This window comes from Emys orbicularis, chromosome 6, assembly GCF_028017835.1.
Source record: "Emys orbicularis isolate rEmyOrb1 chromosome 6, rEmyOrb1.hap1, whole genome shotgun sequence".
In the NCBI taxonomy this organism is placed as follows: Eukaryota; Metazoa; Chordata; order Testudines; family Emydidae; genus Emys; species Emys orbicularis.
The window spans coordinates 16323949-16384798 of NC_088688.1; the positions used below are offsets into that span (position 1 = coordinate 16323949).

A 60850-nucleotide genomic window follows, 5' to 3' on the forward strand; every position below is an offset into this window, starting at 1 on the left:
TTCTGGGTGGCCTTAAAAGTTCTGTTACATTTGAGCCTTGTTTAGTATTGATCAGGGGTCGGCAACGTTCGGCACGCGTCTCGCCAGGGTAAGCACCCTAGCGGGCCAGGCCAGTTTATTTACTTGCTGACGCGGCAGGTTCGACCGATCGCGGCCCCCACTCGCCGCGGTTCGCTGTCCCGGGCCAATGGGGGCGGCGAGAAGCGGCATGGGCGAGGGATGTGCCGGCCGCGGCTTCCCGCCGCCCCCATTAGCTCGGGATGGCGAACCGCGGCCAGTGGGGGCCGCGATCGGCCGAACCTGCCGCATCAGCAGGTAAATAAACTGGCCCGGCCCGCCAGGGTGCTTATCCTGGCGAGCCGTGTGCCAAACGTTGCCAACCCCTGGTCTTGATCCACCTCTGCAAGTGTGGTAATGCTGGCAAGGGTTATGTTGTGGTGGCACTGCTATTAGTGTTTATATGGTAAGCTACTTAGTTGTAGTTGCAGAGCTAGTTTAGCGAGTTTACGGTAATCTCTTTTAGACAGACAGACTACATACAGTAATAAAGAGAACACTACAGTAAGATGTTGTTTTGCTCTGTACGCTAAGGAGCATGTGACTGGTCCAGCGAGTTGCAAATCATGTGATAGCTGAGCAGGCCTGGCTCAGACAAGAAGCTGAGAGGCGTGGGAGAGAAGCGCACAGAAACCTGACACACACAGACTCTGCTGAATAGGCAGCAGAAGCCACCAGATCTTTCTACACAAAGCTCGACTGCAAGGCCAGCAGGAAACATGGACTGTGGCGTGATCACCTCCAAGACAGTGCTGCTGCTGCTCAGCGTCATCTTTTGGGTAATTTGATAGAAGAAACTTTAGTTTGATAACTTTCCCTGACCGTCCTTTGGCTGCTGCCACTACTAGCTTTCTGTAACAGTCCTCTCACCCTTTTCTCTTTTCACTGAACTGATTTAACTGCAGATGTTTTCAGATATTCTGGGGCTGATCCTGCAGTTCTTACTCAGGCAAAACTCCCTACTGAAGCTGATGGGGAGATTTGTCTGAGTCCGAACTGTAGGATTGGGGTCAGTATCTGTACTTCTTTTACTGTAACTTAGTATGCTAGTTGCTCTATAAACAACATTAATTGTTATGAATTATTACTTCTTATTACTGCCTTGAGAGTGTTAACACTAATATGATCAACTGTCCATTTTTACTGGGCAAATTAAGGAAAGATCGGAGAGCAATGAGTGAGCGTCAGTACAAAGCAGATGTGCCTTAAAGAGGAACTGAAGGGGGATTTGGTATGGAAATACACATTTAACTCCATTGATCTATTTTTTTCTCACAGCAAGGAAGCAAACCTACTAATGTAATTTTGTACACATAACTGTTTTTTTTTCCAACTAAACTTTTAAAAGTAGTTTTATTAGTGAAACCAAGCGTAAGAGGCTATGTAAAGACAATGAAAAATGCTAACTAAAGGCAGGTGGTTTCTGCCTCTGCCCAGAACTGGTCACCCCAGGGTAGTAAGCTAGAGATTCCATATTAGAGTTGTAGGTAATGAAGTGAAATTTTATGAAAGACAGAAAGTGAGGACACCAGAGAGTTAGGGGGTCACATATCCATCTGGTGTAAAGCAGCGTAGCTCCAGCTGAATATTCTGTGATATTAGAGGCTGGAGGTGAACTGCCAGATGGGAAGCAGACTTTCCTCCCTGGGATGTTGACCATAGATAGGGCTTTCTCCAATTAATGCTTGTTGCACTATGGTGAACTCCATTAGTGTTAGCTACACTCTATTTATTTCAGTGTAAGGGAGATCAGAACTGGGCACAAAGTTTCTTATTCTCTTAAAATCTTCAGGTAAGTAATGAGTTTCAGTCTTTGAAAAATTATGTTTGTTGTTCATGACTTTATCTGAACTGTAGTTAACACATTTATTAATCTCTTGCTTTAAATGTTATCACAAAGTTTTTCTTTAAAATGAACTTTTGATTCATGAGAATTTGTAAAATTGTTTTTTAATAGAAAACAAAACCCTGTGCTCATTTATGAAATTCAGATCAATATAACTGAGTTTTAATTCATTCTAAACTCAAAGAAAGATTTTGACTGATTAGTTTTAAAGAAGAAACATTTAAACGGTGAGGCTATTATAACATTGCATACATCATTTTATCCATTATTACTGCAGTGATATTGGTATCCATACACGCTAGCCATTTCATTACGCTCTTCTCTGCTGGCTGGAATGAGAACTGATTTGCTGTGCCATAGACCATATAACACTAAAAGTTAATGGAGATTACTAGGAGAATTAGACCCAAAGTATACACAGTTCTCAAACTCTGGTCGATGAACTCCTTTCTGGTGGTCTGAGAGTCAAGCAATAAACAGAATGGGATGATGGAAGGGAAAGCAGGTCCACAAGAGGATTTCATTCTTATAAAATGGTGAATGGAATGAAATGGCTGGCGAGCCCCTGCAGCATACTCTACAACCTAGGAAAAGCAGACAAAAATCTTCATATGCTACTTTGTGGTTTTGGCTGCTGCACTTCATTTCTTCTCCAGCAGTGAAGCAATTCAGATGTGTTAGTGCTGGAAGCACTTTCATGTAAAAATGAAAGTTTCACTGTTCTTTCTGCATTTATTTTTGGACTCTGCTGAGCACCGTAGCTGACACAGCTTTTTGTATACATTGATTTTGGGCTTTCTTAAATTAGTTTCAATATGAAACTTAGAAGTTTGAGTGTAGCACACTTGATCATTTCATACGAATGAAATTAATTGAATGGTTATTTTCTGGAGACAGGCAGACCTGAACCAAAAGCCCACATCTGGACACACAGTTCAGATCTAGATCCAAATGTTACATCCCAGGCATATTACCAGGTATTTTTCTTTACTTTGTATGGAGAACATTTAGTTCCTGAACCCCAGACAAATGCATGATATTAAGAGAATCCAGTTAAGTGTTTATGTTTCTGAAGTGTGTGAACATGCTCAAATAGAAACAGCGCATTGGCAGCTTCGTTAGTCTTGCAGCTCCTAAATGGTTAATGGACACATATAAATGAACTGCGCAGGTTGCAACATCAGAACCATTTGACTAAATGGAGGGTTGGCTGAATGAGGGAGCAATGAATCGTGCACACTGTGTTAGGGGACATGACCACGTTTTGGTTAACCAGGACTTTCAGCCAACCAATTAAAGAAACTTATGGTTAACCAGAGTGTGGTTAAATATGCTGTACTTGTGTACAAATTCCTTGCTGAAGTGGTTTCATAGAGTAGTATGATTTAGTTATATATCTGCTAAGTGTGTGAGTAAAAAATTATGTTTACTTTTAGAACCATATAGTAGTTTGTCTTTAGTGTTTCTGAAGGTAAAATTGCTGTTAAAAACTAAGAAGTAAAAGTATAGCTGGATTTGTTATACAGTTGGTCTAATGACTCCTCTATGGGTATATCAGTTCCGGGGCACTTCAGCCCTCATGTTCTATAAGAATTTTCAGGCTTATAATTTTCTCATCATGTACAAAGATATTTGAATAGCCAGAGTACAGCTGCCAATGTTTGCCTTACAAACAGTACATGACATCTTTTTGAAAGTATTAGTCAGGAAAATAACAGGTTGGGGGAGAGAAATGGTTCAAGTTGTATGAATGTGAGTCAAGAAGACCTTGGTGTAAAATTTGTGACAGGTAACTGCCCCTCCACCCCCTTTTCAGATCCCACATAGAAGCTACAGCTTTCAGCCATGATTCTTTGCTATTTTTAGGGATAAGACTCATGTGAGTTTGACTATAGTAATATAATTTTAATGGCAATAAAGATTCCAGTTAGTATTTTGGGACTTTCCTGACAAGTGGGAAAGTTTGAGTAATTCAGCAATAGACTGAAAGAAATGAACCGGATAGATCACTTCATTTGCGGAAGTGAGCTTTTCAGAAATAAACCCCTTTGTGGTGAGCTGTGCTCAGGGCTTGAAATGTGGCAAAACCAGAAGGAACTCAACTCCCCTTGTTAAAATGAAATAATCTGTTGGTGAATGTACATTAGGGGAGGACAGACGAGATGGAGAATTCCCCTTGTTGAGTTCTTAACATTCATACCTTCATTGTGAGATCATCACTGGAAACCAAAGCTTGGATTTCACAGGCCAAAGTGTGTCCCCCAGAGGCATGCATGAAACTCCCATTGACTGACTTCAAGTCATCAGCATTTCTAATGTGAAGCACTTTTCTTCCTCTTGGATCCTTCTACAGATATTTCTGCATTGTCAGCAGTGGGCAAGGCTGGCCTTACCATGAGGGGAACTGAGGCAGCCGCCTCAGGTGCCAGACTGGGGGGGGGGGGTGCCACTAGAATCATAGAATATCAAGGTTGGAAGGGACCTCAGGAGGTCATCTAGTCCAACCCCCTGCTCAAAGCAGGACCAATTCCCAGACAGATTTTTGCCCCAGATCCCTAAGTGGCCCCCTCAAGGATTGAACTCACAACCATGGGTTTAGCAGGCCAATGCTCAAACCACTGAGCTATCCCTCCCCCCAGGACCCAGAGTGCAGAAAATTGTGTCTGCTGCTGGTGCATATGTATTCTCTCTGCTCTAGATGCACAGAGATGGTGGAGTGGTGTGGTGGAGGAAGGAGGGCACAAGAGACATAACAGGCAGGCAGGAGAAAAGGTGAGAGGGAATAACAGAAAGCAGCAGGAGCTGCAGGGAGAGAGAGGAGGAGGAGCATCTTATGTACCTCTCTAGCATCCCCAGAAGCCTGGACTGATTAACACCAGCTTCTCAGGGAGCTTCCTGTTTCCTGCTGCTTCCATGAACCCACTTGAGGAGAACAGGCAGTCAACTGAAGTAGTAGGAGCCAGTTAGGCCCTTAAGACGCTGATATCTTCCCTCACTCAGGCCCTGCTACCAGCCTGCTTATTTGTCCCCTTCAACTGAGTGTTGAGAGCAACTAAAGCTGGCACAGAACAGCAGTCGTGAGTGAAAGAAGAAAACGCCCCTCTGGGGCAGCATTCAGAAAAAGAAAGAAAGCAAAGGAAGCTTTTCTATCTAAGCAGGAAGGAGCTCTCCTGAGATACATAGACACAAATGTTCACGGTGAGCCTTCCAGCCCCAGTGAGGATGTGAGTGGTGAGGAGATGCCTGATCTTCCAGTTAGAGTGCAGGTGACCTGGCAGCTACTGCAGCATCCATATCTCCATCTCAAATGGATGTAACCATGCACATTCCTGAAGAAAAGTGTAGATCAGAGAAGAGTGTGGTGGAGGTGCAAGAAAAAGCTTCTGCTGAGTTTAGTTCCTTAAGTCTAGATGATCCAGGACTGTGGACCCACTTGAGCAGTAGCCTGAGGGACTTCCTTGTACTGCATGGGCGACAGCAAGTGAAAAACTTCATGTTCCCCAAAGACAATGAAAATAGAAGTTTCCATCCAACACATTACTGTGTGAAATCCCCAATGGTGACAAAGTGGAGAGGCCATGGCTTATGTACTCAAAAACCCAGAATGCTGCATGCTGTTTTTGTTGCAAACTCTTTCAGTCTAATGTTCCAGCCACATTGGGTTCTACAGGAACAAAGGACTGGAAAAATCTGGCTAGAAATCTGGCATGCCATGAGAAGGCAGCAAATCACCAGAGAGCATTCCATAGGTGGAAAGAGCTTGAGATGAGACTAAGGTTAAAGGCCACCATAGATGATCAGCATCAAGAGAAGATTGCATCAGAGTCTCTTTACTGGCAAAATGTTCTGAAAAGGCTCATTGCCATTGTGAGAATGCTTGCTACCCAAAACATAGCACTGCATGGCACTTCAGATCAGCTGTATGTGCCAAACAATGGAAACTTCCTTAAAATTGTGGAGCTGATGGCTGAGTTTGATGCTGTACTCCAAGAGCATCTAAGAAGAGTCACCACCCAAGAAATGTACACACACCACTACCTTGGAAAAACAATTCAAAATGAGATCATACAGTTACTGGCAACAAAAGTCAAACAGAAGATTGTGGCAGATCTGAAGTCAGCAAGATATTACTCTGTTATTCTGGACTGCACACCTGACATCAGCTATACGGAACAAATGAGTTTAATGGTGCGTTTTGTAACAACAACAGAGTTTCACTAGTGAAAATGTCCCTGCAATGGTGACTGTCAGAGAGCATTTTCTAGAATTTATTGATATTGATGATACTACAGGAGCTGGTATGACAAATGTGCTTCTTAAAAAGCTGGAAGATACGGGAATTGCGATAGCTGACATGAGAGGTCAGGGCTACGATAATGGTGCCAACATGAAAGGAAAGAACAGAGGAGTGCAGACACGGATCCGAGAGTTAAACCCTCGAGCTTTTTTTGTCCCATGCAGTTCTCATTCATTGAACTTGGTGGTCAGTGATGCAGCATCAACTTCTAGTGAGGCTGCTGAATTTTTTAAAGTAATTCAAAGCATCTATGTATTTTTCTCTGCATCAAGTTATCGATGGCAAAATTTGAAGCAACATCTGGGAACATCCTCTCTGACACTGAAACCACTGAGTGCCACACGATGGGAACGTCGAGTGGAGGCGATAAAGCCTGTCAAACACCAAATTGGGAAGATAGATGATGTCATAGTTGCCATTATGTAGGATAATGCTATGACAAGAACTGTTTGTGGGAGAACAGTGGCAGAGGGAAATGGAATCACCAGAAACATACATAACTTCAAATTTCTGTGTGGCTTAGTGTTGTGGCATGACATACTGTTTGAAATAAATGTTGTAAGCAAGAGACTCCAAGATGTTGACATTGATATATCTGGAGCAATGGAACAACTGGACAAAGCAAAGTCATACCTACAGTCTTACTGTTCAGATGAGGGATTTCAAAACGTTCTGAAGAGTGCACAGAAGTTGGCAGAGGAACTTCACACTGAAGCTATTTTCCCACCCATTCAAGAATACAAGAGTCACCGAAGAAGAAGACATTTTGATTACGAGGCATGGGATAATCCCATAAGAGACCTCAAACAACAATTCAAAGTTGAATTCTTTAACCAGGTGCTAGATTGTGCAATACCGCCAGTTGAGGAACGTTTCATGCAGCTCAAGGAACACAGCAGTATATTTGGGATGTTGTATGATATTCCCAAACTCCTCACTATACCTGAAGAAGACCTACACCAGCAATGCAGGGCACTAGAGACAGTATTGACACATGATGACATGCGCGATATTGATGCGAGTGATTTAGGTGATGAACTGGAAGCCCTTTCAAGATACATTTCAGCAGGATCAACTCCAAAGGTTGTTCTGGAATATATGTGCACAAATAAGATGACCACCCTCTTTCCAAATGCTTTTGTTGCTCTGCGCATACTTCTAACATTTCCTGTAACAGTTGCCAGTGGAGAACGCAGCTTCTCCAAGCTGAAGTTAATAAAAACACATCTACGCTCCACAATGACACAGGAGAGGCTGGTTGGCCTTGCAACCATCTCAATAGAGCATGAGCTGGCCCAGACTGTGGACCTTCAGAAAGCAGTTCAGATCTTTGCAACCAAGAAGGTACGGAAACCACCACTTTGATTATTCAAACAGATAAAAATGCCGGTGTTTACTGTGCAGACAAGAAAAGTTACATTTGCTGTTCAGGTGTTTGAAAGTTAAGTGTTACTTAACATTTTTGAACAAGGCATTTTAAGTTGTTAGTTCTTGTCACGGAGTCCCCGGGTGATGCTCTGGAACTGCTCCCCACAAAGCCAGTCAGGACTTTGGGGAGCCTCCTCTCCCTCGGAGCAGACTGTCTTCAGGGCAAGAAGCTCACACGGCTTCACCTTCCTGGGTCTGACCTTGGAGCATTCAGCATCCTCTGCCCCTCCATGCGCTTCCCACAGCGAGTCCGCCCAGGCGGGGTCCTGGGGAAGCCAAAGGGTCCTGCACGCACCCCCACTTCACAATCATATGTGACTCTTAGCCAGCCAGTAAAACAGAGGTTTATTAGATGACAGGAACACGGTCTAAAACAGAGCTTGTAGGTACAGAGAACGGGACCCCTCAGCCGGGTCCATTCTGGGGCCCAGCGAGCCAGACAACCCCGTCTGCACTCACTTCCCGTCCCCAGCCAGCTCCCAACTGAAACCCCCTCCAGCCCCTCCTTTCTGGCCTTTGTCTCTTTCCCGGGCCAGGAGATCACCTGATCTCTTTGTTTACCTTTAGCTATTCCCTTGCAGGGGGGAAGGGCCCCGGCCATTTGTTGCCAGGATACAGAGTGTCGGCCATTTATGCACACTGGAGACTTAAGAAATGCATAGGGGAAACTGAGGCACCCACACAGTATTCAGAGGAAACATTAAGAACAGTCCCACTTCATCACAGTTCTCCTTTATTGGGGTAGGTTGCAGAGCAGTACCATGAAAGGAGTAGAACAGGAAGAAGGCAGAATTGAGACCTTTCAAAGTTTAGGCCCAAGCGAGGGGACATGGGGGCATCATTTGAGTTCCCCGCCTCAGGTGCCAAAATGTTGTGGGCCGGCCCTGGCAGTGGGATTGGTGTGCAAATATCAGAGAAAAGGCAGAGTTAAGCATGATGTGTGCAAATGAGACTGACACTCTTGAAATATCAATTGTTTACTGATCCAACAAGCAGTTCAGCACTTGAAAGAAAGGAGATCAAGAGCCACGAAACCTGGTGTCTAGTTTTACAGTCCTGTTTTTATACAGTGCATAAAGTAGGCACCATTGAAGTGTTAACATTTACTGATTTGCTGTGCAGTTACTTATGATTGCTGTGTGCTGTTTCCTGTTTGAAGCATAGAGAAATGCTGCAGTACTTCATTGTAAGCAGATGGAAATTATCCCTGCTTTGAGAGGAACTACACACTATATATAGCTCAAATTTACCCCTTCACTGGTGTTTGTCTTTATTGGAACTCAAATAACCACCAGAAGCATAAACTTCAGTCTAGTTTTGGCTATTCTTAGGGTTTCCTTCCAGGTTTCTAGCATGTGAGCTTACAGTGCGGCAGAGAAGCCTTCCATTCCTAGGCACAGCCTTAGAACATAACAACCTGTTTTATTTGGATAAGAGGGTGGGATAACTTGGTTAACATGATAGCTTGTTAACGATTACCATTGTATGTGTTAGTCACTTCAGCTCCTGCAGGGGAAATGCAGAACCTTGAATTCAGGTTTTGGCAGATAGGTGAAGGAGGAACTGATTTTTCATCTTTTAGAATATGTTAATTTGTGATAGTTTGGTCTTTACATGTATCTCTGATAATCATCTAAGAACTCCTACAGGATTTACAAACAGCATTTCAATTCACCTGTAAGCAATACCTCTCTTGCCCAAGCACTGAAAAACTGCACATCTTACCCAGCTTGAAAATGATTGTGGGAAATAATTCACCTTACGCCTACATAATAGAGGCTGCAGGTACAATGCCTTGGTAGGAATTATTGCTTAGACGTGAACTGAAATGCTGTTTAAAAAATGCAGTAAGCCCTGTATGAGATCCCAGATCATTATCGTAATGCCTGTCTGCATGTGACTATTACAAATAAAGAGATTACAGATCAGTTTCTCTTTTACTTACCTGCCAAAAATACAGCATTAAGTGACTCCCCTGCAGGAGATGCTGGTGTCAAAACACATACAGGTATTGCTACTGTGAAGGGGGAGTTTACTGGGAGTTGTGTGTGCTCAGCACCTCTGAAAAGCAGGTCACTTATTTAAGGGCCTAACCATAGACTGAAATGTCTAACTTTAGTAGCCAACATAGTCAGGGGCGCTGGGACAATTTGTATAGTGCGGGTGCTGAGAGCTATTGAACCAAACTGTAAACCCTGTATAGGATGGAAACCACTGCAATCCAGGGGGTGCAGCAGCACCCCTAGCACCTCTAGTTCCAGCACCTGTGAACATAGTTCCAAATTTTAAAATGTTAATCTTAATTCTCTCTGCTTCAGATGCACATTTGTGAACAGAAATGATAATGTTGATCTACCTCACATGGGGTCTGGTGAGGTTCACTGTCTTTAAAACACTTTGAGATCTTCTTATGAAAGCTGCTGTAGGAGGGCAAGGCAAATTATTGTTATGACTATGTCTGACCTTCCAGTAATAGATTATTAGGAGTAGAGCTGTGCAAAGAACTGATTTTTCAGTTCACTGGTGGTCTGTAAAATCAAAAACCAAATTCATTTTGGGTTGACCTGAAATGAATTTTTTTCAAAATTTTCAGTAAACCAAAAAGTAAAAAAAAGAATTTTGATTTCGGTTGAGCAAAACATTTTGTTTGACCAAAAATTAAATGTTTTGTTTAGATTTTGAGCATTTTTAAAAGTTTGTAAGTTTTCTTTTTTAATGTATAAAACTGAAGGAAATTTTAAAACAAAAAGTTGTTTTTGACTCGAAACATTGAAACGTTTTGTTTCAAAAATGTCAAAACAAAATATTAGCTTTCTCAGGATTTGGGGTGGCGTGAGGGCGGGTTCCACCCAAACAATTTGGTGAAACCGACATGAATTTGCAGAATGTTTTGTTGTCACTCAATTTGTATTTTCCCCCCAGAAAAGTTTTCAATGAAAAATTTTGCTCATCTATAATTAGTCACTTTATTTAACACATCACCAGCACACGAGGGTCAAATTATTCTCATTTTTATTCCTAGAGTGTCGCACACTTGATCCTCGAGCTCCTTCTTGGACCACCTCCCTTCCCCACCCATCCCCACAGCCAGGCCTCACTCCAGCCTGTCCCCACAAAACAGCTGGGCCCCTTGACTTCCCACTCTGACAAGTTCTCTTCCCCCCGCCCTGCCTTTCTTTGCAGTAGAAATGTTGGATAACACACAGAACTTCATGAGCAGTGAAGTGGTCCACGGCACCAAATGGACACTCTATGGGCCTGGTTTTCGTGGAAATCAGGCTTTTCTGGTTTTCTGACTTTTTTTCACCAAAATCAATATTGTTACATAGAATATTCCCTGAAAATTTGGAATTAACTTTTGAAAATCGCAGCTGGTCATCCTATTACATACAGGGAAACGGATAGAGAAATGCGATTGAGTTGAGTGGAGGGCTTTGCTTTGTTTCTTTAAGAAGAGATATTACATTACAGACAACCTGGTGCCTGAACATAATTTCAACCTGATCTTGTAGCCTATACTCACTCTCACGTAAACTCATTTTCAGCCCTGGGGAAAGTGAGTGCAACTCACACTTCAGTGACATTACTCAGGGCTGAATTTGATCCATTGACTGTAATGGGACTTCTCATAGCAGGGAAGAAACTTTGGTTGAGGGTATGAACACTGAGGTGTTTTCTGGAAGTGGTGCACTCTACTTGTGAGTTATAAGCTACACTTTGCTTTGGACAGCTAATATCACTGTCCCCGTGTTTGCATTATTCATTAGGCTGCTACCACAGCCTATTATTAAGGTTGCACAACACTTCCCCTTATAAGATGCTATTTTCACTTGTTTATAACTTTGACTGCTCAGGCTAAAATGGAGTTGATTACAATAACCTGTATTGGTATTAAAGTATGTCTTTCCCAAGAAGGAAATAATCCATTTCTAGTGTCCTAACCAACTTGGTCATAATGACAATAGCTCTTTAGATTTATTTCCTTGTTTCTACACCAGCATATGCAATTATATCAATATAACTTTGTGGACAGTGTTTAAATGCTGCTGCAAGGGATTTTGAATTATTTTGTTGGCCCTGAAAAATATTGGTCATTTTTGCTCCATGGCAGAGAGGTGGATTTTACGTAGGGCTTTCGATTAATCGCAGTTAACTCTAGCGATTAACTCAAAAAAATTAATTGCAATTAATTGCAGTTTTAATCACACTGTTAAACAATAGAATACCAATTGAAATTTATTAAATATTTTGGATGTTTTTCTACATTTTCAAATATATTGAGTTCAATTACAACACAGAATACAAAGTGTACAGTACTCACTTTATATTATTTTTATTACAAATATTTGCACTGTAAAAATGATAAAAGAAATAGTATTTTTCAGTTCACCTCATACAAGTACTATAGTGAAAGCGCAACTTACAAATGTAGATTTTTTTTTGTTACATAACTGCACTCAAAAAACAAAACAATGTAAAACTTTAGAGCCTACAAGTCTACTCAGTCCTACTTCTTGTTCAGCCAATTGCTAAGAGAAACAAGTTTGTTTACATTTACAGGTGATAGTGCTGCCTGCTTCTTGTTTACAATGTCACCTGAAAGTGAGAACCAGTGTTTGCAAGACACTTTTGTAGCTGGCATTGCAAGGTATTTACGTGCCAAATATGCTAAACATTCGTATGCCCCTTAATGCTTTGGCCACCATTCCAGAGGACATGCATCCATGCTGATGACACTTGTTAAAAAAATAATTTGTTAATTAAATTTGTGACTGAACTCCTTGGGGGAGAATTGTATGTCTCCTGCTCTGTGTTTTACCCGCATTCTGCCATATATTTCATGTTATAGCCATCTTGGATGATGACCCAGCATCAGTGTTCCCTCTAATTTTTTACATCCATGTGCAGAATGAATTTTGTTATGTGCACCAATATGGAGATGATGTGTGATACATCACCTTCATATTGGTGCACATAACAAAATTCATGTGGTGGGGGTGGAGCTGAGCAGTTCGGAGTCTGGGAGGGGACTCAGGGCTGGGGCAGAAGATTGGGGTGTGGGGGGATGAGGGCTCTGGCTGGGGGTGCGGGCTCTGGGGTGGAGCTGAGGATGAGGGGTTTGGGGTGCGGCAGGGGGCTCAGGAAGAGGGTTGGGGTGTGGGGTGCTGCAGGCTCTGGGGTTGGGCCAGGGATGAGAGGTTTGGGGTGCGGGAGGGGGCTCAGGGCTGGGGCAGAGGGTTGGGGAGCAAGGGGGTGTGGGCTCTAGTGTGGGGCTGGGGATGAGGGGTTTGGGTGCAGGCTGCCCCGGGGCTGTGGTTGGGAGAGAGGATACCCCCCAGCCCTCTCTCGCCACAGCAGCTCCGGGCCGGGGAAGAGGCACCTCTCCCTGGCTGCGGCAACTCCAGCTGGGCTGGGGGGGGGGGCGAGGGAGGGGCTCCTCTTGCCAGCAGCTCCGGCGGGCTTGGGCAGCTTAGAGGGAACCTAGCCCAGCATGTGGTTTGTTTTAAGAACACTTTCACTGAAGATTTGACAGAACACAAAGAACCTACCAATGTGAGATTTCTAAAGATAGCTACAGCACTCGACCCAAGATTTAAGAATCTGAATTGCCTTCCAAAATTTGATCAGGACGGGGTGTGGAGCAACATTCCAGTGCGGAAACTACAGAACACAAATCACCAAAAAAGAAAATCAACCTTCTGCTGGCAGCATCTGACTCAGATGATGAAAATGAACATGCTTCGGTCTGCACTAATTTGGATAGTTATCGAGCAGAACCCATCATCAGCATGGATGCATGTCCTCTGGAATGGTGGTTGAAGCATGAAGGGACATATGAATCTTTAGCACATCTGGCATGTAAATATCTTGCAATGCCGCCTACAACATTGCCATGCGAACACCTGTTCTCACTTTCACATGACATTGTAAACAAGAAGCAGGCAGCATTATTTCCTGCAAATGTAAACAAACTTGTTTGTCTGAGCGATTGGCTGAGCAAGAAGTAAGACTGAGTGGACTTGTAGGCTCTAAAGTTTTACATTGTTTCATTTTTGAATGCAGTTTTTCACTCTGGCTTTGGGTTTAATTACTCCTGACAGTCTCCCCACCATGCTATGGGGAGCACCTCTAGGTTTAGGGGACAAGGGAGACTGGGTAATTCTACATTTGTAAGTTCAACTTTCATGGTAAAGAGATTGCACTACAGTACTTATATTAAATGAATTGAAAAATACTATTTCTTTTCTTTTTACAGTGCAAATATTTATCATAAAAATAAATATAAAGTGAGCATTGTATTCTGTGTTGTAATTAAAGTCAATATATTTGAAAATGTGGAAAACATCCAAAAATATTTAAATAAACGGTATTCTATTATTGTTTAACAGCATGGTTAATTGCTTTAATCGCTTGACAGCCCTAATTTTAAGAAATCAATATTTTATATCCAGAGGACATTTTACACTACATTAAAGCAGTTGCAAAGAAGATCACAGTTTTATTTATCTTCCTGTATCCCCTGAAGGCCCCGAACAAGATTGAGGCACTATTGCTCTGAACACGCATACGCTTAGCGTTATGTCTACGCTGCGGTTGGGGGGGGTGATTGAAGCACTTATAGACGTACCTGCGCTAGTTGGGGTGCCAACAGCAGTGAAGCTATGGCAGCACGGGTTTCAGTGTGGGCTAGCCTCCCCGAGTGCATACCCAGGGTCCCTATGGGCGTGTACAGACGGTGCTGCTCTGGCTTCACTACTGTTGGTAGTCCTGTTACCTAGAATAAAGCTAGCTTGGATATGACTTCACATGCTGCAGTCACACCCGTACCCTTAGAGACCCTACTTGCCCGAAAGAGTTCACAAGCCAAGAGAAAGTAGTGGGAAGAGTTGGTAGGTTCCTTCCTCCTCTGGCCCTTCCTGGGCGTGTGGGTAGAGGTTGGCATAGCTTCTCCTGCCCCTAAGTCCATGTAGCTCCAGCCCTTCTCCCAAACATGGAGAGAGGGTATGATGGAAGAATCCTAATCCTCTGGGGCTCCCTAGGGGTGAGGGCAGAGGCTAAGCCTAATTTGCTTGACGAGTCCCTTCTAATTATTTGGGATAATAAGAAAAACTTCCAAAAAGTTGGTTCTTCTTAAGGCTGATTAAAGTACTAGTAGGGTCAGACGTCTGACTGCAAAAGTGCCACCTTTGTGTGCTGCGCTTTGTGTGGACACTTTAGCCTGTTTGACTTTGAATGTGGGTAGATCTATCCCGCTGGGTAGATTTTGAATGGGTCGGCTCTTTGTGTGGAGCTGCCCTGGGAGTCTGAGTCAGAGCTGCCCTCTTTAATGACAAAAAACATGTTTTCGCTCTTCTCAGCACCGAGGAGCCAATGGGAGAGCAAGGTAGGCTCTGTTCTGCCTCATTCATCACCAAAGCTGTCCACTAAAACCCAACTGCAGAATTCCTGGGCCAGAATTTGGCTCCTTATTATTAGTGGTGCTGTAAGAGGCAGAAAGAACACAGCTCGATTTCCAGAGCAAATCTTGCAGGTCAGTGGGAGTGTCATTTTCACAGTCACTTTTCAGGCATTTGGAGTGCACAGGAGGTCCCAGAATAGTTTTATCTGCTCAATTCTGGCTTACTCCATTGCTCTTTGCTCTTTGTAGTTCCAAGACTTTAGGAAGTGGCAGGCTGTTTGTTTTTCACTCGTAGCCTACTCTAAGATGTTTGCTGGCAGGCTGGTCAGTGCCCTATGAAAGGCTATGAGAGCATATACTGAGTCACAGATAGTTTTTAGTAATGGTAGGGTGGGGGAGCTTCATTTGTGAACAGCTTCCCTGCCCACATGACTAGTTCTGGGAAATGTTAAAATGCCTCAAAACCCTTCTGGCATCTTGACATTACTGAATTTCAAACCAGAGCTGAGAAAGTGCTTTGCGTTTTACACTTGATAAATTCAATATATTTCCGCATGGAGGAGCTGAGCTATTTTTGCTAAGAGGATTTGTGCCCTTTAGGGTCTGACCCTGCATTCTTTGTATACCCCAAAACATCCACCAAAATCCAGAAGAGGTTTGGATGTGTGAGCAATGCAGGCTCAACTAAAGCTTACTCTAACGCCTCACTCCGAGACACCAGAGAGATTCTGAAAAAAATCCTCCAGAAAAGCTTCAGATTAAAAATTGAGTGAACAGTAAGGACCATGCAGGAGACTTTTGACAATGGCAATTGAATATGCTTTTGTTAAGTGAGACTGTGTGGTCTGGGCGATGGGTCAAGATATCAGGAGACATGGGTTCTGTTCCCAGCTTAGCCCTGGCTGATTTAGTGTCTGTCTTTAAGCAAATCCTTATTTCTTCCTGCCTCTCTTTCTTCATCTCTAAGAATGGGGATGAGTGATTTTCTTGCCTTTTTGAGATCCTCGGCTGAAAAGCACAATAGATGTGTAAAATAGTACTAAATGTTACGATACAAAAAGTACACTTGGTCTCATAGAAATAATGCTAACCAATTACAAGTCCTGCCTTACTCCTGTTGAAGTCAACAGCAGAGGAAATACTACTTGCTTAATAAGGGATGCAGTTCTTAAATATAGAACTATAGAAACTGAAGAGACCTCAAGAAGTCATTCAGTCCGGTGCCCTGCGCTCAGGCAGGACCAAGTAAACCTAGACTATCCCTAACAGTTGTTTCTCTAACACATTTTTAAAAACCTTCAAAGATGGGGATTCCACAACTTCCCTTGGAAGCCTATTCCAGTGCTTAACTACTCTTATAGCTAGAAAGTTCTTCCTAATATCTTACCTAAATCTCCCTTGCTGTAGATTAAGCCCATTACTTCTTGTCCTATCTTCAGGGGACATGGAAAACAATTGATTACTGTCCTCTTTATAACAGCCCTTAATATATTGGAAGACTGTTATCAAGCCTCCCCTCAGTCTTCTTTTCTCAAGACTAAACATGCCCAGGTGTTTGGGTTTTTTTTGGTACCTTTCCCTATAAGTCAAGTTTTCCAAATGTTTTCTCATTTTTGTTGCTCTTCTCTGGTCTCTCTCCAATTTATCCACATTTCTCTTAAAGTGTGGTGCCCAGAATTGTACACAGTACTCCAGCTAAGACCTCACCAGTGCTGAGTAGAGCAGGACAATTACCTCCTGTGTCTTACATACAACAGTTCTGTTAATATACCCCTGATTGAAATTAGCCTTTTTCGCAACTGCATCACATTGTTGATTCATTCAATTTGTGATCTACTATAACCCCCCAGATCTTTTTCAGCAGTATTACCACCTAGCCAATTATTCCTCATTTTATAGGTGTGCATTTGATTTTTCCTTCCTTTGCACTTGTCTTTATTCAGTTTCATCATATTTATTTCAAACCAGTTCTCCAAGTTGTCAAAGTAATTTAAAATTATTGAAGCCCCTCCCGGTCTGATGTCATGTGGAAATTGTATAAGCATACTCTCCACTCCATTATCCAAGTCATTAATGAAAATATTGAATGGTATCGGACCCAGGACTGACTCCTGCAGGACCCCAGTAGATATGCACTCCTGGTTGGACAGTGAACCACTGATAACTACTCCTTGAGTACGGTCTTGTGCACCCACCTTATAGTAATTTCATCTAGACCACATTTCCCTATTTGGTTTATGAGAATGTCATGTAAGCCTATGTCAAAAGCCTTTCTAAAATTAAGATATATCACATCTGTTGCTTCCCTTCTATCCACTAGGCCAGTAACACTCTCAAAGAAGGAAATTAGGTTGACTTGGCATGATTTGTTCTTGACAAATCCATCATGGCTATTCCTTATAATCCTGTTATCCCTTAGGTGCTTACAAATTGATTGTTTATACTTTATTCCTGTATCTTTCCAGGTATTGAAGTTAGGCTGATTGGTCTATAATTCCTTGTGTCCTCTTTGTTCCTCTTTTTAAAGAGTACTGTCTGTACTCCGACCTGTTCATGCTCTCTGTATGTGTGTGTATATATATCTCCTCAATATATGGTTCACTCTATATGCATCCGAAGAAGTGGGTTGTAGCCCACGAAAGCTTATGCTCTAATAAATTTGTTAGTCTCTAAGGTGCCACAAGTACTCCTGTTATTTTTGTCTGTACTGAGCCATCTTGATTATCACTTCAAAAGATTTTTTTCTCTTACTTAATTGGCCTCTCAGAGTTGGTAAGACAACTCCCACCTGTTCATGCTCTCTGTATGTGTGTGTATATATATCTCCTCAATATATGGTTCACTCTATATGCATCCGAAGAAGTGGGTTGTAGCCCACGAAAGCTTATGCTCTAATAAATTTGTTAGTCTCTAAGGTGCCACAAGTACTCCTGTTATTTTTGCGGATACAGACTAACACGGCTGCTACTCTGAAACCTTTTTAAAGATAGGTACTCTGTTTGCCCTTCTCCTGTCCTTATACATACCAGTAGATCAAAAGAGTAAGAAGAAAATTTGGAGCAAACTGTGGATGGGAATGTGACAAGCTCCTTGTGACAGTGGGAGTGATGTTGATTCTTTGCTGTCCTGATTTCAACACTTGCTAATGGAGTTGTCTCCATTAAATACCCCATTAACCTTTTCAGGGTTAGTACATGAAACACGTGAGACCTTTATCTAAAAAAACTATGAATAAAACAGTGATAAGGGTTTTTTTTCCCTTGTGCAGTAACAATGTTCCTTTCATTCATGTCTGCCTGAGAACAAAAAGTTTTTGTGTACTTTAGGACCAGGCGAGGTTGGGTAAATATTCTGTAGGGATATGGAAACTGTTCCTGTGAAACATCTTAAAATCTTGACTTGGGGTGGCCATCTTTAACTAAGGGTGCAATCTTTAACCGCACAAGTGCGGTTGATTGTACTCCATTTTATACATAATTTGAATATAGAACTCCAGGGTTTGCTCTGTGGCTTAGCCAGGAGGCTGCTAAAGCTAGTGGGGCAGTGGTCTGGTGGATAGTTCACTCTAGTGTGAAGGGCATTGGACTAGAAGTCTAAAGACCTGGATTTTATTGCCAGTTCTGCCATAGATTCACTGTATGGCTCTCAGCAAGCCACTTAAACTCACGGTGGCTACTGAATTTGAGTGCCACTAGCTTTGTTTGGATGTCAGACTTGAGACACCTGACGGGGCCTTATTTCTGAAATGGTGAGTATCTGCAGCTCCACCTGAAGTAAAAATTGATGTAGGAGTTTAGGGATAGCACAGTGGTTTGAGCATTGGCCTACTAAACCCAGGGTTGTGAGTTCAATCCTTGCAGGGGCCATTTAGGGATCTGGGGCAAAAGTCTGTCTGGGGATTGGTCCTGCTTTGAGCAGGGGATTGGACTAGATGACCTCCTGAGGTCCCTTCCAACCCTGATATTCTATGAAAATGGGACCCCAGATACCTCAAGCTGGCCATCCAAGAAATGGAAGCTCCCAAAAATTTGTGGGCACTTTTGCATAGTTTGCTCCAGGCTCCTCTGTGCTTTATTTACTTTATCAATAAAATGAAGTTGAGGATACTTTTGTAAAGTGCCTTGAGCTCCTTGACTCAAATGTGTAAGCCAAAGTTTGTGCTTTGCTTTGTGGGAAATTTAGAATTGGAAATAAACAAGGAGCAGAACATAACTGACTTTCAGGGAAGCACGTGTAGCAGGACCGAACAGTGGGGCATGTAATTTTTATTATAAAGCTACTGATTTCACAACTAGCAAACTGCCCTTATGATATAATCAGATAAGGAGGGGTTGTGTTGATGGTGTTACTGAGGCAGCTTGATATCCTTAGTTCTCTCCAGCGTGCTCCTGCAGAACACTCTTTGTCCAACCATCCACCAAAATCCTGATCCAGAGATCTTTGAAGTCAATGGAAAGGCTCCCATTGAGTCAATGGGCTTTGGACCAGGCCCTAACTGAAGTACAGTCACTTTATACATGCAGTCATTTACAGCACTCAGATGCTCTGTGTTTGCTGTAAAACTACCTAAGATAGATAGGTTGCTTCTACCGTTAAGTGTGTTTGGCAGAGATTTTTTTCCTGTTAACCCCCTGGGATGTGAATCCACGCTCTCACACCCTAATCAAGAATCAGACCCCTAGACCAACAAGCCATCCTTGCCGGGGCTAGCCCGTCAGTGTTAGGGCCAGTCCTGTAGTTCATTGTCTCCTAAGAGGTGTAACAAGACCTCTGAAGCTCTCGCCGCTTCACTTTTAACTTTTGAAAATAGTTAATGGCTTTTAGTGAATTTAGAGCCTAGTGTTTCTAGTCTCAAAACAGGTTTCCAGTGATGTAAATATCTCTGACACAGAAGTTACAAAATAATGAAAACACCTGGGTTTGTTCCTGAAAATCAACCTGGATTTCCCACAACCCTGTGGCCATGACTTGTTGCTTTTGAGGCAGGCAAGGGAAAAGAAAAACAGCCACCTACTGCACCTGGTCAGTTGTGGAAGGGCATATTTTCCAGGCCAATTGAAACCTGTGCCTTGTTTGCACAGAATGACTGATAAATTAAGAAATGTGCTTTGAAGGTCTGAAGAGTCCTTCATGCTTTTGTACAAATAGGCTCAATAAGATTTTTTTTTTCAGTTACCTTCCTACTGTACATTTTAAATGAGGGGACTGAGGTTTAATGAAGGTTTCGGCAGTGTTTGATCTTGGTTGGTTATTTGCATGACGTCAAAGGTAAATCTCCACTGAAACTGCCAGTGCAAAGTCAGGAGTGCTGATTAGGACCCTATAACCCCAAACCAACCATTGCTAAATGTCTGAGCTTAATATCACTCATTCTACACACCCTAATTTCTTCCCCCCTCCCGTGCCCCCCCCCCATACTGATAGTTGTGGGGAAACTAAATTCGATTCTTAGGCCCTGATGATCCCATCTTGTGGAAAAACCGTAGGAAAGTTGATTGAAAAAAGCTGGAGCATGTGCTTCTGATAGGATTCACAAGGTTTGCAGGCTACGGATCTGCAGAGAAAGCAGAACAAAGCCATGTGCCTCCTGGGCAAACCCCTGGGATGGCCTTCCCCATGCTGCTTTCTGAAGCTCCCTTGCCTTGAAGGTTGCGCTGTCATTAGCTGCTCCGTCCACCCTGCAGCTATGCATCACCTGTCTGTCCAAGGGGGTCCAAAGCCATGGCGGGGAGTTAAAACTGCTCTGCTCTAAATGGCAGTAATCCTGCATGTCTATTTGATTGGCACACTGAAGGCACACAAGCTTGTACTTCCAGCAGGTCAGAACTCAGATCACTTGCAGGGAGTACAGTGGGTCACACCCCACCCTGGAGAATGCTGAGTTCAGCATTTGGGAAGGAATGCCCTAGATGTGTCAAGGACAAGCACTTTATGGCACCATGCCCATCCCAGATGGCAGAATTCAAATTCAAGACAGGAAAAGGGAAAGCAATCTGCTATGTACAAGGGGGTACAGCCAAGATGTGAGAACGCCAAATGGTCCTGCAATAGCTATTGGAGAGGGTAACACTGACTCACACAAAGCTACCTGATGTGGGGGGAGCTTATAGCTATCAGGAATGGCATACTGTGGAAGAGGAAAACAGAGAGGTTTATGAAGATATGCCTGCAGACTCTAGGGGAATATGCATGGGTGAAAACAATGCCCAAAAAGTGATGCTGCTAAGAAGGAATTGGCAGCCGAAAATTAAGAAACCGGAAGGCATTGTGACACAACAGAATCAGTACTTCAGGCAGCCATAGACTGCAAAGGAAGTGCTTGAGGAAGAAGCTCAAGAAGGCACAGGAAAAAATGGATGGATTTTTAAACACGAGTAAAAAGATGTTAAGGCAGGCAGAGAATCAGAGTGAGATTTTTCAAAAGTACAGGATGTTGGACTAGCTCAGTTCCATTGACTCCTGTGGTACAGCTCCCTTTGACTGCAATGGGAGCAGAGCTAGGCCATCACTGAAGTTCTGTGAATCAAGTCCTGGGAGTGCAATCAAAAATCTGGTGGGAAACAGACTAAGGAACAACAAAACTGCAGCTGGAGCATGTGTGTATTGACAGTACAACAGCGCACAAACAGAACCAGGAAGACCAATGCATCCTGCCTTCCGCTGTGGGTCACGGAGAGGTAACAAAAAGGAAAACAAATTCTTTATGGAGGAAAATGTTGCATGAAACTGCCAATAGCCAAGAAGTCTGTGTGACGTTACACTCCATATTCTTTATGGAAATATGGTTATGATATGAATATGGTATAACTAAGATATACTTTATGCAATATGGTCTTGTAAGATATCATTGGAAAGGTCATAATTTACTGAATGTGTTTATCCAATTTGTATGCACATATCATTTTTGTATCTGAAGCTGGTAATATTGACCGTGTCTCTGTATTTCAAATATGCTACGTTGGATGAGGCCAAACAATGTTAGTGGCCGATTGAAGAAATGCACACAAGCATAAGGATTACGCCAGGAACTGTGTGCAATAGAAACCTCTCAGAGATAGCGCTATACAATGGGAACTGTTTGACCCAGGTCACAGCAAAAAAAGCTTTCCAGCAAGTGGGGGGAAAGATATAAAAGAGGGACAATGACAACATGAGGGATCCTCATTCTCCATACAACAACACACCTGAAAACACCTGAGGAACAAACTGTGAGAAATGATGGTCCCAGATCATTAGCCTGTGTAAGAAAACCTGGAAAAGCCAAGGCAACTTGTGCCTTAAGAATCTGCTAGTCTGTTTATCACTCAGGGTGAGAATTTGTTAATTTGTATTTTTACCTATCTAGTGTGTTAAACTCAGTCTGTGGCTTTTGTTTATTTACTAAGGTAATCGACTTTGTTCTGTTTGCTATCTCTTTAACTACTTAAAATTCACCGTTTGTAGTTATTTCTTGTTTATAATAAAACCCAGTTTATGTAATTTCTAACGTGGCGGGGGGAGGGGGGGGGCGGCAAGAAGTTGTGCACATCTCTCTTCACATTGAGTAAAAGGGTGGATTTTTATGAGCTTCCGCTGAGCAGATTTTTCTATATAGTGCAAGACAGTATTATTTTGGGTTTATCTCCCAAAAGGGGCATGCATGTGAGTGCCCGGGGGAGTCCTCTCACACAGAGCTGATTTCCTTCTGTGATTGCAGTGGGGTGTGGCCCTACCTGTCTCTGTGTGTGTGTGTGTGTGTGTGTGTGTGTGTGTGTGTGTGTGTGTGTGTGCGCTGAATTAGGAGAGCCTAATTCAGCAAAGCAGAGAGAGGGAAACCTGGCTGGTTGAGCAAGAGAGGCTCAGTGAAATCCCAGTATATCAGGTGGCACCCCAGAAGGGGGGTCCAACCCATCAAAGTCTGGTAATAGTAAAATAACTCTTTGGAACTATTGGGCTGTCTCCAATCCACTGCTTGTCAACAGATTTCTTGATGCCAGTCGTAGAACAGGCGGGGGAGAAAAGGTGGAGGAGTTGCACTGTATGTAAGAGTCATTGAAAATGTGATTGCTCGGAGCTCCAGTATGAAACTGGAGAAAAGCCTGTTGAGAGTCTTTGGGTTAAGTTTAGAGGCGAGAGCAACAAGGGTGATGTTGTGGTGGGTGTCTGCTATAGACCACCAGACCAGGAGGATGAGGTAGATGGGGCTTTCTTCAGACAACTAACAGAAGTTTCCAGATCACAGGGCCTGGTTCTCATGTGGGACTTCCATCACCCTGACATCTGCTGGGAGAGCAATACAGCAGTGCACAGACAATCCAGGAAGTTTTTGGAGAGTGTTGGGGACAACTTCCTGGTGCAAGGCTGGAGGAACCAACTAGGGGCCGTGCTCCTCTTGACCTGCTGCTCACAAACAAGGAAAAATTGGTAGGGGAAGTAGAAGTGGGTGGCAGCCTGGGCAGCAGTGACCATGAGATGGTTGAGTTCAGGATCCTGACACAAGGAAGAAAGGAGAGCAGCAGAATACGGACCCTGGACTTCAGAAAAGCAGACTTTGACTCCCTCAGGGAACTGATGGGCAGGATCCCCTGGGAGGCTAATATGAGGTGGAAAGGAGTCCAGGAGAGCTGGCTGTACTTTAACGAAGTCTTATTGAGGGCACAGGAACAAACCATCCTGATGTGCAGAAAGAATAGCAAATATGGCAGGCAACCAGCTTGGCTTAACAGAGAACTCTTTGGGGAGCTTAAACACAAAAAGGAAACTTACAAGAAGTGGAAACTTGGACAGACGACTAGGGAGAAGTATACAAATATTGCTCGAGCATGCAGGGGTGTAATCAGGAAGGCGAAAGCACAATTGGAGTTGCAACTAGCAAGGGATGTGAAGGGTAACAAGAAGGGTTACTACAGGTATGTTAGCGACAAGAAGAAAGTCAGGGGAAGTGTAGGACCCTTACTAAATGGGGGAGGCAACCTAGTGACAGAAGATGTGGAAAAAGCTGAAGTAATCAATGCTTTTTTTTGTCTCGGTCTTCACAGACAAGGTCAGCTCCCAGATTGGGGAGGAGGTGAACAGCCCTCAGTGGTGAAAGAACAGGTTCAGTACTATTTAGAAAAGCTGGACATGCACAAGTTCATGGGTCTGGATCTAATGCATGCAACGGTGCTGAGGGAGTTGGCTGATGTGATTGCAGAGCCATTGGCCATTATCTTTGAAAACTCACGGCAATCGGGGGAGGTCCCGGACGACTGTAAAAAGGCAAATATAGTGCCCATCTTTAAAAAGGGGAAGAAGGAGAATCCGGGAAACTACAGCCTCACCTCAGTCCCTGGAAAAATCATGGAGCAGGTCCTCAAGGATTCAGAGGAAGGTGATGAGGAACAGTCAACATGGATTCACCAAGCGCAAGTCATGCCTGACCAACCTGATTGCCTTCAATGATGAGATAACTGGCTCTGTGGATATGGGGAAAGAGGTGGATGTGATATATCTTGACTTTAGCAAAGCTTTTGGTACGGTCTCCCACAGTATTCTTGCCAGCAAGTTTAAAAAGTATGTTGCATGAATGGACTGTAAGGTGGATAGAAAGCTGGCTAGATCGTCGGGCTCAACAGGTAGTGATCAACGGCTCGATGTCTAGTTGGCAGCCGGTATCAAGCAGAGTGCTCCAGGGGTCAGTCCTGGGGCTGGTTTTGTTCAAAATCTTCATTAATGATCTGGATGATGGGATGGATTGCACCCTCAGCAAGTTCGCGGCTGATACTAAGCTTGGGGGAGAGGTAGATACACTGGAAGGTAGGGATAGGGTCCAGAGTGACTTAGACAAATTGGAGGATTGGGCCATAAGAAATCTGATGAGATTCAACAAGGACAAGTGCAGAGTCCTGCACTTAGGACGGAAGAATCCCATGCACCGCTACAGGCTGGGGACCAACTGGCTAAGCGGCAGTTCTGCGGAAAAGGACCTGGGGATTACAGTGGATGAGAAGCTGGATATGAGTCAACAGTGTGCCCTTGTTGCCAAGAAGGCAGGGGGTTGACTAGATGACCTCCTGAGGTCTCTTCCAACGCTGGTATTCTATGATTCTATGATTCTACTGTGTGTATTATGGGGTTAGAGAGGGACTCTGGTCATACTGTTTTGGAGGGAGAAGGTAATGGTTCCAATTCATCATTGCCCTGCACCTTTTGTGGTCATTTATGCCATATCAGAATGGCAGTGTTTTACCCCTACTTTACATTAGTGCAAATGACTGTCTGACTACACCAGGTGTAGGGCACTGGAGTATCAGCCCCAATTAATCAGATTGCACTCTGCCTCACTGATGATCAGTTTAGGAAGATTAGGTTACCATTGCTTCACCCTCTCTTAGCTCCATGTTCTTCACTCCAAGTAGGGTTTTTTGGTTCTCAAATAATTTACAATCTCTCCTTTCAATCAGACTAATGCAGGCATGGGGTAAGAAAAACAAATCCTTCTGGCTTTAGCTGTGTGAACAATCCAAGCCATTATGACTGGGGAAGCAGCAATAATCACAGCTTTGTTGTCTCTCAGATCAGCTGTGAAAGAAGTCTTCTGACAGAGATTTCATTCTTCCATCTCTTTAGCTTCTTTTGTGGGAATGGTCATTCAGGGATGTGCTCTTCAGGTTTGAAAGAAGTATGAAGGAATTAGCTGAAGAAATTTTGGAGCCACTGGCAACAATATTTCCAAGCTCATGAATGACAAGAGAGGTCCTGGAATACTAGAGAAGAGCTAATATAGTGCCCATCTTTAAAAAGGGGGGAAAGGAGGAGCCGGGGAACTATAGACCAGTCAGCCTGACTTTGATACCTGGGAAGCTACTTGAGCAATGTATAAAACATTCAGTTTGCAAATACCTGAAGGATGAAGGAGTGATCACTAGCAGCCAGCATGGATTTACCAAGAACAAATCATGCCAAACCAGCTTGATTTCCTCCTTTGACAGGGTAACTGATTTGGTGGATAGGGGGAATGTGATGGACATAATATACTTGGACATCAGCATGGCTTCTGACACAGTCCGACATGTCGTTCTGATAAGTAAGCTGGAGAACTCGGTGGAACTATCATTCAGTGGATACATAATTGGTTAAACAACCACAAACAAAGACTTAACTATTTATGGAATGATGTGGGTTGGAGGGAGGTCTCAGGTGGGGTTCCACAGAGATCTGTTCTGGGTCCAGTTTTATTTAACATCTTTATTAATGACCTGGATGTAGGAGTAGAGAGCATACTGATCAAATTTTCAGATGACATGAAGCTGGGGAGGGTTTGCAAACATTTTGGAGGATAGAGCTAAAATTCAAAGGGATCTTGATAAATTGGAGAACTGGGCTACAGACAACAAAATGAAATTCAACAAAGACAAAAGTAAGGCATTACACTTAGGGAAGAAAAAACAAATGTACAAATACAAATTGGGGGATAACTGGTGTGGCGGCAGCACGGCTGAGAAGGACCTGGGAGTTGTGGTGGATCACAACCTCAACATTAGTCAGCAATGCAACATTATTGCAAAACAAGCAAATGCAATTTTGGGTTGCATTAACAGAGGCATAGCATGCAAGTCACAGGAGATGATTGTACCGTTCTATCTCGGCACTGGTTAGACCTCAGCTGGAGTACTGTGTCCAGTTTTGGTCACCAATGTATAGAAAGGATGTAGAGAAACGAAAGGATCCAGAGGTGAGTGACAGAGATGATCAAAGGGATGGGAATGCAAGCCATATGGGTATGTTTAGTTTGGAAAAGAGGCGATTAAGGGGAGACATGATAGCGGTCTTCAGATACTTGAAAGGCTGCCATAAGAAAGATGGAGAAAAGTAGTTCTCTCTTGCCAGAGAGGGCAGGACAAAAGGCAATGGGTTCTAACTGCAGCATAAAAAATTGAGATTAAATCTCAGGAAAAACTGTAAGAACAGTAGGACAATGAAACAGACTGCCTAGGGAGGTTGTGGAAGTTCCTTCACTGGAAGTTTTCAAAGGAGGCTGGATAGCCATCTGGCTTGCATGGTTTAGACACAACAAATCCTGCATCTTGGCAGGAGCTAGACTAGATGACCCTTGCGATTCCTTATGACGCTATGGTTCTATGATTCTTTGTTTCATTGGGGAGCCCTAGCAGGCAATCAAGGGAATAAAAATCAGACTAGGGCGTTTTGGGCGGGGGATTGGGGGAGTGTGAGGTTGTCATGTCTTCCAAAATCCAGTCAGCCAGTAATGCCTCTTCATATAGCTACAATGGCTTTACGTAGATCAGAACAACAACAAAATGAAGTAACAAAATAATCATGTTTGCTCAGTGAGAAGTTCTCTTTTACCAGCTACATCCAGTCTCACTTCATTCCTAAGTCTTGTCTAGACTGGGGAGTTCAGCCATCAGTGGCCAGTTGCTGGTGTAACTGCACCACAGTGTGGACAGATGAAGCTGCTATACTTGGAATTTGGACCATTGTGGTTTAACTTTGCTTTCAACCTTGTCACCCTTTTCTCTGGGGCTCCAGAATATTCACTTAATGACTTTAAAACCACGTATTTACCCATTCTTTCATTTTCAAGTGTCACTACACTTCCCATTTTTGCCTGGAAGCAGAATTGCAGAAATTCCATGAGAACAACCCAGCTCCCTGTATTTCCAGCATGACCAGAAGCAAGACGTAGAAGTTCCAGTGTGTGTTTTGAATAGTGGTTGACTTAGTGCTACTCACAATAGGATTCATTTTTAGGTGCTGAACTCCTCGGGTGGAACAAGAATCTCAAGTCCCACTCCCACTGGCCAGACTGTACCTGTTGTTCCTAGAAGATTTCCCTCTTCAGGACTATCAACGAAGCACCTTTTTTCAATTGACATATACTGATAAATCACAACGTACCTCCTTGGACTTTCCCAGAAATACTTAAACACACAATCCCAAGGAGTTTTAGAGAGCAAACAAGCCTCTTTTACCAGTTCCCAGACAACTCAGAAGCCAGCACCCTGTTGCTCTGCAGGCACACCCAGATTTAATTACAGTAAGCTGCAGAGCACAATTTCCCATAGCGTTGCACCTTCAGCCTGTTATGAGGCACTTCTGACCAATAGAAATATACAGCAAGTAAATGTGCTACATTCAAAAAGAGCGGTACCAAGTTACCAGTATGGGAGAAACTATGCCAATACCTGTGTTATGCCTCTGACTATGCCCTGCATGAACTGGGGTCGGGTGTGTGAGAAGATTTTCGAGAGTGCTCTGCACTGGCCTAGTTTTGCTCCTGTGGAAGTGGATGGGTATTTCACCATGACTCCCGTGGGAGCAGAGAGAGGCCAATTCTGAGCGCATTTGAAAATCCCAACCTCCATGTTTAGAGTCAGACTGAGATAAGTGATTGTGTAGTTAACAAAAAGTGCTGCACCTTCTTGCCTGACTCCTGCCTATTGATTAAGGCAGTTCAGACTGAAATAGGTATAATAATTAAATTCTGGATTATAATATTGTACAAGAACTATAAAACAGCAAGCACCAAATTCACACACAGTTGTTGTGGTTTTATATTTTTTTAAAGAGAAATTAGGCAGAGGATGAATTAAAATCTTCCATGGGCCACTTCCCTCCTCCCTCTCCCCCCCAAAAAATACCCCAGGCCTTTTTGCCCTAACTCACCCTAGCGAGGGTGATCTCCATCACTTAAGCAGTGTCTCAGTATGTTGCTGTTACCAATGTGGTTGTAGTTTGTCATATCTATTGCTGCAAAACTTATAATGAAGACAGTGGAAAAGTACAGTTTCCCTGAAGGTTTTTAAGTTTCTGAATCTTCAATTTTCTTTGCATCCTTCACTTACCTAAAACTGAATTAGAAAAGCAGAAACTTTGCTAAATCTGACATGTTCAAGAACACACAATGCTGGATATTCTTAAAGGAATTATTTCACTTGGATGACCTACTGCCCGGGCGGCTTTTAACTTTCCTGCACAGTGAGCTTTTGACACGCTTCTCCAATGTTATACTAGTTCTAGTATAACAATCAGAGAATGAAGTTTTTCTCTCTCCCCGACTAGGAACATTGAAATGTAAAATCGGATATTTTTTAAATAAACCTGAAATTGAATTTCTTTTAAAACAACTGTCTAATATACAACAAGTTTTATATTCAATCTTGACCAGATCTACTGCCAGTGTTTAGGGCCTGATCCAAAGCCCCTTGAAGTTAATGAGAGTTTTTACATTGATGTCAGTGGATTTTGGACCAAGCCTTCACTGCTTACCCCTCAAAGCCATAAATGTGTAGCACTGGCTTTTTGGACCTTGCGTGTTACCTGATAGTCCCAGAAAATATTAGTCCTAAAAAATGTATGCTAAAGATTCAAAGGAAACACCAGCCATCAAATTCTGACTCTCTTCACTTCCTCTCTACAAAATGAGTGCTCTGCTCAGCCTATATTTTGTATTAGCCCAAGTGAATCTGCACAGTTCCCTTCATGGCTTCCTGTGCAAGTTTCTCATGCCAGGACCACAATTATTCCAAGAACGGAGAATAGGTAATTGCCACAAATAGAGCTGGAGGCATGTGCTAGAATTGCAGACATCCTCCGTTGACCCTGGATCCTCAAATACTGCCTTGTGGCTTAGTGCATGGAGGGGCTGCAGATCTCAACTCATAGGATTCTAGAGGAACTAGGATGGAGGTGAAACAGCAGTGAACCTGTGGTTCCTCTCCCAGTTCCTTCACCATCATACTATTAGAAGGGACTGCCAGAATTCAGCCCCAATGGAGCAGGGGTCTTGGAAGGACATGGGAGCAATGTCTTTAATACACATAAGGTTTAGTTCAACCCCAGTTTAATGACTCAATTTATCTGAGCCCAGTAATGTATAGGTATGAGCAATGAGCTATAACACCAGAGTTGTGTGGGACGAAAGTTGCTTTAGGTCTAAAATGAGTGATGCACCTTGCACTTGAAACTAAAGGAGGGACATGCAGCAGACTTGGGGAAAGGAGGTTAACACATGGTGGAAACTATCAACATGGTTTAGTATTAAGTATCAAGGACATTACTTTAAATTACTTTAAACTGGCAAACCTAATAGACCATGGGATAGTCTTGCACCTCTAGGTTGCACAGTCAAATCCAGGTGTGGCCTATGTGATATGAACATGGTGGCTTTGATCCAGTGTCCAGTTCACAGGTGCCAGCAACACAGAAATCATTGGCACCGTATTAGTAGTCTCAGCAGGGAGGCCAATGATTGAACGGAGGCATGGAGAATGAACTCTCACCTTAACCGGAGAGATGGTCTCTCCACATCAATTCTGAGACATTGACAGGACACTGCGGGGAAGCTTTTGTGTTATGCCCATGCTGTTGCAACCCTTTGGTTAAAGGAGTTCAATCTCCAAGGTTGATAATCTGATATCTTTCATCAGTAATAAAATCACATACATTTATTTCATTTACTCTTTACAAACACAATTGTATGTGGACAGATGCACTAATCTGCTTCCTCCTGAATGGCAAGTACCCTGTTTCTCTGGGCTGAGAGTCCCTTGTTCATGTTTGTGAGTGAGGGTGATGATGGCTTTTAAAGACAGCTGAGCTCTTCTGATGAATGGTTCTTATATTGACTTTAACTGGTGCAAATTTCCTAGCGGGGGATTACTCTCCAGCAGGATTTCTTCAGATGTTTGAAAACTTGTGTGAGCATTGGCTTGTCCCTTTTCAGAAAAATAATGAAATGATCTGTGAAGCTCCTACAGGATAAATAATAGAGCAATTCCCGAAGAAAATCATCTTTAAAAATAATGCACAACTCCATAGTGGCGGTTAAACACCCCACAGGCTTTCAGAACTCTCCCACAGCAAAGTGCAATATTGGTGGGGGTGTGGAAGGGACCAGATTGTTGTTTCTTAGACAACAGCATCCCAGCGATCGTAATTGTCTCCTTTAAAAGTGAATTCCTCTGAGTGCAATTAAAATGAATGAATGTCATCAAGAGTAGGAAGGGCCTGGTAACAGCTGAGCTGAGCTGCTGGTGCACTGTTAAACTTACATGTCACCCCAGCAGAGGCTGCCTTTGACTGGGAGATGAGTGATCCCTGGGTTTAGGTTGACTATAAGCTCACTACAGGCCCAGGGTTGCTCCCAGTGAAATTAGTAGCAAAGCTCTTGCTGGGACTTCAGTGAGAGCAGCATTAGGCCAAAGGGCCCAGTTCTGTGAGGTGATGAGTACTTTGTACAAGGCGCTGAGCACGATCCACTCCCATTGAACTCCGTGGGCCCAGTCCTGTTCCCATTGAGATCAATGGTAAAACTCTCATTGACTTTTACGTGGGCAGCATCGTGTCCAGACGAAGTTGTGGGCGCTCAGCACAGTCATGAACAGGCCCAGCTTCTGTGAAGGGCTTTGGAATAATCTGTGATGAGGGAAGCACTACATAGATTTAAGATCACTAACACCACTGATAAACTTTAGCACAGTAGAAGAGCTGTTTCAGATGGGACCAGAGACACAACATGAGGGCTCTTTAAGCTTATAAAGGATTCACTGAACTAGGCAAGAATCTTGATGCAACAAGCCATGGGGAAATATCCCCATGATCATTGGAGTCAGCTGTGGTTAAGAATGAGGAAACATCATCTTTTTTATTTATTCTAGCCCTTAAGCTCCTCCAGGCATCAACTATTTACCTGAAAGTCACTGTGTCGATGTAGGACCACATCATGTGAGGGGCTGAACAATTCTTGGTGGTGCTGAGCTCCCGCAACCCCCATTGACATTAATGGATCATACGCCTATAGCATTATACATATACATACAGAGGATTGATCTATTAAAATCAATGGAAGCGGAGAAAGCGCAACACCCTGCATGACTGGGTCCTAGGTCGGCATAGCAATTATCAAGTAAATAATAAGTGCCTCGGGGAGCTTAAGGTCTAGATTAAATCAAACACAGGATAAGATGACACATGCAATTCTCAAGGTGCTTTTTCATAGATAAAAATACAAGAAACCAGCTTGAGAATGGGAGGTGTCCTCTTTGTCATGTTTTTCATTGAATCTAGACCTGAGGCTCCTTGAGGTGCTTGTTAATTATCTTAAAATTGTTCTGTGTGTCTATGTAGTGTTGTTGTTTTTTTCTTTACTTAATATGATAGCTAAACCTCTGGAATGCCTTGAACTCTGATACAACCGAACAATAATGCTATACTATGAAAATGCTATGACACAGGTGTCATGGACTCACAGGCCCCGTGCTCCCTCGCCGCGCCTCACCTTGGGAGGAACCCCTTTCAGTGTGACAGCCCTTCTCGGGGGTCACACTCTCTTTGGGGTTAAGCCCTGTGCTCCAGCATCTCCTGGAACTGCACCTCTCTGAGCCTTCAGCACGCGTGTCTCTCACTATGGGCCCCCTCAGGGAGTCCATGTGCTCCGGACTCCTGGGGCCTCCACACCCAGAGGGAACAATGCAACCCCGATCTCTAAACTGCAGTGACTCTCAACCAGCATAAAACAGAAGGGTTTGTTGAAGGTCCGAACTCAGCACAGAAAGTTCTCAGGTCCCTCGAGCCTGGCAAGTCTCAGTACAGCCCAACTGGTCCTGACCCCAGTCCTGATGGGCTCTGGCTGCTCTTTGTCCCCAGTCCAGAAGCCCCCTCCTTCCAGCCAACCACCCTTTATCACTTCCCCCCCTAAACCCCTCCTCTGACCTTTGTCCTCTTTCCTGGACTTAACAGATCACTTGGGCCCTCTCTCTTCCATCCTTTCTGCCCCACTGATCAGAACTGGTTGTGGCCAGGGGTGCTGGAACAATTTGTATAGTGGGGGTGCTGAGAGCCATTGAACCAAACTGTAAACCCTGTATATGATGGAAACCACTGCAAGCCAGGGGGTGCTGCAGCACTCCCAGCCCTCCTAGTTCCAGCACCTATGGCTGCGGGTGCCTTTCAGATCACCGGGGCCCTCTCTCCTCAGCTCCTTTGTCCTCCCACTGGGTTGGTTGCCAAAACGGGGCAGCCTCTGGGTCACTGTGTCCAGGCCGTTGTCCAGGGTCCAGCCTGATATGCGATGTCACACCTGGCCCTCTGCAACAACAAACACCCTCTTCTACCACCTCGTTAAACCAGCAACACACAGGAAAATAGAGTCACCCACACTCTTTATGCAAACCATTAAGAAAATAAGAAAATCCCCCACTCCATCACAAGACCACAAACATAGTTAATAAACAAAAACTTTTAGAAATTCTTACATATTTCCAAGATTTAGCACATCTACACATCCCAACTGATTGTGTGGGTTCCAAAGAGCTCAGCTGAGGCAAGAAGTTATTATTTATTATTATAAATTAGGGTTTTTTTCATAATACAGACAATTGAAATAGGTGAGTCCCTATGAAAGATACGCACGACTTTTTGTACTTGTTTATTATGCTACTCTTCAACGATCCTCCTGAAAATTAAATCTAATGTCTCTAGGGAAAATTCAGCACTGATATAAGCAGGTACGGCTCCATATATAATGATACTAGTTGTTGCATCCGCTGATGCCAGAACTGAATTTAATCTATGTGTGAGAGTTTGGTTTAGTTGCTACTTTCAGACCCCTATGTTTTTCCAGGTCTTTTCATCGCATAGTGACTGCAATGAAAAGGCAAATATTTTCTCCATTTATGATCCCAGGAAGACATTTAACAAATAACCCCTTGGTATTTTATTTTTGCATTTCAGGCTGCAGCAGCTGGTCTTGGCTACGTTGGGGGATATGTTATTAACACCTACAAGAATTATGACAGCTTCGTGCAGGACAAGTACACCATGCTGCCAGCAGTGATCATCATTTGTGTTGCTGTAGTGATGTTTATCATTGGGCTGATTGGCTGCTGTGCCACTATCCGGGAGTCACGTGTTGGGCTGGGACTTGTAAGTATTGCGCATTCCGCCATAATCCGTTTCATACTATATCCCTAAAGCTGGCTAGATGAGGTGCTGGGCAGAGTCAAGCTCCACTGCAATGCATTGGTTCTACTGCAGATGACGCAGCCCTTCATCAAGCAGCCTTAGATTGGTACTACAATGACGGGACTGTGTAAAACCTAAATAGAATGACAGCCACTTTTCAGGCACAGAAAGAAAACTTGGAACATGATAAGTCGGGGGTGCCCAGAACAGTGCTGCGTGGAATATAGCTCTTTTATTTCACAAATATTTGGTGTCAGTCCATTAGCTCTGCTTCAGCAAAGCAGTTTTAAAGAACCTAATTTTTGGCTAGGTCTACACTTAAAACTTATGATGGTTTATGATATTGGTCAGGGGTGTCATTTTTAGTGACATTTTTACATCAGCAAAAATCTTAGCATAGATATTGTTATACCAGCAAGAGTCTGTTTGCCAGTATCACTTATTTTGACTGAAGAACTGATATAAGCTATACTGGCAAAAGCACTCTTTGGGTAGGGTAGGGTAGTAATAGTTTGTTGGGATAACTATATCAGCAAACCTTTCCTAGTGGTTTGCTGATATAGTCTTTGTTTTGAGCTTGTAATAAAACCTGGAACCAAGCATGTTTTAGGTGGTTTGGAGTTTCTGTGTAAACAGTTTCCACAAATCTAGTGCAAATTTCTGAAGCTAAGGACCAATCTGAAGTCATAAATACCTGCTGCATCACTAAAGACCCTTCTGGGATAGAGGGCCCTGCACAATATCAGGGATGAGGAATTGGTTAATTTTGGCCAAAGGCACACAGAGCAAACCCCTGTTCTTGTAAAAAGTGCAATGGCGTCCACAGAGCACAGAGGAAGACCTTGTGTTTTTTTTAAAGGAATCATCCGAGAGATCCTCAGAGTAAATTATGTGGAATTTGGTTCTACTTCAGAAGAAATGAAGGGTTGAAAGAACCCTACTAGGATCTGAACCTCTGATTTGCATGAGCTTTGAGTATTTAAGTCCTAAGGTATAGGCCACTAACCCAGCTGGGTAGCCCAATCTCTGTGACATCACAGTGCAGTAAAATGTCTGTATCATCTTGCAACATTAATGCATCACAAAGGATTGATATTCTGTCTAATATAACAAATCTCAGGCTCATTAAGCACCCGATAAACTTGGTATGGAAGACATGGGACAGATCCACAGAATTTGGGACTGTCTTGAAGACTTGGGGATGATAGGCAACTCTGTTATTAGCTTTCAAAACTGGGTCAGCACACAAACTTTCATGGTGGCCGTGGTTCTTGGCTACAGGGAGGGCTTAGAGGTAACCTGTTTCGTGAAGGTGGTCTCTCCACCTTCAATTCCATGCCTCATTCTTTAGGAGTAGGAACAAATTGAGCCTCATCTTATGACTAAAGATAAGATGTGGTAAAATGGATTGCTTTAGTTCACAATCTTTCCACTAGCCTGCCACTCGGCTCATGATGTTGTGTAGTAATGGTACTTACCACTTTTCTTCAGTAGATCCCAAAGCACTTTGCAAAGGTGTGTATGTATTGTTGTCCCCATTTTGCAAAGGGGAGATGGAAACCCAGAGCAGTGAAGTGACTTTCCCAAAGTGACACAGCAAATCATTAGCAGAGCCAAACATATGATGTATGTCTTCCGACCCCCTCAACCCCCAGTTCAGTGCCCTGATCACTGGACCATTCCAGCGGTCATGTCACAAGGCAGAGGATCTGATCATCAAGAAGTGCCAGGTTTCTTTTTTGCCCCGTGGTTTCTTTATTGAAAAGCTTTTCCTGTATTAGTGAAAAGAAAACTGTGTCAGTTTAAGAACATGGGCAGTTCTCTCAGGCTACGTCCTCACTACGGGGGGGGGGGGTCGATTTAAGATACGCAAATTGAATTTGACGTATCAGAGCCGACTTACCCCGCTGTGAGGACGGCGGCAAATCGACCTCCACGGCTCCCCCGTCGACGGCGCTTACTCCTACCTCCGCTGGTGGAGTAGAAGCGTCGATTCAGGGATCGATTGTCGCGTCCCGACGAGACGTGATAATTCGATCCCCGAGAGATCGATTTCTACCCGCCGATTCAGGCGGGTAGTGTAGACCTGCCCTCAGTGAGGTTAAGGAAAACGAGCTGTGATGTACGATTAGCTTGAAAGGTACACAGAACTGCCTGTACATTTACAGAGGAAATAGTAATGGTTACTTAGTTTTCAGTTCCTCAGTAACAAGTACAGTGTTCTTGCAAAACTGACAAGTCTTATATACTAGCACCAGAGGATTTGGCACATTGGATGTAATGAAGCTCTGGTCCCATCCTGTGTCCTACCTCTGGCAGTGACCAATTCTTGTAGATTGAGAGGAAGGTGAACCTGTCAGTACCTACGGGGAGACCAGCCATCCTAACCTGGTCTGTTGTCTTGCTCCTCCTCAGGCCATTGCAAATGGCTCTTTGCATCAGGCTACAGCTGCCTGTAAATAACAAAAAGGTAGTTTCCTGACCCACACTTTATCAGTCAGATCTGCTGTTCTATGGTACAAAATAAACAGCAGCAATACAGCTGCTGTGTTTTCTCAGACAGCTCTGTCTTGTACCTGATAACTGGAAAGGTAACTGCCAATCAGCCATTTTCAATTAACTTTACTGCTCTTCTGTCCAAAAGGAGCTTTGCACAGTCAGGACCAGCTCCCCAGCTGGTGCAAATAATCACAGCTCCATTGATTTCAATGGAACTATACCAGTTTTCGCCAGCTGAGGATCTGGCCCTTGGTTTTGAAAATCAAGAACAATTTGGCAACATCTGCAGGAGGAGAGTGACCTGTGTTGTCAACAGATGTTAACCACAGGCCCCTGCATAGTATAACCAGGAATGAATCCTTTGCAGAAAGTATGCCAGACTCCTCTTTCCAAAGTCTTGGGTGGTCAGAGACCAGAATCTTCCCACCACGGGTGGCGCATGCTTTTTCAAATGGGTGCTGAAGACAGTTTAGTTCTGTCTACCCTGTTGGCCAAACTGTTTTCAACTCCAGGAAGAGCCAAGGGCACTGTCACTGTCCTCGAGGACCCCCTTGTGTTGTGCATGACACAACATTTCAGCAACTCTGCCTCTCTCTGCTCTTGTAGCTTTTCTCACAGTTCTCCCTCTGCATGGTTCTTATCAGGCACTTTCCATGGGAGGCGGGAGGAGGGGGGATCCAGAGCATCTCTCTCCTAGATCTCCTTCTCCCAGCTCCATTGGGCTCCTTCCTTTTATTCCTCCCTGGGCTTGACACACCGTCCAGCAGGGTGGGGCTACTAGAGATGTGAGGCACTAGTTAACTTCTTACTGGCCACTGTGAAATTGATGCATCCTTTCACAGTAACCCATGGCTGATACATGTTTCTAGTGTAAATAGACTTTTTGCGGTGTATTTATTCTTTGAAATAAGTCTTTGAGATCCCATGGAGCCCTGATTATTAAACCGTTCAGGTGTTATATTCTGCTGCTGTTTCACAGAAATTTCTGGAGCTCTTTCTGTTTAGAAAGACAACACTGGATAATAACAACACACTTTGCCTGACTTGTTTAGCACTAAATTTGCATTTTGATCCAAACACTCTGGCCATCCTTCTTACCATACCTCTCTTCTGATTTCAGTTCCTGGTCATTATCCTGATTATCTTTATTGCAGAAGTGACAGCTTTTGTTATGGGATTCATTTACAGAGAAAAGGTAAGCAAAAAATTAGAACATCTATTCTAATACTGAAGAAAAAGAAGGGCTCTCTGGGACAATCAGGGTCCAGACACTTCAGGGTGAGAAATGGGGTTCTGGACCCCAAAGAAAAAGCAGTTGAATCAACTGATTGTATACAACTTTATTGTACTATAAAAGTGTATTGAGTAAGGTATCATATAAAAGCTGGTGACACACTGGCCATGAATATCATTATGTGATATATGTATGCATGATGTGTAAAGAATTATGTATGTGTGTTTGAAATATATTCTTAAAATGTGTTTGGGAGGCATACATTGAGCCTGTCCTAGACAAAGGAATGTGGATTCCCCTGCCTGACTAGCTTGATTACAGGCAGAGGACAATGAAAGTACATTTACATATAAGGTAAACAAAGCAAAAAAACTAACAAGCAATGGCGGAAGGAGCTTAGTGAACTCACCGGTTGTCAGGGTCTGCATCTCAGGAAGCCCTCCCGGCTCTTGAGGCAGAGACAATGGACTTCGGGTAATATAATGGGAGCAAAAAGAGATTTTATTTATCCGTCACTTAAGGGACATGGGATACAGCACCCTCTGATCCTGTGGAAGTTGGATCCCCTAGCCTGGAGGGCTAGAGATGCTGGTAACTTGATGTAAGTAAGAAAACTGCTAGCCAAAGATTGTAACTTGCTAAAATTAAGTTTTAGACACTAGAAAGTGTGTTGTGTTTTGTTTTGTTTGTAACCATACCTGTCTCTTTTTATCTTGCTAATAAACTGATTCTTAGTTGTACTGTAAACCATCTCAGTGCTGTTGTAGTGAAGTAAGTGTGAGTCCTCAACTAAACTGACAGGCTGGTGTGTACCCTGTCTCTTTGGAGGCAGCAAACTTAATTTCTGTGAGTGTCACAGTGACAGGGACTGGACACTGCAGAAGAGATGTCTGTGGGGGAACTCAGGAACTGGGGTTCACTCACTGTTACCTGCAAAGCAAGGTTTAGACTGGAAGAGTCTTGAGGAATTTGCTGCTGAGGTAAACAGACTGGTGTGGCAGGGAGCTGACACATAAATTCCAATAAAGCTCACTCTTGGTGAGGCAGAGAGGTAACACAGTGGCTTACAGCTCTAAGTGTCCTGAGCAGAACGTCACAATCTCCTTCTGTGAATTCCTTTTCTCCCACCCATCTTCTCACATCTGATCCTTTATTCTCAATTCTTTGGGATACAAGGGTGGAGTGTGAGTGCAGAATAGGGTTGTACCCACACATGTGCTGTGTAGAACAAAACCCTAAATAATGTGTGGATTTTTCTGGAAGAAGATGGAGACAGGTAGTACTTAGCTTAGTAGGTATCAGAGCAACCTTCTAATCAGCTTGCTGTCATGAATGTTCACAGAAGAGGGTTCTTAAAGTCAATAGGAGAATTATTTATGTCCAACAATGCCAGCAGGGTAAAGTGGCAACAGTATTTTACCAAAAGCATTATTTCACTTTTCATTGCACTCAATTTTCCTGGGTCTAGGTATCTTCTAAAGTTTCCATTTTAGAAGCTTCTGAGCTGCTATCCTTATACAGAATATGCACTGTGTATTCTCATTTCAGGTAAAAACAGATGTGCAAGGCACAATGCATACAGTCTTCCAGAAATATGACGGGAAAAGTCCGGAGTCTGGTGTTGTGGATTACTTGCAAGAACAGGTAGGAAAACTTCTGATCTGCTGCTGAGAATTATTTAAAAATATCCAGTAGACATTAAACCATGCATGCAGCCTTTAGGGGGAAAATCAGTCTGCTACTTTCTAAAACCGGTTCTGCAAAATGCTCAGCACTGTCAGTTCTTATTCACTTCAGTGGCAATTGAGAGTACTCAGCTCCTTGCAGGTTTGGACCATAGGGCCCTGATCCAAAGTCCATTTAAGTTAATGGACTTAAGAAAGGCTCCTATTGACTTAAATGGGCTATAGATCAGGCCCTAAATGAGTGTGCTTAAATGGTCATCCACAGGAATTTATTTTGCCTTAGGTCCTATGCTGCTACGTATCACCATAGTATCTGAACTTTCATAATGAATAAATATTAAGAATTTTTATTGTACTGTGGAAATTTAGTCTGTTTTATCTACTGGTAGGAGAGGAGAGGAGAGGAGTATGTGGATCGGACAGAGACTTCTCTTAGAGGAGAGTCTATTGATAGAGATTCTCTAGGTTTTAGTCAGGAGGAGAGATGGAAGAGGATAAAGTATGGGCCAGATCAGACGAGAAACATTCACATAAAAAAGAATCTGACACATCAGAAAAGGGCAGACAAATAAACAGTGACAAGTTTTTAAAGTGCTTGTACAAAAATGCTAGAAGTCTAAATAATAAGATGGGTGAACTAGAGTGCCTTGTGTTAAAGGAGAATATTGATATAATAGGCATCACAGAAACCTGGTGGAGTGAGGACAATGAATGGGACACAATCATTGGGGTACAAAATATATCGAAGGACAGAACAGGTCATGCGGGGGGTGGGGGGGAGGAAGAGGTGGCACTATATGTGAAAGAAAAAGTAGAATCAAATGAAGTAAAAATCTTCAATGAATCCACATGTTCCATAGAATCTCTATGAATAGTAATTCCATGCTCTAATAAGAATATAACAGTAGGGATCTATTATCGACCACCTGACCAGGACGGTGATAGTGACGATGAAATGCTAAGGAAGATTAGAGAGGCTATCAAAATAAAGAACTCAGTAATAGTGGGGGATTTCAATTATCCCCATATTGACTGGGTACATGTCACCTCAGGACAAAATGCAGAGACAAAATTTCTCGATACTTTAAATGATTGCTTCTTGGAGCAGCTGGTACAGGAACCCACAAGAGGAGAGGCAATTCTCGATTTAGTCCTGAGTGAAGCGCAGGATCTGGTACAAGAGGTAACTGTAACAGGACCGCTTGGAAATAGTGACCATAATATAATAACATTTAACATTCCTGTGGTGGGAAGAACACCTCAGCAGCCCAACACTGTGGCATTTAATTTCAGAAAGGGGAACTATGCAAAAATGAGAAGATTAGTTAAACAGAAATTAAAAGGTACAGTGACTAGAGTGAAATCCCTGCAAGCTGCAGGGACACTTTTCAAAGACAACATAATAGAGGCCCAACTTAAATGTATACCCCAAATTAAAAAACACAGTAAAAGGACTAAAAAAGAGCCACCATGACTTAACTACCATGTAAAAGAAGCAGTGAGGGGAAAAAAAGGCATCTTTTAAAAAGTGGAAGTCAAATCCTAGTGAAGTAAATAGAAAGGAGCATAAACACTGCCAAATTAAGTGTAAAAATGTAATAAGAAAAGCCAAAAAGGAGTTTGAAGAACAGCTAGCCAAAAACTCAAAAGGTAATAACAAAATGTTTTTTAAGTACATCAGAAGCAGGAAGCCTGCTAAACAACCAGTGGGGCCCCTGGACAATCGAGACACAAAAGGAGCACTTAAAGACGATAAAGTCATTGTGGAGAAACTAAATGAATTCTTTGCTTCAGTCTTCACGGCCGAGGCTGTTAGGGAGATTCCCAAATCTGAGCCGTCCTTTGTAGGTGACAAAACTGAGGAACTGTCACAGATTGAAGTATCACTAGAGGAGGTTTTGGAATTAATTGATAAACTTAACAGTAACAAGTCGCCGGGACCAGATGGCATTCACTCAAGAGTTCTGAAAGAACTCAAATGTGAAATTGCGGAACTATTAACTATGGTTTGTAACCTGTCCTTTAAATCAGCTTCTGTACCCAATGACTGGAAGATAGCTAATGTAACGCCAATATTTAAAAAGGGCTCTAGAGGTGATCCTGGCAATTACAGACTGGTAAGTCTAACGTCAGTACCAGGCAAATTAGTTGAAACAATAGTAAAGAATAAAATTGTCACACACATAGAAGAATGTAAATTGTTGGGCAAAAGTCAACATGGTTTCTGTAAAGGGAAATCATGTCTTACTAATCTATTAGAGTTCTTTGAAGGGGTCAACAAACATGTGGACAAGGGGGATCCAGTGGACATAGTGTACTTATCAGAGGGGTAGCCGTGTTAGTCTGAATCTGTAAAAAGCAACAGAGGGTCTTGTGGCACCTTTAAGACTAACAGAAGTATTGGGAGCATAAGCTTTCGTGGGTAAGACCCACGAAAGCTTATGCTCCCAATACTTCTGTTAGTCTTAAAGGTGCCACAGGACCCTCTGTTGCTTTTTATAGTGTACTTAGATTTCCAGAAAGCCTTTGACAAGGTCCCTCACCAAAGGCTCTTACATAAATTAAGTTGTCATGGGATAAGAGGGAAGATCCTTTCATGGCTTGAGAACTGGTTAAAAGACAGGGAACAAAGGGTAGGAATAAATGGTAAATTTTCAGAATGGAGAGGGGTAACTAGTGGTGTTCCCCAAGGGTCAGTCCTAGGACCAATCCTCTTCAACTTATTCATAAATGATCTGGAGAAAGGGGTAAACAGTGAGGTGGCAAAGTTTGCAGACGATACTAAACTGCTCAAGATAGTTAAGACCAAAGCAGACTGTGAAGAACTTCAAAAAGATCTCACAAAACTAAGTGATTGGGCAATGAAATGGCAAATGAAATTTAATGTGGATAAATGTAAAGTAATACACATTGGAAAAAATAACCCCAACTACACATACAATATGATGGGGGCTAATTTAGCTACAACTAATCAGGAAAGAGATCTTGGAGTCATCGTGGATAGTTCTCTGAAGATGTCCATGCAGTGTGCAGCGGCAGTCAAAAAAGCAAACAGGATGTTAGGAATCATTCAAAAAGGAATAGAGAATAAGATGGAGAATATCTTATTGCCCTTATATAAATCCATGGTACGCCCACATCTTGAATACTGCGTACAGATGTGGTCTCCTCATCTCAAAAAAGATATACTGGCATTAGAAAAGGTTCAGAGAAGGGCAACTAAAATTATTAGGGGTTTGGAATGGGTCCCATATGAGGAGAGATTAAAGAGGCTAGGACTTTTCAGCTTGGAAAAGAGGAGACTAAGGGGGGATATGATAGAGATATATAAAATCATGAGTGGTGTGGAGAAAGTGAATAAGGAAAAGTTATTTACTGGTTCCCAAAATATAAGAACTAGGGACCACCAAATGAAATTAATGGGCAGCAGGTTTAAAACAAATAAAAGGAAGTTCTTCTTCACACAGCGCACATTCAACCTGTGGAACTCCTTGACTGAGGAGGTTGTGAAGACTAGGACTATAACAGGGTTTAAAAGAGAACTAGATAAATTCATGGAGGTTAATTCCATTAATGGCTATTAGCCAGGATGAGTAAGGAATGGTGTCCCTAGCCTGTTTGTCAGAGGGTGGAGATGGATGGCAGGAGAGAGATCACTTGATCATTACCTGTTAGGTTCACTCCCTCTGGGGCACCTGGCATTAGCCACTGTCGGTAGACAGGATACTGGGCTGGATGGACCTTTGGTCTGACCCAGTATGGCCATTCTTATGTTCTTATGTAGTTTCTTGACGTACTGAAATTTTTTGTATAAATCCGTCCTCCATTGTGATTGTAGCCACACAAATAATATTACTAACAAAAGAAAAGGATGTATTTCTGATCTTGTTTTTGTTCTATCTGTAGTTCACGTGCTGATGAAGCAACTTCCCTTTTCCTCCTTCCATTATTTTTAGACTGCGTACAGTATCTGAAGAAGAAAAGTGCTGTATTTGCCAAATCCTGTGCAGGGCTGAGAGCTCTGAATTCTGATTTCAATGGGACTGGAGGGCATTTGCCTTTAAAAAACAAAAACAAACAAACCCCACTACTGTAGTGGTCTAATTCACTACACCTTACAACAGTGTGACTGCGGTGTTTTGATGGATTACTTTAGAATACTGTAACTTTTTTATTAGTCAGCATCTTGCAAAGACTTACCTGCATGACATTCCTAAGAATGGTACAACTTAACTCTGTTTGCATTAATTTAGTTACTTGTTGTTTCACAGCTTCGATGTTGTGGAGTAACTAACTACACCGACTGGACAGCCACCCAGTGGTTTAATACCACTGGCAATAACAGTGTTCCTCTGAGCTGCTGCAAACAAGACATTAAGAACTGCACAGGACATCTGAATGAGCCACAGGATCTCAATACAAAGGTGAGGATAAATTACCCTGAAACTGGAAAGTGCCACCATGGGCTGTGATATCATTAGATTCCTCTGAGCCAGCCAGAGGCTGAAGCTGGCAGAGCAGCTGCAAAAAGCAGTCCAAGCAGGGACTCACAGACACTGAGGATCTCATCAGACTATTTTCTATAGTTTTTACTCTAAACATTCTTTTGCCTGTGCTGATTGGCTCTTTGCTCCAACCTGTTCTGCCCCCTCCCTTCCTTTGTCTTTCCGTCTAGCTAATCCCCTCCTTAGGCCTGCTCTGCACTACAAAGTTAGGTTGCATTGCCTTGCATTGACCTAGCTGGGTATGTCTCTACACTTAAATTTGCCTCCCTCTGATGTAAGCGCCTTGTAACAGCAACTCACTAACACGCCTCCCTGAGCAGTGTTGAGCCATGGACGATGTACTGCAGTTGAAGCAGCACCTATGTTGACCCTAACAGTCTCCAATGGCTGTCCACAATGTCTAGCACTGACCACTCTGGGCAAAGTTGTGAACTCCATTGCCTAGGGGTCACAGAGACCATAAGGCCCTTCCTCCTTTAAAGCCCTGCAAATTTTGAAATGCCTTTTTCCTGGTTGTCCAACTTGGTAAGCACACCTAGCAGCTCTCCATTGTTGTGTGTAACTGTGCTGCTGACCATGGTAGCTACATGCTCCTGACTTGGAGTAGACCGGAGATATTGGATCTCCTGGGCCTGTGGGGAGAAGAGGCTGTGCAACACAGCTATGGACCAGCCATAGAAACGTGGACATCCATGAGCAGATTGCACAGGGGATGCAGGAAAAGGAGTATGACAGGGGCTAGCAGCAGTGCTGTGTGAAAGCGAAGGAACTGCATCAGGCATATCAGAAGGCCATGGAGGCATACAGTCGATTTGGGGCTGAACCACAGACCTGCTGCTTTTACAAAGAGCTGCATGCCATACTTGGTGGAGACACCCCCTCCCCCGCAGACCACTGTGGATACCACCGAGGAGCCCAACCACTGACCCCGGCCATGAACAGCGAGGATGAGGAGGATGGGGAATATGTGAGTGAGGGTGTCCAGCTATGCCGTGAGCCAGGACCTGTTTGAGGCTCCACTGCAGTCCACTCAGTCCGGCAGTTGAGCATGGGCGAGCCCAGTGCGGGGAATGGAACCTAGGGTAAGTGTGTAATTGTATTTTCCATTATAATGATGTAATGATGGTGCCCCCAACTTAACAGGACACAGCTATTGACTTTAATTAATTTACTCGTACTAGAAGAGGTAGCAGCACAACGTGACATACCCAGGGTACAATCTAGACTAGTGAGTAGCTGTGTCACCCTGGCCCTCTAACGTGGCGTGCCTTTACTGTTATTGCCTCCACTGCTGGACTGCTCACAAACAGCCTCTAGTATGTAAATCACTCCCAGCTATGTCTGTGTGCACTTGCAACCTGCCGGCCACACTCGGGCTTTTATCTGCTTGAGTTATACTGCAGGGTGACCCCAGCACACTCCCAGTCCAGACTTTCCCCCAGAAATGAACGTCTTGTACTGCCCAGTCCTCTCCTGGACAATACAAGGTCATATAAAGTCCGGGCATTTTATATGCACAAATCCTGTTATCCCAAATGGAGTTTCCCAAACACTTCAGTTCAAACACACTGCATTACATAAAACAATAAAACAAGTTTATTAACCACAAAGAGAGAGATTTTACGTGAATACAAGTAATGAGATAAAAAAGCTAGAAATGGTTACAAGAGAAATAAAGATAAAATGCAACTCATGCCTAACTTAACAAACTATGTTAAATTCAAAGCAAAGTTTCTCTCACCACATGCTCTCAACAGTCTTACCTTGTACAAAGATTATTACAATAGTGTGTTGGGGGTACACACTGTCACAACACAGAGGTAGCATTGTTATCTGCTTTTCATTCCCCTCTAGAGTTAGGCAGGCAGGGCTTGTGGCGCAGTTTGTTTATGTACACAGGGATGTCCCTTGAATCTTCCAGAGAGATCTCAATGAAACTTACATGGAGATATTATGCAGTCTTCTCCTGAAGGATTCAAGGGCTGACAGCCTTATTTCTTCCTCTGCAGTAGGACACTTTCCCATGTCTGTCAGCAGTACACAGGCTAGCAGCATACGGATCTGGGTGGCTTTGGGACAACAGCAGCAGCTGTGCTCTTGTCACCCTCAGGAGTGAGATATCAGTTAAAATCACCACTTCCTGTGGAAAATGGTGCCAGTATTCAGAGCCATTGCCCTATATTCATTTTCATGCAACCAAGCAATTCCTTCCTCATTTCCCTTACCCTGCTGGGCCGTTCTCACCATGGCTCGAGCTCTGAGTGGTGTCATGCACAAGCACACCAAAGCAGAAGTGTCAATAAGCCTGTATTGTTTAAAACTTGAAGGAAGCAAGTTTTTATTATTATTATTTATAAGGGAGTTTTGAATCTTAACTTTTGCTTTCCATTGTGACTATACTGACAATGGTTCCTCTGTGTGTTTTGTCTGTAGCTGCTGCCAATGCAGCCTTGAAGGGTTCCCCTTCCACACCTGTGCAACGCCTGAGCAAGATAAGGAGGACAAAGAAGAGGACTCAGGATGACATATTCAATGAGATCCTGCAAGCCAGTGCTGCATCGGACTGTGAGCAGGGGGCCTAGAGGATGAATGTTGCAGACTGTATGGAGAAGGAAAGAGCTGACAGTAGAAAGGCCCAGGAGCACCATCAGGAAAAGGAGTGAGAAATGCATGAGGACATAACGGGGCTTCTCCAGCAGCAAACACAGATACTTCAGACTCTTGTGAATCTACAGGGTCAACAATCATGGGCTCACCTCCCTTTGTAATCTGTGGAAAACTCCATTACACACCTCCATACACCTCCTCAGCACCTCAGCATTCCATGTGGCATCGGGCTGCATCCCTCTCCTACCACTCTGCCCCAGGGGACAGTCGGGACAACCACAGCTTCACATATGCTGACCTGTGAAAGCCACGGTTCCTGTATATGTAGCTAAAATGGACGTGAATGTTCTTTCCCCTTGTTAAAGTTCTGTTCCATTAATTTATTAAGTTTTTAATGTGTTTGTGTTTAAATCGCACAGATTTTTCTTTGGCCTGGTTTTGTTTCTCAAAAAATTCTATTCTTTGGAAAGTAATTCATCTTTATTAATTCACAGCATACCACAAAATCATAGAAATGTAGGGCTGGAAGGGACCTCAAGAAGTCATCAAGTCCAGCCTATTGCTCTGTGGCAGGACCAAGTATAACTAGACTGACTCTGACAGGTGCTTGTGCAACTTGTTTTTAAATGCTGCAGAGTGCCCAGTGGTACTGAAAGCACCCACTTAGTTATTGTATAGGTTGACACAACTCATAGAACCAGTGACAAACACAGTGTAATATCATAAATGGACAGCAAGCACCGCAAAATTAACAGCTGCATTGACAGTGTTATTTTCATAGATATACACCAAGCGTCACACAATTCCTGACTGGCCCCAAAACAGCAGGGCCAGATAGAGCACAGTACATCACAACGACCTACTGTGGCTTGCTTTTAAAGTGCTCTTTCAAAACCTCCCTGGGCCATATAGCTCCATGTTAAGCTCTTCTAATAGCCCTTGTGTCTGGCTGTTCAAACCCAACAGACAGCTGCTCCACCTCCATCCCGGCAGCAACTTTCCCCCCTTTGTTTCACAGATATTATGCAGGACACAGCAGTCAGCTGTTACCATTGGGATGTTTTTTCACTGAGATCCAATATTGCGAACAAATCTGCATCCCAGTGTCCCTTCGATCTACCAAAAGCACATTCAGCAATCATTCTGCACCTGCTGAGCCAGTAGTTGAATCTTTCCTTGGTGCTGTCAAGGAGGCTGATGTACGTCTTCTTGAGCCAGGGAAGCAAGGGGTAGGCTGGGTCCCTTAGGATTATTATTGGCATTTCAACATTGCCAATGGTAATCTGCTGGTCAGGAAGGAAAGTTCCTGAACCGTCCTGAGCTCTTAAAGATGCAAGCGTCATACACCTTCCCTGACCAGCCAGCAGTGATGTTGGTGAAACATCCCTGGTGATCCAACAACGCTTGTATAACCATAGAAAAGTAGCCCTTTCTGTTGATGTACTCCATGGCAAGGTGGGCTGGCGCCAAAATAGGGATATGCATGCTATCGCTCCACCACAGTTTTGGGAACCCCATTGCTGCAAATCCATCTACTGTGTTCTGAGCATTGCCTAGAGTCACAGTCTTGAGTAGCAGGAAATGATGAATGGTCCTGCACACTTGCACTACAATGGCCCCCCAGAGTGGATTTTCCAACTACAGAATTATTTCCCACTGACTGGTAGCAATCTGGTGTTGCAAGTTTCCACAGTGTGATCTCCACTCCACTTCTCTGCTTCTCCACTGTCAGTGTCTAGTGTCTTTGTGCTGGAGGGCTGAAGTGAGCTTGGCACACAGATGCAGGAATGTGGTCTTGTGCATCCGAAAGTTCTGCAGCCCCTGTTCATCACCCCACGCCTGCATTATGATGTGATCCCACCAGTCACTGCTCATTTCTCAGGCCCAGCAGCGGCGCTCCCCTGTCTGCAGCTGCTCAGTGAATGCCACCAACAACCTTGAATTGGTTTTTGCTACGTCTCACAGCAACCTGACCTTGACAAAACCGCTGATTCGGTTCTTCTTGTAGCTCTGCAAATACCGGAGGATCATGCGTCCTGTGCTTGCAACACTTATGACAATAGTCCAGAGCTGTGCGGAGAGTGAGGAAGGCCATGAGAGTTCATGGGATTTTTAAAAAAGGCCTGAAAATTATGGGATATAGATGACTTTTATGGGACGGAGACAGTTCCATGCTGGGAAGCTGACCCCTTGCTCCCACTCATGCCTGCACAACTCATTTCTGCCCCACTGTGCAATGCCAACACTTCCTAAAAGACTGGATAGTGGTGGGTTGCACACTGGGATACCTGTCAATGATGCATTGCCCTATGCATCTGTACAAGCACTCCTGGTGACTTTGCGCAGCGCCAACACAAGGAACCAAGTATGCATGCGCACAAGCAGTATACTGACTGCGGCGGCTGTATGCTGACATAACTTGTGTCAACAAAAGCTTGTAGTGTAGACTTGGCTTTACATAACCCCACTGAAAGGATTTAAATATTAAAAGCACTAAAAATCACAGAAGGCGACATTTGTAGCCATCAGATTGTTCTCACATTTGCATCTCCAAGGTAACGTGCCAGAAGCTGGGACTGGATGACAGGGGATGGATCACTCAGAATTGCCCTGTTCTGTTCATTCCCTCTGAAGCATCCTGGCAGTGGCCACTATTGGAAGACAGGATACTGAGCTAGATGGACCATTGGTCTGACCCAGTATGGCTGTCCTTATGTTCACTCTGTATGTTATATCCCTTTCCCCTAATCTTTATCTGTCTTGACTGTTTAGATTGTAAGCTTTATGGGGCAGGGACTGTCTCTCATTATGTTTTTACTGTGTCTAGCACAATGGGTCCTCATTCTTGGTTGGCCCTTAGGCACCATGAGAATATGAGTAATAATATTTTCATAATCTATGTCTGGTCAGTACTGGATAGGAGACAACCTAGGAAAACCCAGCTGCTGTGGGAAGAGTGCTGGGGATTTGGTAGATGACCCTGCTACCTCACTAATGAATCAATCCTTCAGCTTGGGAGAAGGATTATGCTACCAACCCTAGATTTTACATCAAATGCTGGAATAAATTATGACATTCATTCAGTATTCATAGGGTTTAATTTAGAAAAAAATTGCACCCATCTTCCCCACTTTGGAACCCCACAAACCCTCATTTTACCTTGTGGACACCACCACAAGCCTCCTGGCTCTGTATGTGGCAACTTCCTTTATACAGTAACTGAACGGAGCCATATAAGACTCACAGAAACTATAGATGGCAGAGTTATTAGATTGTCGAGTGCATCTCCTGAGCAGTGCAAGAGCAGTAGCTTGTTTCAAGGCCAAGGCTGCTGCCGTTGACCACATGGGTCATAGCAGAGCAGCACAAGGTCCTGCCCAGGGCCGGCTCCAGACACCAGCGCAGCAAGCAGGTGCCTGGGGTGGCCAACAGAAAGGGGCGGCACGTCCGGGTCTTCGGTGGCAATTCAGCGGCGGGTCCCTCAGTCCCTCTCGGAGGGAAGGACCCGCCGCTGAATTGCTGCCGAAGAATGAAGCAGCGGCGGTAGAGCTGCCGCCGATCGCGGCTTTTTTATTTATTTTTATTTTTTTGCCGCTTGGGGGGCAAAAACGCTGGACCCGGCCCTGGTCCTGCCCCTGTGAGATTGTGTGCAAAACCTGCCCCATTGTATTGGATTTGTTGGTTTGTTCTCAGTTTAATAGGGTAATCAAATGGCAGCTAAATCTTCCTTTTCTACATCTCTACAGGGCTGTGCAGAGAAAGTGGAAAATGGGCTACAGGCTGTATTGAGCTATGCTATGCTCGTGATCCTAGGATTTGCCATCATAAAGGTATTTAATTGTAACGACGTACATTTCTTCCCCCACAGAAAACAGTGCCATTTTCTTACTTGCACAATCCCTTAAGTAACTTTGCTGCAATTTGCTGCTCTTTCCATGGCTTTGCATGACATCCATTTCCAGGGGAGCAAAAGCTGGGTGGAGAGGTGGGGAGGGATAAGACTGCTTCTAACAGCAATTTTCCCAGGGATTTCTGCTTGGAAATTGTTTGGGTCAGAGAGGAGGCTGCAAGAACACACTAACCAAATCCACTGCATTCCCGCTGCATGGTCTTTGAATGGAGGGGCTTTGACAGGCTGAGGAAGAGGGAGCATGCCAAGGAGCTGCTGTATCCCTACTTCTAACTTCGTGTCTCAGTTTTGCACCAGTTTTCTCTTTTCTGCCTGCATTCGGGGATGGGACGATCCTGCCCAAAACTAGAAAAAGACTTGATGGGACTGAGTGAAAGGCTGAACTGTATTAGTCATTTGCTAAGAGATGCATTTTTTTTTTTAACATTTTTAAAATGGATGCTATGGCCCAGATGTAGCTTCTTAAAATACAAGATTTTCCATAACTTAAGACCAAATGTCTCCATGGAATTTTTTTTTAAAAAGCTAAGGTTTTGTTTTAAAAAAACAAATAAATAGTCCTTTGTGTGGGAACCCGAGAATGAAATTGACTGCAAATTAAATACAAGCAAGCATGAAACTGACTGGCTTGTTTTTATTAGATCATAGAATCATAGAATATCAGGGTTGGAAGGGACCTCAGGAGGTCATCTAGTCCAACCCCCTGCTCAAAGCAGGACCAATTCCCAACTAAATCATCCCAGCCAGGGCTTTGTCAAGCCGGGCCTTAAAAACCTCCAAGGAAGGAGACTCCACCACCTCCCTAGGTAACGCGTTCCAGTGCTTCACCACCCTCCTAGTGAAATAGTGTTTCCTAATATCCAACCTAGACCTCCCCCACTGCAACTTGAGACCATTGCTCCTTGTTCTGTCATCTGCCACCATTGAGAACAGCCGAGTTCCATCCTCTTTGGAACCCCCTTTCAGGTAGTGGTAGGCTGCTATCAAATCCCCCCTCATTCTTCTCTTCTGGAGACTAAACAATCCCAGTTCCTTCAGCCTCTCCTCACAAGTCATGCGCTCCAGACCCCTAATCATTTTTGTTGCCCTCCGCTGGACTCTTTCCAATTTTTCCACATCCTTCTTGTAGTGTGGGGCCCAAAACTGGACACAGTACTCCAGATGAGGCCTCACCAATGTCGAATAAAGGGGAACGATCACGTCCCTCGATCTGCTGGCAATGCCCCTACTTATACAGCGCAAAATGCCGTTAGCCTTCTTGGCAACAAGAGCACACTGGTGACTCATATCCAGCTTCTCGTCCACTGTGACCCCCAGGTCCTTTTCTGCAGAACTGCTACCTAGCCATTCGGTCCCTAGTCTGTAGCTGTGCATGGGATTCTTCCGTCCTAAGTGCAGGACTCTGCACTTGTCCTTGTTGAACCTCATCAGGTTTCTTTTGGCCCAATCCTCTAATTTGTCTAGGTCCCTCTGTATCCGATCCCTACCCTCTAGTGTATCTACCACGCCTCCTAGTTTAGTGTCATCGGCAAACTTGCTGAGAGTGCAGTCCACACCATCCTCCAGATCATTAATAAAAATATTAAACAAAACCGGCCCCAGGACCGACCCTTGGGGCACTCCGCTTGAAACCGGCTGCCAACTAGACATGGAGCCATTGATCACTACCCGTTGAGCCCGACGATCTAGCCAGCTTTCTATCCACCTTACAGTCCATTCATCCAGCCCATACTTCTTTAACTTGGCAGCAAGAATACTGTGGGAGACCGTATCAAAAGCTTTGCTAAAGTCAAGGAATAACACATCCACTGCTTTCCCCTCATCCACAGAGCCAGTTATCTCATCATAGAAGGCAATTAGGTTAGTCAGGCATGACTTCCCCTTGGTGAATCCATGCTGACTGTTCCTGATCACTTTCCTCTCCTCTAAGTGTTTCATAATTGATTCCTTGAGGACCTGCTCCATGATTTTTCCAGGGACTGAGGTGAGGCTGACTGGCCTGTAGTTCCCCGGATCCTCCTTCTTCCCTTTTTTAAAGATGGGCACTACATTAGCCTTTTTCCAGTCATCCGGGACCTCCCCCGATCGCCATGAGTTTTCAAAAATAATGGCTAATAGCTCTGCAATCTCATCCGCCAACTCCTTTAGCACCCTCGGATGCAGCGCATCCGGCCCCATGGACTTGTGCACGTCCAGTTTTTCTAAATAGTCCCGAACCACTTCTTTCTCCACAGAGGGCTGGTCAGCTTCTCCCCATATTGTGCTGCCCAGTGCAGCAGTCTGGGAGCTGACCTTGTTTGTGAAGACAGAGGCAAAAAAATCATTGAGTACATTAGCTTTTTCCACATCCTCGGTCACTAGGTTGCCTCCCTCATTCAGTAAGGGTCCCACACTTTCCTTGACTTTCTTCTTGTTGCTAACATACCTGAAGAAACCCTTCTTGTTACTCTTAACATCTCTTGCTAGCTGCAACTCCAAGTGTGATTTGGCCTTCCTGATTTCACTCCTGCATGCCTGAGCAATATTTTTATACTCCTCCCTGGTCATTTGTCCAGTCTTCCACTTCTTGTAAGCTTCTTTTTTGCGTTTAAGATCAGCAAGGATTTCACTGTTTAGCCAAGCTGGTCGCCTGCCATATTTACTATTCTTTCTACACATCGGGATGGTTTGTTCCTGCAACCGCAATAAGGATTCTTTAAAATACAGCCAGCTCTCCTGGACCCCTTTGCCCTTCATGTTATTCTCCCAGGGGATCCTGCCCATCTGTTCCCTGAGGGAGTCAAAGTCTGCTTTTCTGAAGTCCAGGGTCCGTATTCTGCTGCTCTCCTTTCTTCCTTGTGTCAGGATCCTGAACTCGACCATCTCATGGTCACTGCCTCCCAGGTTCCCATCCACTTTTGCTTCCCCTACTAATTCTTCCCTGTTTGTGAGCAGCAGGTCAAGAAAAGCTCTGCCCCTAGTTGGTTCCTCCAGCACTTGCACCAGGAAATTGTCCCCTACACTTTCCAAAAACTTCCTGGATTGTCTGTGCACCGCTGTATTGCTCTCCCAGCAGATATCAGGGTGATTAAAGTCTCCCATGAGAACCAGGGCCTGCGATCTAGCAACTTCTGCTAGTTGCCAGAAGAAAGCCTCGTCCACCTCATCCCCCTGGTCTGGTGGTCTATAGCAGACTCCGACCACGACATCACCCTTGTTGGTCACACTTCTCAACTTTATCCAGAGACACTCAGGTTTTTCTGCAGTTTCATACCGGAGCTCTGAGCAGTCATACTCCTCTCTTACATACAACGCAACTCCCCCACCTTTTCTGCCCTGCCTGTCCTTCCTGAACAGTTTATATCCATCCATGATAGTACTCCAGTCATGTGAGTTATCCCACCAAGTCTCTGTTATTCCAATCGCATCATAGTTCCCTGACTGTGCCAGGACTTCCAGTTCTCCCTGCTTGTTTCCCAGGCTTCTTGCATTTGTGTATAGGCACTTAAGATAACTCATTGATCATCCCTCTTTCTCAGTATGAGACAGGAGTCCTCCCCTCTTGCGCTCTCCTGCTTGTGCTTCCTCCCAGGATCCCATTTCCCCACTTACCTCAGGGCTTTGGTCTCCTTCCCCCGGTGAACCTAGTTTAAAGCTCTCCTCACTAGGTTAGCCAGCCTGCTGGCGAAGATGCTCTTCCCTCTCTTCGTTAGGTGGAGCCCGTCCCTGCCCAGCACTCCTCCTTCTTGGAACACCATCCCATGGTCGAAGAATCCAAAGCCTTCTCTCCGACACCACCTGCGTAGCCATTCGTTGACTTCCACGATTCGACAGTCTCTGCCCAGGCCTTTTCCTTGCACAAGGAGGATGGATGAGAACACCACTTGTGCCTCAAACTCCTTTATCCTTCTTCCCAGAGCCACGTAGTCTGCAGTGATCCGCTCAAGGTCATTCTTGGCAGTATCATTGGTGCCCACGTGGAGAAGCAGGAAGGGGTAGCGATCCGAGGGCTTGATGAGTCTCGGCAGTCTCTCCGTCACATCGTGTATCCTAGCTCCCGGCAAGCAGCAGACCTCTCGGTTTTCCTGGTCGGGGCGGCAGATAGATGACTCAGTCCCTCTGAGGATGGAGTCCCCGACCACCACCACCCTCCTCCTCCTCCTCTTGGGAGTGGTGGTCGTGGAACCCCCATCCCTAGGACAGTGCATCTTTTGCCTTCCAATCGGTGGAGTCTCCTTCTGCTCCCTTCCCTCAGATGGGTCATCTACTCCACTCTCCGCATTAGTACCTGTAGAGAGAACATGGAAACGATTGCTCACCTGTATCTCCATTGCTGGTACATGGACGCTCCTCTTTCTCCTTCTGGAGGTCACATGCTGCCAAACTTCTTCATCATCCGTCTGTCCCTACTGCGCCTGCTCTGAATCTTCAGAACATTGTGGCCGTAGAAGCATCTCCTGACGTCTGTCCAGGAAATCTTCATTTTCCCTTATGCAACGCAGAGTCGATACTCGTTTCTCCAGACCTCGAACCTTCTCTTCCAATATGGAGACCAGCTTGCACTTTGTACAGACAAAGTCGCTTCTGTCCTGTGGAAGAAAGACAAACATGGCACAACCTGTGCAGGTTACAGCAGCTGATCGCTCACCTTCCATATCACCTTCCTCTTAAGAGCTTCCTCAGCTGTTGCAAGAACTACTCAGAGAAACCTGCAGATGAAAGCCTCAGTGAGCTCTCCCCAGGCAAACTCCCTCTGTTAGCCTCTGCTGTTCGCCGCTCAGCTGGTTCACTGCTGACTGCCCTTATATACCAGTCAGGCCCACTCAAGGCCCACCTGGAACAAAGCACTCCCAATTCACACTTTTCAAACAAACAAGCAAGCAATCAAGCACAGGGTCAAACTGACAAACTGTCCCAGCAACAGACACTCAGATACTCACCAACACAGCCCCCCAATGCAGCACTTAGCGTACCTCCTCTCGGACAGCTCCCAGGCAAACTCCCTCTGTTAGCCTCTGCTGTTCACCGCTCAGAGGGAACTGAGAGAAATGGAAAAAAAGAATCAAATTGCATAGAGTAAAAATTAGATTTTTTAAAACCCTGGCATTAAACTTTCCATACTTAAGAAGATTTGGTCCCTGAGTTTTAATCTAATAATTTCTCCTTTATCATTGTCCCTTTTATCATTTTTCCGGAGATTCCTATCCTCTTCCCCGTTGACTGGGGAGGACATGTCAAAGCCAATGGCAAAATGTTCTCTTAAATTATATACATGCTATAAAAGAGTTGTATCAAAGTAACTGTTGTTACTATTTAATGCCCAAGTCCTACACTTGGATTAATGTGGGAGCTAGGGTCCACTGATGCAGATCTGAATGTAGGAGGAGGGCCTGATTTGGTGATAAAGTCAAAAGTTTCCTTTTCCTAGTTCACTGTCAGGGCAAGATTGGCATCTAGAGTATATATTTTTAGCATTTTTTCTAGTCTAGTGTTAACTTACTTCAGTGAAGGGGCTTCCACCACTTCCTTCTGATTACTCCACAGTCCAATAAATTTTATCTTCTCATCACTATTATTTCTTTGTAATTGACTGTAGTCAGTTCTTCCATCAATCACCACTTCTGCTCTCTTCTAATTGTTGTAGCATAATGTTTTTGTCTTTTATTGCATACCTGTATATGCTTAAACATATTACAGATCTACATTCTAAATCCAGCACAGCCTTATTCACAGCAGATGCTGCCTAGGAATTAATGTTTCTGAAATAAATTTATGGGAAAAACAGGGGAGAAAACCCAGAGTCCATATCACTATTTAAAAGTAACCTTTAAAGACACCTTTAGAAAATCGATACATTTATTTTCTCAGTATTATGTTGTTTAGAGCGCTGTTACAATGCACTTTACAAATATGTAGAAGGCAACATCCCTGCCACAGAGAGGTTAAATTTAATTCAAGCATAGATAAAACATACGATAAATTCAACCTCCAAAAGAAATAGTAAAGCTAAAGATTCTTTTTTCCTTTTCAGTTCTTTGGAATGCTGAGTGTCTGTGTGCTCACATGCAAGAGGGAAGACAATGGCTACCAACCCCTGTACTCAGGGGTATTTGCTTGATAAGACAATGGAAAGATCATTTTTCATCTGCTTCTTCGTGATAAAATGGATTTGTATAGATGCCCCAAATGGACAATGTATTACCCCTTTGTTAAATACTGTATTTTATTTACGTGAGCAGAAAGAACACTGTTAAGATTTGGAAAGGTTTTAAGTGTATCCTATGAAATGACAGCTTCAGTGTGCAGTGTCCCTTGGTAACAACCTGATTTCATATACCTTAACTTTCTTTAGGGCTGTTTCACACTCACATGTGTGACATTCCCTAAAACGACAGCAGATGGTGTGATAGGCTCCAAAAAGAAACCCTACTTCTTGCAAGTTTTACATTTGTCAGACCTATTTGTAACCTGAAACTCACAGAAGAAATTGTTTTTAATCATTAAACTGATAATGCAGCCCTGGTGCATTCTAAACTCTTTTCAATATTTCCAACAAGAAATCAGTCCCATGACAAATGTTCAAGCAGCAAAAGAAATCTGTAAACAGAAGGTTTGAATATTCCTGTTTATAAGCATTATTATTCAAGGGTACATTTCACTGTTGCTGACATGTTTTTTTCTCTCCAATTTGTAACTGCTGTAATTCAGTTTGCTTTAAAGACGAGCATGAATCATATCCTCAGACCAAGACACCCCTGAACTTTGGGCAAATTTAAAATCCAGATCTGAGGTTTGCAGCTGTCTCTTTCGTCTACCAACGGGATGAATCGACCCCTCAGATCTGAGTATCTCCAAACTCTCTGGGGAAGTCTGAATTAGAAGTTTATCACTTTGGCCAATCTCTGGTTCTTTTAATTTAAAATCAAGAATTTCTGAGGCAAGGCACTTAATTTTTCCCATTTTGATACCAAGTTCTAAAATGTTATCTGTACTGATGTTTTTGTATTTGTCTCGCTTACAATTAATTTTGAAGTCAGTGGGACTATTTACATGAAGGCTGCAGGATTGGTCCCACTGGAAATATGAGGCTTGGGGATTTGTTAGAGTTCTCATTTAAAGTGGTGGCCTAATGGAAGTGGCTGCACAGAGGATTTCTTACTGTTAGATTACACGTTTTCTTCACACTTCTCTGGGTGACTGAACAATTTCAAGAACCTATTACATTATGGCAAACAATTCTGTATAGTACTCTTTTTGAGTCATTAGGATTTTTTGTTGTTTTGTTTTTTTGAAGGTCTGCTGAATGTGATCACCTTTTGGGTCACATAGAGCAACAAAAATCCCTCTTAACAGCTTTAAATGTCAACCTTGAAATTATTTCGTTCCTTGTGTTTCTTTTCTTTTTAAACCAGGGTGAGGGATTAGTCTGGATGATACAGACTGTTAGAAAAGAAACAGCAGAAATCCTCTTGAGAGAGGCAAACATTTGCTATAGGAATAGAATAGAGTGTGTTTCTCTAAAGCTATCTCAAAAAGGAGTATGGGCTGAATGTGAGCTTTAAGTCTCTTATCTTTTTCTCAAGAGATGGAAAGAGGAACTGCTGACTTAAGTTTATTCCTCTGTAGATGTGTGTGTTAGGAATGGTTATTGTTTTGTTTTTTTTATTTAAGCATTTGGGTATTGTGTGCTTTGTCTTCTCTTAATGCCAAAACAAAAAACCCTTCTGGAATATATTTTAATCAATTAAGAAATGCCACTCATTACTACATTTCATTCCATCTTAAAAATTATTTATGAGAAAGATGTAAGCCAGGCCATTCTCAATGAGAGAAAACATTTCCTTTCCAAAAGTACCTGGGCTAGGGCAATGAAAGAGGCAGTCCTGTCTTATGCTCTGCTCAGTGAAAGAAGCCTACTAGTGCCTTGCAAAGCAGTGTTTGTGACTGGCTGGGATGCGTGTGGATGTGACAGGCTGTGTGTGTGTGTGTGCATATGACAGGCTAGGGGGAGAGGATAATAGGCTGTGATGGGGGGGTAGTGTGAAGGTAAGAGTGGCGGGGTACACGTATTGTGTGCAGGGGCTGCAGGTGTGCTTGGCTGGAGTGTGTGTGTGGGGGTGCAGCTGTGTCTGGTTGCGATAGATGTAATGTGTGGGTATGAATGGTGGTGTATCTGGGTGGCGGTACAGATGTGCCTGGCTAGGGGAGGAGGGAGTAGTGTGCACGGGTGTGTCTGGCTGAGAGGATTGGGGTTCCTGACAGCAGTGGGAAGGGAATGTTAGGTTCGACCCAGGGCTGGGGGCCTTGCTGGGAGGAGGGGAGTGCTAGCCATGGGGCATTGCCTAGGCTCGGCGCTCGGGTCCCTGGCCTTATTGGAAATCCTGGGAGGTGGGTGGGTGCAAGCCCACCCACCTCTAAAGGCCTCTCCCCCAGCCTTGCGGGAGGGACCACTGGACCCGGGAACCAACTGAAAATGGGGGACAACTAATGAATAACAGGATCAGGAGGAGTGAAGGTCACTCGGGTCCCTGGCAGCGGGCGGGAGGATGCTAGGCTGGCTCAGGCCCAGAGGGTGGTCTTGGACTCGAGTCTGGACAGAACATGGGTGCAACCAGACGGGTCAAGAGGAAAATCAAGGCTGGTCCGGCGCACACTGACAAAGGGCGGAGGAGCTCCGCAATGCTCTCTCTAGGGGCGGGGTGATGAGTGGTAAGTGCAGCCTGAATGACTATGCCAGAAGCCAATGGGAGCTCCACGGGCTGCGCTGTGACCAAGTTGCAAAGGGACTACAGCGGAGGGAACAGGATAGGGCCAGGCCTCAGGAGCCAATCCGAGGAATAAACTAGCTGAATGGGGCGGTGTCAGAGAGACATGGGCCAATCTGGAAAGGCTCCTTAAGGGGGAAGTGAGACCACCTGGGAGGGCAAGGGATAGATAAGAGGGCAGGGCCTTAGTGGCAGAAGGAGTTTGCGGGAACCCCTCACAGACAGTGAGAGGGATTTTATCCCCGCCAGGCCTGGCACCCTGAGCACAAGTAGTGCTCCCCCCCCCCAGCTGTGATGGGGGCAACCCCAAAGAGGGGGTGGTTGGGAGGGCACTCCCCACAGATCATGGCTATGAGGAAGAGGGACTAGCCTACATACACTGAGGGTGTTTGTTGGCATGTGTCCCCCAACATAAGGGGAATTTTAGGTGGCACCAAGCTGCATTGCTAAGCTGAGGCATTTGAAAATCATGGATCAGGCTGCCTCCAGAGTCAGGGATTGGCTTTAAAAACAAAATTGTTTAAAATAAATAAAAATGGGGTCCTTAATTGGCTGCTGGTTTTTGAACCTGCAAGCTTAATTCACCCTTTTTGGGCACCAGCAGTATGATGCCATCTTTTATTGCATGGCCCCGTGCTATTTTTCCCCCCACAGGTCACCCACCTCATTCCAAGCATAGAATGGCTTGTGCTTCCTGAATGAACCGTTAGTCACTTATTCTATTATCATGCAATGTGTCCCCCAGGCCTTATTTATACTGCACAGTATTCAAACCCTACTCTGAAGACAGAATAATTCATTTCTTCGTGGGCTGATTTATGATGCTCATGGCTGTAGTATCTAAAGCCATGAGATCAGTGGGAGTTAGGTGCCTATAAACCTTTGAGGATCTGGGCCTGAATGCTTCACAAACATCAGAAAATAAATTTATTAAAGTGAGGGAGTGCTATTATCCACCTTTTACAGATGGGGAGCTCAGGCACAATGGAATTAAGTTTTTAAAGTATCCATTTATTTTGGGTACCCTCTTTGAAACATGTAGAACCTGATTTTCTCAGAATACTCAGATTCTGTAGCATTTTATGTGCTCAAAGAATAGCCTTCAGTGATTTTAGTTGCTACTGTGAATGCTCAGCACTCCTGTAAATCAGGCTTCTGTCTCAAGTTGGGTGCCCAGAAAATAAAGGACACAATTAGTGACTACTGAAAAGTCTGGTTTAAACTAATTGACTGGCATCACATAGGAACACTGCAGGTCACAGCGAACTGCACATGCCTACTGCTCTGAGGTGTCTAAGAATTCAGCGGACGCCAGATACCACCCAGAGGTACTTTGCCTAGATGTGTGCTCAGACAAGGAACTGGAAAAAGGCCCCACCTTTGCAAAGAACCCTTCCATCCAGCTTCCTCCTCCTGAACTGATGTATGGCCAACAGGGCCAGTGCTGGGACTTTGGGAGGAGGTTGATTAGGAAGTCTGAGAGAAACCACTCATCTCCATATGGATCCAGCCCTTGAAGCCCCTCTGCTCTCTTCACAAGCCCTTCCTCCTCTAAGCCCAGCCTCAGGGCCCTTGCTCTTGCCCCAGGGTCCTTCTCCCCCCCCCCAACCAATCCAGCTCTGGGGACCCTTCCTGTTGCTCCCCAAAACCCAGCTCCATGAACACCTCTTGCATCTCCCCCAAACCCAGCACCA

General features: G+C 44.0%; 1 protein-coding gene across 1 annotated transcript; it reads left to right on the forward strand.

Moving 5' to 3' along the window:
• Positions 1–659: 659 nt before the first annotated feature.
• LOC135880473 (tetraspanin-36-like) lies at positions 660–56991 on the forward strand. Its single transcript, XM_065406775.1, has 7 exons — positions 660–836; positions 33742–33933; positions 37592–37666; positions 39254–39349; positions 43662–43814; positions 50249–50332; positions 56423–56991. Exons 1-7 carry the CDS (start codon positions 777–779, stop codon positions 56507–56509), a joined length of 747 nt encoding a protein of 248 aa, XP_065262847.1. The 5' UTR covers positions 660–776; the 3' UTR covers positions 56510–56991.
• Positions 56992–60850: the final 3859 nt, after the last annotated feature.

What these genes read in the sequence shown, in the direction of transcription:
- LOC135880473 (XM_065406775.1), top strand. Translation starts at nt 777, where the DNA reads ATGGACTGTGGCGTGATCACCTCCAAGACAGTGCTGCTGCTGCTCAGC. An exon ending in CACGTGTTGGGCTGGGACTT is followed by an intron (nt 33,934 to 37,591) that starts GTAAGTATTGCG and finishes TTCTGATTTCAG; the next exon opens with TTCCTGGTCATTATCCTGAT. An exon ending in CACAGGATCTCAATACAAAG is followed by an intron (nt 43,815 to 50,248) that starts GTGAGGATAAAT and finishes ACATCTCTACAG; the next exon opens with GGCTGTGCAGAGAAAGTGGA.